We start from the raw sequence: 72,089 nt of genomic DNA on the forward strand, positions 1-72,089 counted from the left end.
GTGAACCTTTTCAGCTTCTCAGCAAAGATGACCAATTCCCAAGCTGACGACGCCTCGAGGGAAGAGATGTGCATTGATGATGGTATCTCTATAGATGAGACATGCATGGATGAAACTTCCGTTGGGGGAGACGAAGATGAAATCCCTGGGATTAAGAATGTCCCGAACATAGATGATGCATTCTTTGAAAAAGATATTCCAGGAGCTGAGCAACATTTGAAATCCCCAGTGTATCGTCTTTTGATAAATCCCAGAACTGTTACTCAGAAGAAATTGGTAACTCCTAAGGCAGTGATTCGATTTTGTATTGAACGAGGGATCTTCACCTCATCAATCATAGAGTTTAAGCTTTCTCGACGACCTTTGGAGAAATTTTCCGGCTGGGCGAGGCATATGTTGGGTTTTCCTCATGTGAGGACTATGCTCGACCAGGCGCAGGTGACGAGAGCTATTCAAGCTTCTGGAGAGTTGTTCATTTATCATGACGCAAGTGGTATTGTGGCTCTGTTTGCTCGCTGGTGCATTCCCACTCACACTTTCATATGTAGATGGGGAGAGTTTACCATAACCTTGGAAGACGTGGCGGCTCTGATGCATCTCCCAATCAGGGGCAATCTTCATGGGGATCTTTCAGATGACGAGACCATCGTTTCTCATGTCTTGACAGCTGCAATGGAGAAAGCGAATAAGGCTGGTAGTAAAGGATGCTATGCTTCATGGTTGACACACTGGTGGTCCAAAGACGAGGTTTCTGATAAACCCATCGACGGTATGTTACCCATTGCTGCTTTCTTATGTTTATGGTTGTCCAGGGACGTTTTTGAAGACAGTGGAAACTTGTTGAAGCCTTTTGTGATTCCCTTTGTTATTAAGATGGCTCAAGGTGAGCAACTTCCGATAGGTAGTTTATTCTTAGGCTCCTTGTATTACAACCTGGACTCCTTGATTATAGACTCCAGTGTGTAGAACGGCTCTATGAAGATTGAGTGTTATGCCAACACGATGTTTCTTCAAGATTTAATGTGGGAGCACTTTAAGAATTATGCACCTATTCCACCTAATGTTCTGCAAGGACCGAATATTGATGCGCGCCATACTTTCCCTGAGAAAGATAATGCTAGGATCATGCGTTGGTCCACAAAGCAGCCTCGTCTAAAATACGCTTCATTGATGTGTTAGATGAAGAATCTGAGTTCAATTTTCGCCCGTGGGTGTCAGTCCCTGATTATGTTTCTCAGCCTATGACTTTCAATACTGGAGAAAGCACGAGTTTGACGTCTGGTGCGCATCTGAGTGATGGCGAAAGATCTTTCATGTTTAGTTGCACCCCTGGTCATTTGTTATCATCCACGTTTGGAGAGCTTTCAGCGGAGGAGTATAATATTGATATAGCATCTCGACAAATGGGTATGGATCAGTGTGTTCCAACCATACGGAGAAGGAAGCCATCAGTTGAGCAACTCAGGACTCATTTGGATCATATTCACGTGGAAGGGAGTAGCTACTGGTTTCCTGGTTCTGATAGATTCGCCTATGTAACCCCAGGTTATGTAGAATTCTTGGATCATCAACTTGGGCGTTTGCATAGCTTTATAAGATTTCCCAGACCTCCATTCAAGGATCTTCCTTCGGCTGAGATGATTTCCAGTCGACCAAGATTGAAGTATCTTTCTGGTGATAAACGAAAGTCGTCTCCAGGATGCTCTCAGGTATGTTTCTTCATATAATCTTCACGAAATTATAAGAACTGTATTCTGATTATATTACTGGATTTCACCACAGGACGGTCGTAATATACGACCCCGAATCGGTGTAGATTTCTCAGAGACTGAGGCGGTTATTCATGGCGGAGAAGGCAGGCATAAAGGTTATAAGTTGTTACCCAATACCTTAAAGTCCCCAGTTGGTGCTTTGGTGAGTTTCCAGTATTTTCTTTGTTGTGACTCTTTCTCGCCCATATTATTAGGATCCCGAAACCAATATTGTTATTCCGTTGCAGAGTTTTGCTCCATCAAGTGTTTATGGTCTTCGGTCCTCCGCCTTTGAGCAAGCAATTCCTGACTTGAGCGATGAAGAAGAAGCTGTAAGTATCTCTTCACATGTTCGATTATGATGCTTTATTGATGAAACGCTAATTGTTTTAGAATATGTCCAGGAGGATGTCGTTATGGAAATGGAGAGTGCTGCTACTCGACCGTCTCTTGAGAATAGAGACACAGGCGGTGCCAAGGATATGGAGCCGAATGAAGTAATGATCCTCCCATCGTTGACACGGACAATCCCAACTCCTTGAACGCTTTGGATACCTCTCAAGTAAGCATATACCCTATACCTTCTTCATAGAAGTATAAAAGTTATGATTTTTGAATGAATGAATGTGAATCCATGTGCGTATATGAAAACTTATTCAAATTTCGTCGTCAGAAATTTCGGAACCCAGCTTTTTAGTAAAAATGCCATAGAATCTTCGTCCGGCATCGGATTTTGATGATATGCATGTGCAAATTCAAGCCCGGAAAATTTACAAGCTTTAGGAAAGAAGATTTTTAAGTTTTGAGCACGTTCAGAGCCTGAAAAAGGCGAAATAGTAAACTTCCAGGACTTTTTCAGATTGCGCGTCAGTTGATATTTTGGCCACATCTACTTGCTCGTTCATCAGATTGTCATGAAATTTTGAAATGTCGTAGAGAACATCCATATGAAGAGAATGGTATATGTCCCATACTCAAATTACTTGTATATTGCTCCCAGTTCGTCTCTTAGTACAGAGCACAGTTCAGTTTCTTCAGACGGACTCATCGTAAAATGTGTTTTCATGACTTTTATGTTATTTGCTCGTGCCTTGAATGTATTATGATGAACCTTGATGATGTTTCCTTGCTGGTATACTGTGTTTCATAATATCCTTTGGATTCATGACTCTAACCTCATGTAATCTTCGTATTAGGTGCTAAATACCGAAGTTGAGGATACTGGAGCCAATGATGATAACTCTAACCATTCTGGAGTTATTGATGAAGAGACAACCATACCTGCACTTAAAGGACATGAGAAGGTCTCTACTGATGTTATGGAAACCCAGATGGTTGTTTCCTCAGTGATAGAAGAAACCGAGATAGCAACGGAGAATACCGAAGGAATTATTGCTTTGGTTGTGGAAGCCGCTCCAGTGACTGAGAACCGTATAATAGTGTATGAATATCCAACTGCAGGAGTTTCTTTCGATCCTCCATTTGACACTTCACTCCCATATCATGAACTGATAGGTAGATTCAACGTTCCCATTGGATATGCACGCTTGTACGAGACAATATGGAAGAAGTTTGGCCACATGATCGTTGACAGGAATCCTGGGCGTGCTTATGCTTTAACCATGCAAGTAGGCGTTATCTTGCGTGTCGTGAGTGATATGCGTGCCAGACCTAGGAATACTGTGACTCCAGATATACTCTTTGATTGGGAGTTTAACTTGGAGAATTCAGAGAGACTTGGCCTCAACGTGAAATGGCTTCGCAAGCAAATAAACGTTATCAAGGATTCATGTGAGAAGAACATACCCTTTCCCAATGATGGTGAAGGAGAAGGAGGACAAGATTTCCAAGCTGACCGAGGAGTTGAACAAGGAGAGGGCGGCTTTGCAAATCTTGAAGGATGCTGATGAGCGAAAGCCTTTTCTTGCTGATTTCCTTTGATTATCTCTTGAACTTCTGAACTTCTGAGAGATGTGAGGTTTATACTTGGGTTTTGATATTTAGATGGTTTTGGATTGACTGATGGTTAAGGATTTTCTTGTAGATTTGATAGAGATTTTCTTTTACGAAATATGAACTGAATTTTGATAAATTGCTGAATTCAAATACTAATTGCAAGTATTGCAAACGTTTTGGAGGAATTGAAATACAAATGAAAGAAAATCCTAAATGTTAAATCCAAACGCCATGAATGCTTCGAACGCCCAATACCTCAAATGTCCAATAATTTCAGATAAACGCCTTGAGCCAATTTTCGTGAATTACTGGCAGGGTTCTGTCATCTGTGTTGATCAATTTGTAGTATCCTCCGGCCACGGACTTAGCGACCATGAATGGTCCTTCCCAATTGGAGTTCCTTGTAGAATGAAGACCGCGCTGAACTGCTTTGAGAACCAGGTCCCTTCATGAAACTTGTTAGGCTTGGTCGATCGTGCCTTGAATATCTTCCGCTGATTCGGAATTCCCTGTTTGACGGAATTCCACGATTGTGGCACATATGGACACTCGCGCGGAAGAGAGTATCCAGCATAGTGTTGATCATGCTTAGCCAGGTCTTCAACAATAAACCTCTCGATGGAGTGACCGATTTGAAGAAGTTCTGAACCCAACCATTGGGTGTAATATTGCTGAGGTGAAGTTACCCACTCGTAGCTTTTGATGACTGCTAAATTGTTCATGGGGAGAAGTCCCTGGACCATAGTAGCATATCTGAACATTGGTAATATTGGAGCATGAGGAGGAATAAGACTTGCCTGAGCTCGAAACCTTCTGACAAAGGTGTGCGGATTTTCTCCAAGTTCCTGCGTAAGTCCCATCAGAGTTTTTACTTCTTCCAGATGCTCAAACGGTGGTGCGTCCTCTGCTTCGTCTTCTGACTCGGAATCCTTGTCGATGACAGGATGTGTTGAAGGCATCGTTATCCTTCCAGCATGAATCCAAGTTCTTCCAAGGACCATGTCGTATCCAGGGTCTTCCCGGATTATGAAAAACTTGGCCTCAGTGCAGATCAATCTTTCCGTAACTTTGAGAGTGATGAAGCCGTATGCGTCTCTGGAGATTCCTTCGTGGTCCCTGATTGCTATGGGAGCGTGGGTGGCTTCCTGTCGAGTAATACCAGCAGCTCTGAGAGTTTTCAAAGGGATGATGTTGACAGCGGTACCAACATCGACGAACGCCCTCTTGAACTCATTTCCTTTAATGTGCACTGTGGTGAGCAGTCCCCAGTCATACATTTCTTTGTCGGTGGCTGAAGGTTCGGTGGTGGTCTCTTGGATCAGCAGGCGTTTTCCGGACACGATGTGGTTCAGTGCAGCAAACATGTCTTTCCTTTGAGCTTTCGAAAGATACAACAACTCGCAGACATGTTCGATCAGAGATTGGACCGCTTCCTTGACAGGAGGTTCAGAGATGGTAAAAGTTCGGACTGGGAGGGGTTTTTTGTGTACTCCCTCAGTCCCCAGGTTGAGCTCTCCTGATTCGACCTTTTCTTTGAATATGCGCTTCAAAATTTTGCAATCACTTGTGGGATGGCTGACGTATCTATGGAAGCGGCAATACCGAGGATTTTCCATGGCTTCTTCAGTTGGTTCCTTCTTGACATAAGGCAATTTGATTGCACCATCTTGGATCCAGGCATCGAGTAGTTCATTAACTTCTTCCATTGAACAGGGAAAATCAGGTGCTTCTGGATCTTCCGTATGCTGAGGAGGGACTTTCGAATTCTCCTTCTTGTGTGCCTTTGAAGGGGTGGAGGAAGTCTGCTTGTGTTGTGGTTCTGCTTTTCGCTTACTCCCTTTGCGAACATTTGTTGAAGGTTGCAGGTTGTACTGCTTGTTGATCAAACGCCTGCTTCCTCGAGTGTCTTTTGAATCCTCAGTCTTTGTAGACTTTGCTCTTTCCAAAAGAGCGGGTGCAGTGGTTGCCGACCTTTCGCAGCTTCGTGAAGCTCTGAGAAAGTCTGGAATCGAAGGTTCTCCAGCAAGGCCCTGTAGACCGGGAGCATGCCATTGATGCACAAGTCCACCAGTTGTTGCTCCGTGACGTTTGGGTCATGACAATCCAGGGCTTGGACTCTGAACCTTTTCACATAATCATTGGGATTTTCACTGACCCTCTGAAACATTCTTCCAAGGTCGGAGAGGGTGACTTGTTCTGACACGAAGAAGTATTTCCTGTAGAATGCGTTAACCATTTCTCCCCAATTGTTGATAGTCCCTGGTGCGATGTGTTTTATACCAGGTGTATGCTCTGCCTTTCAGAGATTTGAGAATTCCTTGAGACGAACGACATGATTATGTTCATGTTCTCCCAGGGCTTCGAGAAAACGAGAGACATGTTCCCGAGCATTGCCAGTTCCATCATATAAGGTGAAGTTGGAGAAACGTAACCTTTGGGGAGTGGAATCCTCTGCGTAGCGGCAGGATAAGGAGGTTGATGACGATGGACATGCGTTTTGTCTTTTCCACGGTTCTCCAAGAGGTGCTCCAGATCCTCGCGAGTGATGAATTCGATGATCCCTTCGCTGATGAGTTGTCTGCAGCAGTTTTGCGGACTTCGTCGTCTTCTACTGTATGGATTGGAATTACTTCAGGATCGTCGTCTGAGGATTTCTCCTTCTCCTTTCCCTTCTCTTGAGTTTTCTCTGACATCTTGTCAGTAAGAGTTTTGAGATAATTACACAGCTCCTTTGTGTGCAGCCATGTCAGTCTGATTCTTTGCAAGAGTCTCCTGCGCTTTGATAAGATCAGCAATGGTAGGTGGTGGATCTCCTCTGACTTCTTCAGGGTGTCGTCCGGACAGTGGATGACCTTCGACGTGAGGAGGAGTAATGTCACCACCATCAGTGTTGGAGGTCGGAATTGTCTCCGGGATATTCTGATTGTTGTTGTTGCTAGTGCTAGCACGGTTTGTGTTAGGATTCGTAACTGAACCTGACCTGAGATCAACCATCTTGTGAAATTGTGAGATTGCAACCGAGAGAATGATCTCCCACTGTGGTCGCCAATCTGTAGATGGGGAAAAACGATTTGCTGGTTTTTAAGGAATTGAGGAGACGACCGTACGGAGAGCGAAATGTTAAACCTCACACAGATGCACCGCTGCAAAGGGGGTGCTTTAGATTCGAGAGATCAATCTGTAGTACTCCGGCCTAAATCAAGACAATGACCGTTCCAGAGTAAATTCGGTCACAAGAGAGGATGGGTTGATCTGTAGGAGGGAAGCTGGGAAATGTGTGGAATCAATGGTAATCAAAGATTGTGGGTGTGTGAATTCTGAATATGATAAGCTCTGAATGATTGAAATTGCTCAATTGAGAGTTGTTGAGTTGATGATCTCGTGTTGTCGATGAGACGTGAGATTGATGATACTGTTGATGCGATGATTCAATCATGATTCAGAGACTTATTTATATTGCTGGAATTTTAGACACCATGATTCCGTGAAGTGTGACAGTTGATGGATGAAAGTGGGGGGAAATGGAATCGTGTTTGAACCAGTTGCTCATCGTGTGAGACTTGGTCGATTTTCCACCACTACCTGTGAACTCCTTCAACTGATTGCACGACTTGCTCACATTCCACGTGTGTTGAACACACGTGCCGTAGACCGCCAGACCAAAACCCTAAGTGATATCCCCCAAGTGACACGATTGATGTCTCGTGTGATCGTTAGTCTGTAGGGAACGTGATTAGTTAGTCAGTTGTTGACTATGGGACGATGAGTCCATGTATTTGATGAGTTGAACATGAAATGTTCTGAGATTCATGACCTAAAGTGTCTGTTGAGACAGAGGTATATTCTCATGATGAGGTGAGCAAGTATTGCTCGTTCGATGAATTGTGATATTGGTTGATGTTGAACCAATATTCCTGTTTGAGCAAATATTGATCATCGAGCAAGTGTTGCTCATCTGATGATGACCAAAAATATTAATTAAAGTATTGGTGTAGAACCGAGCATAATTTAATAATATTAATGACCATGAGGTCGTCATAGAATTATTAAGGTTGGAGTCTGGAAGCATGGTCCTTGGACTCAGAAACCCTAATTTGGTCGATTGATGATCAATTCATGATTTGTTAGAAATTTAACCATGAAACGAAGGAAGGAGAGGCTACATGGGACCGTGGATCAACCATGTAGTGTCCATATACTCACGTGAGCAAATAAAAATAACTCCTGAAGAGTTGACGATTTGTTGGTGAAAGAATGATTAAATGCTGGTTTAATCATTTATTCGAAAATGCTCGTCTGAGCCTTAGGTGAGAAAACCTAATTAATTACGAAGGAGTGAGGGACCGACCATGGGGTCATGAAACCGTCCCTGGGTAGTCACGTGACCGCCTAATGATCACTTCATGAAGATCCAAAGTGTTTGCAAGAGTCTTGGACCTAATAGTGCAATTATGCAAATTAGGTCAAAATTGTGAAACTTGATGGGATCGGCTTCTGTAAGCCAAAGAGCCAATCTTGGTCGGTCAAGATAGCGCGCTCGTGTCCCCAAGGCGTCCGCGTCTCAGTCCTAAGAATTTTGATATTTTCTGGCGTGCAATTGGGCATCCATTCGAGAAAATATGCCAAAATTAGGGTTTCGACGAAACTGAAGAAAACACCATGAGACGATGGAAAATAATTATAAAATAAGGAATAAGAAGGTGTGGGACCGCCGAGGCCAAGGAATGGTCGGCCAGTCATGGCCACGGTCCCGTGGTGCCTTTTCCTTAATTTTATAATATTTTGATGATTTTATGAAAAATTCATGAAATTTGATGAATTTAGGGAGTTTCCATGAATTGAAGGAGTTTTCATGAGTTCAGGGAAGCAAAAAATATTAAAATAATAAAAATAGGGGCATGTGGAACCGTGGAGGCGTGGCATGCCGACTAGGGCCCAGTCCCACGAGTTTTCATAATTTTTAATATTTTTTAGGTATTTTTTCATGATTTGAGGGAATTTTTCCTAATTTGAGAGAAATACCATGAAATCAAGGAATTTGATGAATTCAAGGAAAATAAAAATAATAATAAAACAAAGGGGCGTGTGGGACCGGCTAGGGCATGGCCGGCCGGCCAGGACCCGGTCCCACAAGTTTTCATAATTTATTTTATTTTATTATTATTTGGTGATTTGTGCAAAATACCATGAAATCAAGGAGTTTTTTGATGAAATTAGAGAAATAATAATAATAATAAAATAATGAGGAACCGTGAGGTGTGGGGCCGGCTGGGACCAAGGCGCGGCCGGTTGGCCCATGGTCACGCCCCACACTCCTTTCTTTAATTTTATATTATTTTTTATGGATTTATGACAATACCATGAAACCGAGGAGTTTCCTCGAGACGAAGGAGATTTGATCAAATGAGAGAATTTTCATCAAATCATGGAAAATAATGTATTAAAAATATAAAACTGGCGTAGGACTGACCACGACACGGTCGGTTGGTCGTGTGTCCGTGTTCCCAGCACCTTGGTTAATATTTTTAATTATTTATCATTTTCTTCCCTATTTTGCATAGGTTCATCGTTTCGTTGTATTTTGAAATACTCGTTCGTGCGGTGACTGTTAGTGCATCGTCGTTGAACACACTTTCACCATTTGGATCGGGGCTTACTTAGAGGTAGCTCAGACGCCCGGTTGTTGATTATTTATTACTAATTGTGGAATTCAGTGGAGAATAATTCACAAAACTGAGTAATAAGATGTTTATTATTAATTCATAGGATCAGCTGAGGATTCAACTACGAATTCAGAATAATAAAGTGAGCATTACCATTCATGGGATCGTAGATTCGACCATAGAATCAGAGTAATTAAGATTTAACTATTACCATTTATGAGACCAGTTGTGGATTCTATAATGAAATCGGAGTAATGAGATAATATAGTTATTGTTATTCTATGAGATCAAGCCGTGGATTCGATCATAGAATCATAACAATTGTTTATTGCCATTCCATGGAACCAGTCGTGGATTCGACCATGGAATAAGAGAAATTGTTATTGCCATTCCATGGGACCAGTCGTGGATTCGACCATGGAATAGGAGCAATAATAGATTATTCTGGGAATTCAGTAGTGAATGTCACGGCAGAATTAATCTTAATTAGGAATAATTAACTTTGTGGCTCTATACTAGTAGAGCAAGCTGTCTAGGAGCATTAATTATCCCGATATGAGCTTGTCGGTAAGTCATATCCTTTATATAGTCAGGGTAAACTCGTTGTTTGTTCCTGAAGACGTTATCGCTCTATACTAGCAGAGCAAGCTGTCTAGGAGCCGTCCATCTCGTGATACTATATAGAAATAATCACTGAAAATGTTCAATATTCATGAGATATGCCGTTGTCCAGTCGTGAGACTACATATCTACATGTGATCTGAGAGAAAGTACTCTCCGTTGAGAATTCGATGAGAAACCCGTGTCTCAATACTCACGTCTGATTGCTGGATCAGAGCTTCGTATAATTATGAGTTTACGATTTTATCCCTTGTCGAAAATCCACCATCTACAATTAGGATATCATCCAAGTAAACAATCACAAAATCTTCTATAAAAGGTCGTAACAAATCATTCATCAAACGCACAAACGTCGATGGAGCATTACACAAACCAAAAGGCATCACCAACCATTTGAACAAGACTTGTTTGGTTTTGAAAGCAGTCTTCCATGTATCATCTTCTCAAACTCTCATCTGGTGGTATCCAAATTTGAAATCCAATTTTGTAAAGTCTAGAGCTTTCTCCAACTGATCCATCATGTCGTCTATCTTAGGTAGAGGGTAACGATTATTGATTGTGATCATGTTTAATGCTCTATAATCAATACACATACACCAGCCTCCATCTTTCTTTGGTACCAACAACACCGCTGATCCACAAGGTGAAGCACTTGGCACTATCATTCCTAATTCTAGAAGTTCCTGGACTTGTTTCTTGATATCATTGGATTCCTCTACGGTCGGGCGATAAATACCTACATTAGGTAGAGAACCCTCCCTGGTCAATATGATCTCATGCTCCGCACTCCTCTTTGGAGGTAATCCTGTGACATCCGAAAATAAATCCTTGTACTTCAACTTCAACCTTTCTAGGTCATCTTCTTGTTGTGCAGACAAGGCTTCCAAACAAATTCTACTCGGCTTCTCCTCAAGAGAACGAATCACAAGGAGAATGAACTTTGTGCTAGCATTCACCAACCGATTAGCCTGAGTGGCTGTGATTAATCTTGCTCCCTCAAGAGGAGAATCTATAGCCCGAATCACAAAACTTTCCCCATCTTTGGTAAAGGTATACTTTTGTTCCCTCCTGTGTAGAGTTGCATCTCTATCCCATAGGTAAGGACTACCTAGTACTACCTGGCAGACATCCAAAGGAACTACGTCGCATGTAACTTCGTCAATATATGACTCATCTAGAGCAAGTTTGAACGTGCACTGCTGTGAAACTTTTAAGCCTCCTTCCTTTTGAAGCCATCCTAAATGGTATGGTCTTGGATGTTTGATAGTCTTCAATCCTAACTTATGTACCAAAGAATTTCAAAATAAGTTCTTCTGACTTCATGGGTCAATAACAACATCAACTAGTGATGTTTTGACTTGCATCTTCACTGTGAAGAGTCTCTCCCTAGGATCATCTTTTGAAAGTCTTTTTTTTGCACCTGTCATAAGAGAAAGCTTTGAATTGGGTTCCCTTAGTCCGAGGACTTCTTTTGGAGTTTGAGCGACTAGTGTTGCCTTCTTGGCTTCTTTCCTATGCAACCCTTTAGGCTTTAGATGAGGGTTCTTAACCCAACACTTATCGACTACGTGACCTGTTTGCTTGCAATGAGTGCAAGTCAAACTTTCCTTGTCACTAGACTTCCCTTCTTCTTTGCTCCTTTCACCTCCTTTCACAGTAGTACCTCCAGATTTCACCTTAGTATTTCCCTTTGAATCAGATTTCTTAAGCCTGCCTTCAATGACATTAGCTTTTATACTTGCTTCGGAGATAGTATCCACCTAAAACATCTTCAACTCATTCTGTATATACTCATGGAACCCAGAAATATACTTCATATAGATAGCATGATCTTCCAAGTCTAAATCCAAAACCATAGCTTGATTCTGAAATTTCGAAGTATATTCTTGCACGGTTTGGTTGTAAGTCTGCTTCAATTTGTACCACTTGAACCATCTCTCCTCAAGGTAGCCAACCAGATAAAACTGTTTCCTTACAACTGCCTTGAATATTTTCCACGACAATGCTCCCTTACCTAGGTTTTGTCTTTGATAAGCTTTCCACCAGGTTAGATCATGCTTTTGTAGCTTCAATGCCGCTAAAGCAATCTTTTCCTTTGAACCATATTCAAAGAAAGAAAAATACGTCTCTAGACGTTCAATCCAGTCATCCAATTTTTCTACATCGACACTTCCATCGTAAAGTGGAATATCGACACGAAAATCAATTTTCAGACTCTTACCATGAGGTTTAGTTGATGTAGGACTTTTAAGAAAATCACTTTTCTTCTTCTCATCCTCTTCTTCTTCTTCTTCTTCTTCTTCCTCATCCTCTTCTTCCGAAGCTACATGTGAAGGTATAATCTTTTTCTCCTCCTTCGGCTTGGGTGTATGAGAACGAATACATTCAGTCAATTCTGCAAGGGTGGTTTGAATCGACTTCATGTCTGTTTGCAGCGTAACCACCTTTTCTTCCATAGTTTGTGGTTCACTTTGCTTAGGATCATCATCTGACTTTGTCATCCTTGATCCCCTTGTTTTCTTAACGTCTTCTATCTACTCGAGTACCTCACCAAGCTTTATGTAGAGAGATCTAGTGAAACTATAAACCACAGGGATTTACCCTAGAAACTAACCTCGCTCGTGATGCCAACTTGATACGTATGATCTCTGTACCTTGGTAGCTATTACTATAAAGATGGAATTCAGAATAATAATAGACGAGAAAACTTAGAAGAACACAGAACACAAAATAGTAATTCGAAGAAATATATCGTCGTCTCTAGATTATGAACAAGAAAACGATTACAATTCTCTCTTTGTTACGCTCACAATCTTCTCTAACAGTGGATTAACCTTAAACTGTTTGCTAAGCTTGCACAAGAATTGCCTCAAGCTTTCTCTAGGTTTTCTGTACCTAATATCTGTGTGTCCTTAGCTGTTAGCCAAAACCCTCTATTTATAACCTTCATCGTACTCAGCCGACCAAGGATTTCTATTAGGAATCTATTTCCTAAACTAAGAGTATTGCCTAAAACAAACCTCTTCCCTAACTAGGAATTCTGCCTAAACAAGGATTCCTGCCTAGAGTAGGATTCTTCCCTCAACTTAGCTTGAGGTTAACTAAGTTCCCTAAAGGAATACGGATACACCTGTATCAGGTATAATATAACATTAAATACCAAACAACTTATAAAATTCCATCTGTAGTAAATCATACTTACAAATTATATCAACTCAAATAAATAGTAAATCAGTTAGATAATATGCTTACAAAAAAAAGGTAAGCTAATCTGTTATAAAAGAAAAGTGCTAATGGAAAAACATGAGCATCGTATTTTTCCAACAATAAACCAAATATGAAAGAAAAAAAATGATGAATAGATTTTGGTGAGTAACACTAAGTTAATACAAGAAGAAGTACCGTTGTATTTTTCAAGAAGGGGAATTAATGTTCACTTTAACATGCTTAAGAACAAGCTTGTTGTAATGCTTAAACTGAACATATTAAGGTGATTGAAGAAGAAATATGGTTGAGTTAAAAAATTTATAAAACATAAGAAGCAAAAAGTTACCCAAATAGTCCCTTTTACAACCAACAAAACGGACCGGAAGACAATAAGCATTGCACATCTCGATTTCAGATTGTAGAAGAATATCACACTATAGAATATTATAGCAACAAACCTTGAAATGGTGTTAGTTGAAAATCGAGAATGTTTGGGACACAGGAAACAAAATCTTCAGAAGACTTCTTTGTAAACTGTAATGGTGTTAGTTAGACTATTTTCTAGCGTATATATAGATGAGAGGGAGAGACTTGGAGAGAAATTGTCACGTGACTCACGAAATCGATCTTAGAGAAAAAAAACAGTTGTGATACGAAACCCGAATTTCCTAAGCAAATCGAATTATGCGTTTTTTTTCCGAGTTGCTGGGAAAGCGTTTCACAAATTTATCTAGTTAAGTCAACATGTATCAAGGTAGGTTGTAGGTTTTGAAAATGTTTTCTTTTTCCTTCTGAAATGTCAGACGTAACTTTCTTGGTAATAACAAGTATTTGTGGACTAATAAATATGCCCATACATAGGGCTGTCAACGGAAAAAATTCCGGTGGATTTTGACCAATCTGATTCCGATATCTGATATTATTCAACGTTATTAACTTATCGGATACCCGATAAATTCAGCTAGCGGATAAGAATATGAAAACCTGGAAAAAAAGTGTTTTATTCGGTTCTAAAAATATCTTCAAACACATTCAAACAAGTTCTAAAATCCACACTACTTTACTCTCAATCTCACATATGAAAAGAAAGTACAAAGCCACCACCCACAAAAAAAATGTAAAACTGCAAAAAAAAATACAATGTCAAATACAGACTGCTCCTGCTTGGCTGCTTGCATGATTCTTACATCAACTTCAACATGTAATTCCATATTTGCGTAGTACAAAAACATTCAAATCAGAGTCAGAATCAGAAGAATAACAATTAAAACTATGAAGAATTGAAGATAAGTATTGAAGTACGACACCGCAGGCAGGAAAAGTTTGTATGACCATACAAGTTTAACAAAATCTCGACACAAAAAACAACCTAACTAATGTGGAAACTAACGCGATGATTCATCAAGAATATCCAATCTGCTGCAGTGGGTTGATAGTAGACAATGAAGGTGAAGACGACTTTGAAGCGCGTCTCGTGCAAGCCGAGGGCAATCCTTCAGGGAGGGACGTAAAGCCAGAGAAAAATAATGAGCTTATGTCGTGGAATTGCTAAAAGGTACTATAAGGGTGAGGAAAGAAAATGTTCAACTTAAGTTATGTTTGAGTGTGTTATTCAAAAGTTAGGTTACGTCAGTTGTATGATTAATATTTATGTTAGCTAAGTTATTGCATTTGTTGTATGGTTATTATTAACGAGGATTAGAGAGATACGGGGTTGATGTTTTAAATTGAAACTTTCAAAAGTTAATATTGTAGTTGGATTCTCTTTAATTTGTTATATGTCATAAATAATTAGTTATGGACTGGGAAAAACATAACTTTAGGAAGCGATCCATGGTTCCTAGTTCCCACTCTGCACAACAAGACCCCCACTGTGATTCCCAACATCATAAGATATTCATTTAAAGTGAAAGACTTTATTAATACTCCAGATTCCTACCAGATGGGATACTAATAAACTTCAGTATCCATTTTCTCCTTATGAGGTCACCAAAATCCTGGATATTCATATTACGTAATAATAATCTTGAGGTAGTTTCTAAAGATAAATTGTTATGGACTCATCATTCGAATGCGGTTTCTTCAGCAAAGTCTTTCGTCAAAACTCTTCAAAGCAGACTCCCTTCATCTACCACTATAAGAATTAATGAAGATTTTCCTTAAAAAAAATATGGTTGGTGAGAGCTTTGCCTCCTAAGGTTCGTATGGTCCTCTAGAGATTAATCAGCAATGGTTAGATGTGAGTAATAGGCTCGTGAAATTCTGGAAAGATGTTAACGCTGACTGTAGTCTTTGTAATGGTGCTATTGAAACTATGGACCATGTATTCCTCTAGTACTCAGTCTCACAAGCTTCCCTAATAAATCTTTGAACTGATGAAACTTGAACATCTCAATTCACCTATATCAAGAGCTGGTTATTGGAAGAAAGTGATTACTTTAAATCGAAATTAGGGGCTTGTCTTCTATGGATACTATGTAAAACAAGAAATAATATTACTTCCAATAATGGTAAAATCAATATCCAGACGATGGTACAAATGCTCTTTATTGGTATAATCTTAACTCCATCCCACAGGATAACATTGTGCTGCATACTGAACAAGACTTCATGGATTCTCAGTTGAATTAATGGTCTCCCCCTCATTCATATATGATCAAAATCAACTTTGATGAGGCAGATGGTCTTAAAGGTTATGCTTGTGCAACAGTAGTTAGGGATTGTAACACTAGATTCAATGGTTGTCAGAGAAATGTGTTATGGTGGGTGGGTATAGAATCACCTATCAGCATAAACCTCAAACATATCAGAATCACCTATCAGACAAATGTGTTAGGAAAATGTGTTATGTTGAAGTTAAAGCCTTTGGTGCTATGGTGGGTATAGAATCACCTATCAGCATAAACCTCAAACATATCATTCTTGGAGGAGATTTGTTGATTGTGACTAATGCTCTGAAGTTTAGCAACTCTCATTTTCCTTGACACATCAATAACATTATTTCCAAAATCAAGGACAAGATCAATTTATTTATGTATGTAGATTTCAGCTTTATTAAAAAGAATGCCAATGTTGTGGCTCATTCCTTAACAACTTACGTTGTAGAACACCATTTATCTAACCAGTGATTAACCTTCACTACCCCGTATATCAATCACTTGGTAATTGAGTCTCTCTTCCTTTGTAGTTTTTTTTTGTTGGTTTACTTTTCCACCATAAAAAATTAAAAAATAAAATGAATAAAATGTAGGAAAGAAACTCTAATGTCATGGCCTCGGTAATAATTTAGACTAATTCGTAATACAGAAAAAAAACTAAATTTTCACATGATTTTAAAAATAGGACCGTATAATACCTGGATTTAGGGGGTAGCACTAGAAAGTCCAAATTCCACAAGTACGGGCTAAACGTTAATTTCACTGGCCAAATTTGGTATACCTAATAAAACAAAGTAGTGTCACTAAGAAGTAAAACCTAAAGGCTCTTAGTCATATATTTATAGTAATAACTATATTGTACTTGTTTAATTAGCATTAATTTACTTATTTAGTTTAATTAATGTAGTTAAATTAATTAGTTGAATATAAATTATGAAATCTTGTTTTAGTTGGATTTGATTTATGGTTTATATTGGAAAATTTTGAGAAAAAAAATTATTTTGGGATTTTTGTAACGGAAATGAAACTATACTATCCAAACACGTCTAGAAAAGGAATTATACAACTGTTTAATAGTTTCATTCTCAAAACTACATAGAGCATCAATACTTTCAGAAATCACAGGAAGAAAAGTCAGCATGATCCAGTGAAATGGAAGATAATGATCACTAACGCATTAATAATAAACCATGATGATGACTAACTGAAATTTTCCATACAAAGAAAAGTGTTACAAATGAATAATTAGTCGGCAAGATATTAATTTTATAACCTGCCAACTAAGCTACATTAATCGTTAAGGTCGGGAATACCAAATACTAACGACTAAAAATCTTATACACAAGTCGTCGCAATTACAGATAAAACAACATGACCAACAAATGAAATATGAGACACGGAGAAAAGTTGATTTTAGCTGTTATTAGTTGTCATGGTCGAAATTGCACAAAGTGGCGACCAATAAAAAGTCGTCAAACTAGTTTCCGCAACTATGCCGACTAATAGTAATATACACAAAGAAACTGTTTTATGACAGTTATTGGTCGACAAGGTTCAAGTTTTCAAAACATGACGTCCTTAATTATTACAACACTAGTCGTCAAAGTATAAAGATAAATACCGTGACGAACTTGTAAATGTTATTTTTAGAGTTGAAAAGTCATCACAATATTCAACCTAGGAAGATAACGACTAATACTAGTTGTCAAGGTAGACGAAGAAATACCTTGATAACCACATATCTGCAATTTACCAATTTTAAATTTTTCGACCAATATGCCATTCAAACAACGAACTAAGATGAAATATACAGAAGGAGAAAGGAATTGATCATTAAATTGACGAAGAAAGAGAACGAAAAAAAGTAAATGGAATTAACATTACCAATGGGTTAGATTTAATTAGAATTTGCAACAACAATTTCATAATTTCACCCTTCGTCATCATCCCTTAACCTTGCTTTTAGGTCCATTTAAATTCTTGTACACGGTACCCCAATCTAGCGAGTCTAATGTACACTAAAATTTTCTCATTTTTTACCTTAAAAAAAGGGGGCAAGTCTGTGTTTATTCATATATATATTTCCACCCAGACCAAACCAAGACCCCAGTGATAACGCCACCGCCCCTTTAACAAATTAACAACATCCTATCTTAAAGCTAAGTCCTATGATGAGCTAATTTAACAACTAGATTAGCAGTTCATGTCAGTTAGGACAACCTCCTAAGTTCTATGGCAGTGCTAATCTAGCATGCTAGTCGCAAAATCAAACAGCGGCCAGCGTTGAATGATTCAGCACAACCAATCTCAACCGTCAGATTAAAAAATAAATCTAGATGCGCTGAACCGTTCCGCGAAAAGATAATTTTTGTGGGGCTGAACCATTCAGCGCAACTATCTCGTTGCTAATTCACATGCGAGCAAATGCTAGGAAAGAGAACTAGTAGTGTTAACAAATAAACAACAATGTTTTTTTTGGAATTGCAATACTTATTGGCTAATCTAGCAGTCAAATCTAGCCCATAGGACTTAGCCTGAGCAAACATGTGAATACCCCGTTCGACTACGGCCCACCTTCGCGGGAATCCCTCGTACTTGGTTCCCTTCGTTTATTTCTCCCCCAATTTTCATCCACAATACTTCTTTCCCTGTTCTTCATCAATTTTTTAGATCGGCATAAGACACTACGTATAGAGAGAGAGAGAGAGGGAGAGAGGTTGTGGCTTGATTGGAGAAGGATATTATATCTTACAATCCTCTGTTCAAGTCCAATAGAAGTAAAAAGAAACGAAGTCAGGTATGATCATTCTCAGTTTCGAATTTTGGGATTTTATTGAAAATTCAATTGATTAAGTTTTCTGTAATGTAAGAAGATCACTTTATATTATTATTACTTTTTGTGGAAGAGAACAAATTTGACTGTTAGATCACAAACATTCTAATTTTGCCATACTTGAAAGATCTGAACATGAAAATATTTGACACTAGAAGTCTAGAACTGGAGGCAGTCTCATGTTAGCAATTTCTTTGAACTTATTTATTTATTTATTTAGTGCAAGGATCAATGGAGTGTCTTCCTTCGGATGTTATGGTAGATCTTCTTTCGCGAGTTCCAACCGAGTCTGTTTTAGAGTGTAAATTGGTATGTAAAAGGTGGCAAACTCTCATCTGTACCGGAACTCACTTTTATAAAATGCACCTCAGCCGCCAGCTTAACCATCTCGACGGTGGTGTATCTGGAGTTGGCAATAATGATGATATGGTTGTTAAGTTGGAACCAAGTCTCTTTTTTGCTTGTGGCCTTAATGATGTTAATGGCACAGTTTTGCTTTTTGACGGTGGACATTTAGGTGATAGAATTTGCATTAGCATGGATGAAAACTATTCTTATAAGCAAAATTTGAAGAGGATTTATCATCCACCTACGGACCCTGATTATATAATCGATCACCTAGTTGGCTCCTGCAATGGTTTGATTTGTATATTGATATGGCACGATTTAATTGCAGATCCCATATATATTTGTAATCCCATCACAAGAGAATATGTTTATCTTCCTCGATTAAATGAAGGAGATAATGTCGATATGTCTGAGCCTGATGGCATAATACAAAGAGAGGGTCGCATGTATCCTCTCATATCATGTGGATTTGGATATGTTAGGTCAACCAATGAGTTCAAGGTTGTTAGAATTTACTATCCCAGCATTAACCACGAAGGAAATGTTGAAGTATACACGCTTGGTAGTGGTTGTGGGTGGAGATCAAAAGGTAAAATTTCTTTCATGTTGAATACAATTGGAGGAGGGTCCTATTCAAATGGAGATATTTACTGGCATACCTTCAATAAAATTGTGGCCTTCAACTTGGCGAACGAAGAATTTCGATTGCTCCCGGTACCTCTTTGTATGCTTGGCCGTAAGTATGGTGATAGATGTGGACTTATAGAATTGGAAGGGAATTTGTGTCTTTACACGGATAAATTGCGCATGGAAATATGGTCTTTCAAGAAAAGTAGTCATTTGAAGGAGTCTTGGTGTATGGATTTTGATATTGATTATGAAGGGGTAGTGGGTTCTCGTCAATGGAGATTTGAGCCTATTTTACTAACGAAGAACGAAGAAATCATATTCAAGTATGATAACTTTGTGCTTTACTCTTATGACACGAAGATGGCAATTTTGAAAAGGATTTCCGATGATGATAAAGCTTCGACTGATTATTTTTCTGCTGCCAAGCTAATTGCTCACATAAACATCTTTATTTCGTTGAGAGACATAGGAGAAAAATCAAAGAGACACATGGTTGGTAGTTCGTGCGAAGATGATGTTATTGATCAGTAAGGTGGAGTTAGTCTTGGCGATGAGTATGATGATGATAACTTCTGTGCTTGATCATGAAAAAATATCCTCTCATCTGCTAGTTATGAGGCATATTTAAATTGAATATAATTTTTTTTATCATTGATTGTTTTGTTTGGTATCTTTAATTAGAACTTGGTTGTGAACTTCACTTTAATGGAAACGGATCAACTAATGGATTCATTTTCGTAAAATCTACCTGTCCTGACTTTCCTGGAAAGACTAAATTACTGTGTTTACATATATTTTCAAAAAACCAATAAATGAATAAATTTGATTTCTTGTTGTGAATCTTTAAATCAGTCTGCAAATACTATCGCTTGCTCTGCAGCAATATGTGCCTGAATGTGACCCTTTTTTATTAGGTCAGATATTATCATGAGTTATTAATAGGGTTCTTATGCTGTAACAGGTTTCAAGTTAGAACAAAGAAGAAGAAAGAGAAGGTATTCCCAATAATGGCAACCAAATATGGTAAGATTTTCTTCTTTTAGGATTGAAATCAATTTTTCATTTTTGGGTTTCAAGTGCTCAATCTACTCGTATAAGTTAGTAATTAGTGTTCTGATGGGTTTCCCTTATGTTGTATGTTGAATTTTTGCTAATGAATCTCGTTATTGATGTTTTTTAACCAGTTGATAAATTACAGATCCGTTTACCTAAGGAATATACACCTTGGTATCTGGATCAGTTGATTCAAAATAAGTATAATGGGATTGAAACGGAAGTTGATCCTAACATGCCTCCACCTTGGTATTATGTCAATGCTATGAGAAACAGACAAGTAAGGTTTCTGTCTTCTGATTCGGTATTATGTACATATATCTTTGCATATTTTCTGTTGACACTAACGAACCACCACTACTTTTATTTCCTCTTTCTCTAGTTATAGAGTATACCAAAATATGAAATACAAAAGTTATCAAAAGAGCCAATTGGACAAAGAGTTATTATGGTACCTGCTGGTGATGAAGAGATGGGGAACTGGTCAAACGAGCAGAAGAAGGATCTGAATGATGAGGCTGAGGTAAGAAACTCATTGTGATCCTATCTACGATTTTGCTCTTATATTACTATCTACGGTGCATTGAACTTGTGAGGCTGGTTGTTCATTGAACTTTGTGGTTCTCAGTACTAGTTTTATATGTTAGGCAATGGAACTTAAAACTAGGACAGAGGTCCACTATGAAAACCATGCATGCCTTTATTAAGATTGTAGGTTTTGTCAAGTGATAATGAAAGGTTTAGAGCTTTAGATTAGCTGCAAAACATATTGGGTAGTAGGAATGTCAAGCTGGATTGATTAATTTATAAATTAGGAGAGCATATTACTTCAGAATAATTAGGACTTAAAAGGGCACAAATATCAAGTAAGCTACCTTTTAGTCTGAACTGGAAGGCATATGGATGCTACATTGCTGCTTGTTAGGTTGAAAAATTGACCCAATATAATACTTTTGAAAAGAATGGACCTGTCATTATAAGAACAGATAAACGGTAACCTGCTTGCCCCATGTATTATCAATTGCGTTTTTTCTTTTTTGCTATTTTGATCTGTTTGCTGTTTGTTTCATTTTTTTTAATCTTAAGTTTTCAACTCAGCTAGATGATTCTCTGAGTACAGGCTATATACCACCTTGAATAAGTTCTAACATAAACTTCTTTTAGTTGTTCGTTTGTTTAGAAGATAGAAATAAATCTTGCTTTGAACAAGTAATAAATAGGTATAAGAAGCCTAGCCTGCTAAGCTGCTTAAAGATATCAGTTTGATTTTATTTAGACTTTTAACAAATGCTCTTTGGTTCTGTCACAAATACTTCTATGCAGGGGGATCCTGTTGTTCAGTTAGAGTGCACAAGTCTGTTTTATATTTCAATACTTTTATCTGATGTTAATATGTCCATCAGGATTGGATTAGTTTTAACAGTAACAAATGCTGCAGGTAACATCACATACACCAGAGCTAATTCTTGAGCAGCGGCAGGAGTAGCTGATGCAAGAACAGCCAAAGAAGCTCCCTTTATGTGTTTGTGTAGATTTCTGAAGTGTTCATTTTTTTTTTTGATAAGAAAGAAGAATGTACAAGGGATAGAATAGATACTTATTGCAAGAGGTGAGAAGAGGGAGAAAAAAATTAAAAAATATTACAAGATTACATATTATAGAAAGATAAGGTTTTCCAACTAAACATGATTCTACTGAAGACTCCACTTATGCTGGGTTTGGATAAGTGCAGTCAGTCCAAGAGAAAATGAGAGTCCTAGCATTCTGACACAATAGTTCTTAATTCCTAGGTTTGTTTGTCTGACTTATAACATTAGATTGAGCTAGCAAGAGAACTTTTCGCTGCACATGGTGTTCATTGTTGGATTATGCTGGGTTTTTTTTGTCCGACTTAATCCGTTGTATAAAAGTTGGACTTGTATAATTAACGCCACATCGTTTATCCATTCAAATCGTGCTTTTGGTAGCATAATTTCTCAAGATGTTTACCCCTCCCAAATCCAAGGCCTTTGGCTGAGCTGTTAGGTCCACTTCCAAAAGGTACTTGGTTTCTATGGATAGTTCCCGAAAGATTTCTTGAATTCTTCTCTATTCAGTGAGGACATGAAAATCAGGTTCATAAATTTCTCTGTGGCTGGTTCATCTTTGACAAGGCTCAGGTGAGGCCAGACGATCGAATTGAAGTGCTATATCTCTGATTCGGAAACTTCTCACTTTAATCACGACAATGTTCGAGTCGTTGTGCAGGAAGAAACATGGAAACCTCAGATTCAAGGAGCAATAAAAGTTAATTTATCAATCAATCTTTTCTTCCATTTTTCTGTTTCAGTTTCGTAATTTATTGTTCCAATTAGGAGATCTGTAATCCTCGAAAGAAAAATTTGTTGAGAATTTTTTATACTTGTTCAATTGTGGCCGATCTCAAATTTTTTTATAAGTCTATCAACTCCAGATCTAAAAATTGAAGATCATTCTGTTGTTCATTTAGATTTTCCAGGTATGCTTTAATTAGATTCATTTTTCTTTCCCAATTCCTAAACCAGTTTTATGCTTCCTGTTCATTTGATGTGTTCTTTGCTGCTTTTTTCATAATCTTGACATATAGAGAAATCTCATTTGTATGGAAAAAATACTTGCAAAACAAGGGAAATTGATGAAGCGCAAGCGAAATAATGGAAAAAAAGACAAGTGCAAGGAGTTCTTTTCCCAAAAGCTGCTTACAAGAATTTAGATACTCTCAACACGAGAGATGGGATTTAAGCTGCAAAAGGTACATTGCTTATATCAGTCTGCTCTATGTGTTTCCAGCAACTAGATATTACTGAAGTGAACTTTTTGCTTGATACATATCATGGTTAGTTAATTATTAGTTTACATTCTTGAAACGAATTTATACATGTTGGATGAAAGGAAGCAAAAGAATTTGTCTCTCTCAGCAGTAGAACAGATGATCATTCTCTCTTAAAACGCTCAACTCTTCCACTTCTGATCCATCAGTCATTATAATCTTGCTCCCCGTTTTACCGAATTTTGTCTCTGCATCCATGAAACAAGGTTAATACCCTATCCGACTGACATACCACAATTCCATGCATGTGATATGTTAAGGACATTCATAGGTGCATCTTTCATTTGCAAGTACCTAAATGATCATTTTTACTTCGAATGTAATATATGTAACTTGCATTTCGTCCTAGTGTTTAATTTTGTGGTGCTTATGTGTGTAATTCATCTATAGACTATCAGCCTAAACTCTTGATTTTATTCAGTTGGAAACAATACTGCAAGATTCTGAATCTCTTATAGGATATAGGTGGTACTTGCTGTAATGTTAGTTGAACCTAGATAACAAATTGAGTTTATCTGCAAAATCGGATGTTGAGAAACTTTTGAAAAAAATATTCAATCCGCAATACCTGCCAACTGCAAAAGCTCTTCCATTGATCCTGGCAAATGGATGAGTTTTCCAGGCTTGTTGCTTTCTGTTGTATTTATTTCATCTGGATGATGCCCGTGAATTATCAACCTCATGAGGGCACGTGTAGGACTTGCTGGAACTCCTGCACATTTTTACCATAATTCGTAAATGTTTCGAAATATATATGAGGTATACTGTGCTTAGCTTTCTCTCTGTACATGAGAAGTTGTCATTTATTGAAACCGGGCATCAGATGGCGTAAAATAAAAATGAAAACTTCATTAATAAACATTGTATGGAAAACTTTAGCTTCATTAATAAACATTGTATGGAAAACTCCTTTAACAATTGATAGTAGTTGAAGAGACTGAGCTATCTAGGTATTTTTGGCCTGTGGTTCCATCCATTGTATATATGATGCTACCTAATGTCCCAATACTTGGTTTTCCCTTGGATAGGCTAGACCATTTTTTTTTTTTCGAATTGCAAGATTTTTCAATTTTAGATATAGATGATTTGACATAATAATAAATGATAAGTATAGGTCTGAGTAATAAACCTTTACCTTTAGCATTTCTTGACGATGCTTCACGGTCTTTTACCTCCCCTCTCGAGATGTTTCGCTGCAATCACATATAATTAGCATTTTACACTTTACCAGCTAGATGAGTTATGTTTTCTAGTTATGGTAAGAATGAACTATAAATATGACATATAAAAGGATAACATGCTACATGGATACTGCTGAACATTGTAACATCGTTATTTCCTGCGCACTATGTTGTTCTTACCTTGGGTATATTGTGGAGGTCACCAAGAAATTCTGTCACAAAGGGAATTTGTTCGAGTATCTCTGTTTGTATGGTCTTTAAGTGCTGCAGATGGAAGAATCACATGAGATGTTAAAATAAAACTGCACAAAATTTCACCGTTTTTAGTGGCATTTTATTTGTTATGTTTTTGTATGAAATCCAAAGTCCAAACCTCAGTGAAATTTGAGATGACTCGCGATCCATCATCAGCATGTTGCTGCACAATTTGCTTAAAATGCTGATGACTTATTCGAATAACCTGGGAAAGCCTCTTGCTTCTCACTGTAAATGGCTGTGGGATATTGAAAAGCACCCCTATTTCTCCTGCCATTTCCGAAGGGCCTAATTTTGATAAAACCTGTAAAAAAGCACCAGAGTTCAGAGTTGACACAGCAAAATGGATCTCATAACATGCTGAATTTCAGAGGAATATGTTCTTATTTGAAGTCAAGATAACTAGCATTCATATGTTTGTATCATACCACGTTTCACTGCTCTAGTTCATCACATTATATGGTTAATATGCTATACAGTGTTATCATTCTCATTGAGACTAATCCTGAATAAAATCACCGAGTTTAACATACTTTTTTCATTAGCTGTTGCCGAACTCTCATTGCAAACAATTAAACAGACTTATGGCACTTCGACAAGCTTTCATCTTTATTGCACCTCATCATTCATGAGAGCAAAAATGACAATCTGTCACTTGCCTGTCATCAGACTTATCGCCTAACTAGTTTTGTATGTAGTTGGGCTATTTTCCTTGAGGATGACTCGTGGAAAATAAAATCTCATGAAATTTCTAGTGTCCTCTTTTGATGATGCTATGGTAAAATAGCGAAACAGTCTCAAGTGTTTTTATGTGTCTTCTCTCTCACATCTGTCATTTTCTATGTAGAATTGTTATAACATTCCGTGTTTTATGATTTATTTAATGAAGTTCTCCTATACTCATGTACTGAAAATTTGTCGCGGAAGTTGGTTGATATACACCTGTTTAACTTACATTCATATTCTTTACTTCATATTACTCTAATATTTATTCCATGCATTTAACAACTAAGTAAACTGTCAATTGGCAAAATAAATTATGAAAGAATACCTGTTCTGTTCCATCTTTGTATGTCAGCAAGTCCTGCAGGTTACGGCAGACTAATTAACCTCGGCATTTCAAGAAAGGAGATACGTTTCCAGTGGAATAAATGTCTTACCATTTGCCCAGAAACTATAATATAGAAGTCTGTCGGTATTTCGTTTTGTATGATAATATCAACTTTTGGTGGAAAATATTCTGCTTTCATTTCAGTAATCTGCAGAAGTTTGCATTCTGTTATTGCCATTGGTGACGTTGGAATTAAACTCATGGTGTAATCTAAAAGAAAAGCTTACCAGCTGAACAATAAGATCTTCAGAAACTTCATTGAACAGGTAACCACCCTTAACGGTTGTTGTGAAAAGATGTTGACCTACGCTAGATCTTATTGCTTTAGGTAGATCTTGAAACACTTGGTCTTGCTGCATCTCTTGTGTCCTAAATTGTAGGTGCATGTGTGCCATCATTTGCTCTTTTAAGTTCTCTGGGAGTCTATTTGAGCTAGAGAATCTCAATATTTTATTGATTGCATCTCTCTGCAATGCAGTTTCTCAAGTTAACACAGTTAAGTAAGAAAAATAACATTTCGCTTGAACGAAAACTTAGTGTAAGTTAGATCTTTTAAACAGAGATAACTATGAACTTTGTGTTTGTCATGTATGGACTATGCATTCAACCCAATGATGCCTAACAGTCTTAGAAACATGTTCAAGTAGTTGGAATGAACTACGGAAAGAAGGAAAAAGTTTAGACCTTACCATAGCAAAAGTTCGGTGGGCACTATGCACAATAAGATTGGTCATATTACCAATGAGATAAGCAGTGAGACCAATGTTAAAAAACATGAAAAAGATGTTGAAAATCTTCTCTCTAGTGTTCTGGGCATGTAGATCTCCATAGCCAACAGTCGTTAGAGTGGTGATAGTCCAGTACAAAGAATATGTGTAGCCTATCCAAATACTCTTTTCTTCAAAATTTCCTAATGCAGCACCAATCCATGTTTTCTCTTGATCGAAGTAATTGGTAGCCATCCAGTATTGGAAACAGCCTACAAAGTGCACTATGAATAGTGTCACCTGTGAATGACAAAAACTAAATTTATGAGTAATCCAAGTTAGTTAGCTAATACATTTTGTAAACACCCTATAAACTAGTGAAGTCCGACAAATATGGTAGTCCCCAGAAATGCTTACAGAAATGAGTTTAATGTATCTTGTCCAGAAATAGCTGAACCGTGTGTCTTTTTCCAACCTGATTTAAGTACGAGAAAAAGATAGATAAAGATATTTAGAACATAGAAATTCATGATAGGTTCTAGCTTCTAAGGTAGTAAGGCGGCTAAAGCCGTGATATTTAGTCATGGAATGTGGATATATGATTGACCTTGCAAAAAGCTTGCCAACACGACGTAGTCGCCAGAATCGAAGGAGATTGAGAAAACCAAAAACAGCACCTGTTTTTGTTTTCCCAGTTACAACTCTATATATGAGCTGAAATGGCAAGGTTGAGGCTACATCCAGTGGAAGCCAAAACTTGGTCAAATACCTGTTTTGAGAAAAATGTGAAAAGTGAGAAGATGTGTAAGGAATATTAAAGCCCAAGGTAAGACCATACTAATGTTGTTCACACATGCTCAAGATTTATATCAACAGAATTGTTGGTACGGTTTATAAATGTACAAGGTGGTGAATTTCTATTCAGTCAGATACAGTCCTGTGCTGGCACTCATCTTCACTTGTATAAGTATTTCAGAGAATTTTGTGTGCAAAATGCTTCCAAACACCAGAAAATACAGAAACAGGATGGAGAAGAAAATTACCTCACTGCAATCTTTTTGCGGTCGTCTACAAGGAGGTAAGTGGATCTATCCAAGTAGGCAACAAAGAAAGTAAGAACAATATCGATGGCAAAGAAGCCATCGACCACTAAATCAACAGGCATTAGAGACCCTGTTGCCACCTTATCGAATGCTAACTCGAACGGGGATGCCCATGCTGAGTATATGACTAGAACCACAAGAAACAGTTGCCACCACCTGCAATTCCATTAAATTATAAAATCTTTGAATAATAACAACAAACAAGAACCAATACCAGTTTCCAACAGTAAACTAGTATTCAAGTAGTCGGTCAATTTCTCATTCATACAAACTGTGTATCTATCTATGTTCTGCGAATGAAGGGGTTATCTCCACCCAGTTTTTGAAACTGAAAAAGTACACTAGGCTATTGGAGATGAGTTGTATTGTGCACCCGCCTCAAAAATGGGTGCACAGGATAGTGATATTATTGTTTCAACATACGTAATCGTTAAGAAACTACTTTATTGACTTATCAGAAAAGTCTCTCTTTTTAATGCCTACTGCCTTGCATAGCTTTGAATTTACTCATTCACCGCCCTATTATAATGTCAGCTTCTACTAGCCCCATTCACCGCCCTATTCACCGTATATTTTAACTTACGACACTGGTGATTTTTTTTTCAAGAGTTAGATTTGAAGTTTGAACGATGAAAAATAGCCCACAGATTCAAAATAAAGCGGTGATGAAGAATGAGAATTCCATTTTTTTATCATGGTAGTACAAGAACAATTTAAGTAATTTTCCGGGGATGATTTTTTTTTTTTTTATGATCAGAATTCCGGGGATGAATTGGGTAGAACAGAAATGAAACTAAACCATAGTAGTAGCCTAGTAGGTATTAAATGATAGAATATTTTTAAGCTCTAGAACTGACCCTTTGAAGATCTTACTGAATACCAAACAGTGTTTGCATGTACAAATTTTGAATCAAATATGCAAGAAAAGAAACTAGCAATAGAAACACAAAAAGATGAGAAAGCTTAAACTTGCCTGTAGCGACGATCATAGGGTGCGATGATGAATCTTTGAAGGTCAAGGTAATTACCATCAATAACAGTTCCAAAAGCTGGCAAAATACTACTAGAAAGTGTTGCTAAGTTATTTATTTCACCACTCCTACGTCGAACTAACATGGACGGCGCAGCTGGAACTGCTGACCTGCTATTTAAAAACGGCGCCGGTGACATCATTGTACTGTCTGTCGACGTCGCCGGTGATCTCCCTGCCAGCAACGGTGCCGGTGACTGCGTTATACTCTCTCTGTACGGCATCGTTCCGTTTATTGGATGTTCGTTCGCAAGAGCTGATGCCCAGATGAATATCAAATCACGAAGTACCAAAACAGAATGAAATGAGGAGGAAGAAGAAGAAGAAGAAGGAGATGCTTAAATTTGTCTCCCTCCCTCTTTTTCTGTATAAATATATACATTTTGTCTGATGTCTGACTTCATGGAACGAAGGTGGTAATATTATTAAAATCATATAATGGTCAACGTTATGAATGATGCCACACGGGAAAGGGCATCCGTGTTCAACAGCCCGAGCAATTTGGCAATTCTGCTTGGCCTTTTGTGAACTACTTGCTGACCCGACCCTACTCAAAATATTTTCGCAGTATATTTTGCTTGGTTACTTGCTAGGAATTTCAGTGGAGAAATACTAGTAGTAGTTCTTCACGAAATGGTTGCAGAGTTCTGATTTTTCAGGGAAGTAATCTTGAAAAAAGTATCACTCAAAAAGTTTGGAAATTTATTATGGGGCAAGTTCTATGAAGGTTTGGTGTATAAATTTGTTTAGGAGAAATTTTGTTAATACTTACTTTATGGTGTGGTCCAAGAGGTCTCTAACTTGAAACCATTGTAGGTGTAAGATAGGTCCAAGAGGTTAATGTTGTGGTCTCAAAATTTTATAAATGATGTTAATCCAATTGAAATATCTTATGTTGTGTTTGATAGTGTAAGGAAAGATAGCAATGCCCATAAGTAAGGAAAGACTTTTCATAGAAATTCAAAAAAGATTAAACGGAAGGAATTTAATTCCAATGTGTTCATAATCCATGGATTTAGGTGTAAGATTTAAAAAAAAAAGATTCAAAAAAGGTTCTCGAGATCTTTTTCAGAGTTTTTCATGATAAGTGTAGACAACTATATTTAATTGTTGATTGATATCTTTATCTTTGTCCATAACAATTGTGACATCTAGAAATAGATTTCAGAACTACAATTTGTGTTACGTCTGGTGACCCAACGATTCTAACTCCTACAAATACATATAATAAAATCTTTAAAAAATGATGAGTTCCACATGAAAACGATGTATAAGTACTGATCGGAACATATATTAGACTCGATTAAAAGCTAAAATTAAATTAAAGTTTTCCAATCTTAAGTTTTTACTGTCAGGTGCACTGGATGCTAGAAGCCTTAAAGTTAATTTATGCAAAGGGTTGGAGGTTGAAAGATAAGGGCAATTCATTTGTGATGGGTAAATCTTATATTTATCCATTTTGCTCCCAATATGGAATGGACAAACATAAAAAACGGATGAATAAACCAATAAATTTGTGGGTTTTGCTTAGTACGACCAGACCACGTCTCTTGTTATGTCGCGGCTCTAGATTCGATGTGCAGTCTATTTTCAATCGCAGGTGTTTGAAGGCCAGCCGCGTGACAAGTTCTGCCGCTAATGGCAACATCCAACGACTCTAATTTATTTCTCATATATATTAGACTCTCCTCAACTTGAAATTCACACCTTCTACATTTCCTAACTCCAACTCTTCTCGACTCACCTAAAAATGCCTCCCAGAGTTTGTGGTGTTAAGTTTACTCAAAATGAAAATTTAGTTATTTGTAGAGCAAATGCAGAGCACATATTTTTCAAACAAGAGAAAATATCTATTGTAGTCAAGACGTATCATTTCAGGTTTTCTGGCATGAGGTTTTTGAATGTTTTCCTCAGAAACTGAGAACCCGTTTATGCATGAGAATCAAGAATTGTCGCATCGTTTTAAGCTAATTGATCATGAAATCACGCAATTTGTAGCTCAGGTGCATACTAATTAATTGCAGTAGATTGAACGGTGAAGGTCTAATAAAGTGGTACAAGAACACTAGAGAGTTGGCAATTATCTAGCGGGTCACTTTTCGTTTACGAAGCTTATTCCAACATCCTTAGAGAGCTTCACAGGTTCAACCCCTTTTGCTTCCTGGATGCTCCACCAGCCGGTCGCTGAACGACAACGTTACTTAACAAGGTTTATAGATTAATGGCTATGTAGTATACTTTAATCCAGTGTAGTTGCTTTAATCTTATGTAATTTCTTTAATCTAAAGTAGTTTTGGGTTCAAATTAGTATGATAGTACATTGAATGTACAAATACAAAGACGTTTTCATTGATTAAAGACAAGACAACATAACACCAAACTAAAATATAAAACGATTGTGAATCAGTTCATACACTTAATCAGTCCGCTCCAGTTTAAAACATATAGGACATTTCTAGAAGTATTTTCCATATGTGTCTTCTTCTGTAGAAGTGTGCAAGTGCATGAAAAAGTTGCAACCAGGGCTTGAACATCCACCAATTAAGATTGTGGGAAACTCTTCTTCTCCACAGTGGTCACGCTGTGACTTCTTCATCTTGGCTTTAAGTTGCAAGTTTTAGGGTGATTTTTTTCTTCACGGTGGTCCCGCTGTAATTTCTTCAATTTGATTTAAGTTTCAAGATGTTGCACAGTGCTTGTACATTTTCATCTTCTTTCTTCTCCATAGCATCATCTAGCATGTGTGGTTCTTCAAGACATTTATGATCATGATATTGCAAACATCCGATATTTTCCGGTTGCGATTCAAGACCAATCCTGATTCTTGAACAACCTACTTATGGACACTTAGAATACATACAAGGGTATCACATCAGACTATGGTCATCCATGAAACATAATGGACCTGTTATTATATAGTGGTATTTTGTAAAAATAAAATCGTCTTCAATCCCGTACGATGTTGGTTGAGATTGACTTCGATAGGTCGTGTTAATTTTTTTTTTAAATGTGGTATTTTGTAAGAAAAATAGACCCGTTATTATATAATCGTTAGTAATTTCAAAAAAATAGTTGTCATAAATATAACCGTTATAAATATTGTCATTATCCAACAAGCCGCTTTGAATATACTCTATAAGGTTCATTTACATGAATCTAATCCAATTTAGTTTGATGTTGTTTTTTCGTTATTAAATATAATCAAGTTAACTAAATGTAAGTCTAAATGTAATAAGTACCAATTAATTAAAAATGGAAATCAAATTTTTAAGTTCTAAAATTTCCTAATTAATATTATTGCTTCATTTTCCACAAGATATATACTTTTTGACAAAAAGAACTTCAACATATATACTTTTAGACAAAAAAAACTTAAATAAAAAAACTCGGGCGATCGTTGGCCTCCTGGTTATCTTCATTTGACGTCAACGCGTTCTTGAACGGTGTTTCCTCGTTTTTTTTTTTTAACTTGGTTGTTAACTTTCGAAACTCGAGCTCTTCTTCTTTTTGTAGAACATTTTCCTGGATTAACTTTTAAAGCTTGCACTGCTCTTTTCCTTTTACTATTTTCAATTTTTTGAAATTAGCACATATCTTATCAAGAGCAACTTCAAGTTTGGCTTCACAAAAAAATGTAATAGCTTTCTAAGACATTTCGATTGAGGAATTTAAAATGCTAGAATACATATTAGAAGAAAAAAATTAGTAGAGAAGGGTGAATTTTGGTGTGACTTGAGTGTTTGTATATTATACTCTAGTGACGTTACATGATTATAATAGTATGATCATAGTATTAAGGAATTAGACTACGAAGTATACCGCTTGTCTTTTGAACTTTGTAGATATGACATCGACATAATCTTGTATATATTGTCATGATTATGTGTATGGGTTATGACGAAAATTTCATCCTACGAAACAATGTTTTACATTTGTTTCATTTTTTTTACTGTAGTAAACTAGTTGTCGGCGGCTTAGCTTTGCCCGCTAGCGGCTTAAATTCGAATGCCCACGACTTAAATTTAACCGTTAGCACCACGCGTTTCTTCATTTGCCGCCAGTGGAAAATCCACTTAGCCGATCCCCTTAGCTGTCCGAATATCATATTTGCAAAACCCCATAGGAATTTCCGACGATCCGGCTTTCCATATAAGATTTAAACAACTACCAAAAAAATTGAATTTGATCCCTTTGGAACTGTCCCCTTAAACGACTGTTATCGATTGCAAATTGTGGGTTTCCTTTGAATAACGTTCATATAGTATGTTCATAATTTTCCCTTTCTTCATATAGTACGTTCATTATACACCAACAAATTGAATCCATATCTATATATTAATTGAAAATGATGGAAAATTCAAAACAAGTTGTGGATTTTTTAATAATACTCGATCAATTATATGAATTATGCATCAAAAGAAAGAAAAAAATGAATTATTGATCTTTCTTTTCTTGCAGATTTTCAACTCTTGAATTAAATTTGTATTTGGCGCCATTATCACATACGAGTAATAGTTAAACTTATCAATCAAAAATATGCTTTTAAACCTAAAGTCTCCCTTTTATTTTGTTTTTCAAATGATATATCTACATTGGATAAAAAATTGATTAATTGATTTGTTTTCTTCAATTATTTGAAAGAGATAATATTTTGTATGTTTGCATGATTAATGAATCATCTATCGTTAATCTGAAGAACAAGCAAAATGTACAGGAGTCAGGACTAATGCAAGGGTAGTTTCTTCCTCCCTTAGAAGGAGATAGAATAGAAATTGTAATTTATTTAATTTTACATTTGCTTGTGATCCTCCTGCTCCCAGCCTCCCACCATGCAGCACTATTTTCATTCTAGTGATGTCGATCATTAAAAAATTCTACATTTTTTCTTTTTCTTTTTGGTAGGAAACTGAAATGTGTCTTCTTTGAGCATGTGTGCATATCCTAAATCTGAACCGAATCTGAATGGTTTGATACAGTTCAGTATTAGGAGAGACAAAATATGTCTTCAAAGTGAAACAAAATCTAGAGGAATATTAGGCCCGTGATGTTGAAAAAGGAGTTAATGAAACTGTGGCTTACCACCACTTTGTGTCCCAATCATGATTGCCCTTGTCTATTGTTAAATGTGCCAAACTGTGTTGACTTTATTTAGATACCACTTTGGGACCCAATAATGACATTTAATACTATAAATATGGTGAATCATTTACATCTATTGAATAAATTTTCCAGGCGAGATGGGATATATCCAATTTTAAAGGGATTTTTTTTTAAGGATTTTAAGGGAAGTCCTAATGGGTAAGTTACAAAACTATCCTTACCCTTTAAAAATCTATTATCCTAAATCAGTTTTAATCTTTTCATTTCATCTTCTTCTTCTCTTCTTCTTCTCCTCCACAACCACACCGGCTCCATCACCCTACCACCATCAAAACTCGTCGATTAATTCATTAAAATTGTCGATTCGAAAACTCCGATTAATCTTCATCAATGGATCCACCACGGCGGAAGGGAACTCGTATGAAAGGCACTAATCGAAAACCCAATGAGTATAACCCTGGAATTGCAAGTTTGGTTCAAAAGAAAGTGAAGAAAAGAACTGTCGAAGAAGGAGAATTCGCAGCCCCTGAAACACGAGAAATGGTGCGCTTAAGAAAATAAGGGCTTACTTAAACTCACTCTAGTACTTCTATTTGATATTTGCATGTCAAATTAGGTCAGAAAAATCGAAATTATGAATTGGCAGTTGCGACGCCGGCAAGGTATTATGTTATCGACCTTGCCGGCTTTTCATAGTTAGGGTTTGACCGACAAGCTCTTAGGTTAAATATCTTGTCGGCTGTTTAATATCTGTAACTGCTTCCACAGGGTCGGCAGGTTATGCAACCTGCAACCTTGCCGGCGGAAGTTTTTGTTTAATGAAGCCGGCATGTTATTATTTTTTACCCTGCCGGCATGTTATAACTTGTTTTGGAACCATTGGTTCCTGATGCCTTGAATTTTTTAAAACCGGAATGGTGTTTGGATACAACCATGCCGGCTGTTTGTTGGCCGGCAATGTATGGGTAATGTACCTTGCCGACCTGTAATGTGGAAAATCTTTGTATCTCCTGTGTAGTATATTTGTTATAAGCCGGCAGGCTATATGAATGCTACCCTGCCGGCTGCTCTTTAGCCGACATGTAAGTTAGATATAGACCCTTCCGTCCATTGTTCCGCCGGATAAGTTATATATGTCGACCTTGCCGACCTGTAATTTTTTTTCCTTAATTGTTCTTGTTCAGGTTGGAAAAGGAAAAGAAGAAAGCTATGAAAGCTCTTAGTCCTCCTTCAAAGACCTCCTCGTGTTGGTGATAAACTCTTGACTTCAACACATCAAGGGGCATATGTTGTGCCGGGAACGCTCAAGATCCGTGTACCGAATGATTCTCAACCACCATCGGAACCCAGTGATTCAGACGATACTCCGGACGAAGACCAATCAATTCCATATGGTAGAAGAGGTGATGATGATGATGTTGATGAAAGCACTCCGGCTGCTGGAGGAGGTAACAATGATGATGATGAGGGTGATGAAGAAATGCCTAATGTTGGAGGAGGTAATGATGAAGATGATGATGATGATGGTAATGGAGATAAAGATAAGGATATGGAGGATGAAATTGTTGAAGAGGCATAGGAAGAAGAAGAAGAAGAAGGTGATGGAACCGGAGAACAAACTCTAACTATTGTTCAACAAACCGAAGCTTCAACTTCAAGTAAAACCAGAAAGAAGAAGAGGGTGATCACTAAACCAGCTAATTCCCAAATGCCTCCCCCTCACTTGATGATTACACTGAAAAAAGGTGAGCGTCCAAGGGGGACCCCAAGAGATGGTGGAGAAGTTCTTTTTGGATACAAAGACTCTTGGGCATGTTCGATCCATAATACTATCGTAAGTAATCTCAATCCGTCTTTGTTCTTTATTCAAGTGTGTAACTATCTTAAATTTGCGTCAAGTGTTTGTATTTCTTTTCATTTTGTTTTTTTGGTATTTAGGATCACAGGCATGCCGTCCGTCTCATGAGGCGCCAAGCTTCATGTTCAGTGACTAGTATTTGGGATCTTTACAAGGAATGTGAGGAGGTGAAAGTGATTGTCAAGAACTCCAGGTTGTGGCCTGCGGTGGAGAGTTCGAATATTGAGCATGATAAAGTTACCATATCTACATTCTGTGAGAGGTTCTACGGAGAGACTGATACAATGGCGATAACTCCCGATGATGCTCAACAAATTCTAGGCCTCGAGGTTGATGGAAAAGCAGTCACTGACGGATTCAATAATAAGTTTCCTTTCAAGGATATTTACGCATTGAGCCAGAAATTGTTCGGTTGGAATCAGATTGAGACAGAGTCTGTTCTTGAGATGAAGGATGGTCGTCTAAGCAAGAAGTTTAATCTGAAGAAGTTGAGGGACAAATTATGGGAGACAAAGAAAATCTTTGATAAGGAAGGAAGGGTGAACCCGGTGCGAATCAATGCTACCGCGTCAGCTTATTTGCTATACGTCCTAGGCAAATGTATCTTCCCCGACAGTTCCGGAAGCTTGGTCGAGGCAAGTTACTTGCAACTATTGGATCCCTTAGATAAGATGCGTGAGTATTCTTGGGGTACTGCGGTGGTCGCCTTCTTGAACAATGAGTTGACAAAATGTTCTAGGGCACTCAGTAAGCAAGTTAACGGAAACACATGTCTCTTCCAGGTAATTTTATTGTCTAAATCATTTATATTTGCAAAATTCTCGTAAGATAAGATTCTTACTAAACTTTGTTTTGCATAGGTTTGGATATATGAGCACTTCCCTTCTTTGTTCAAAACCAACTCCTACGTCAAAGTGGATGCGAATGTTGTGGTTGATAAGCCAAGAGCGGCAAAAGTACAGTTTTAAGGGTACTCAGGATAAGGACATGCCGCAAAATCTTATCAAACTCCGAATCACCATCGAAAAATTGACTGCGTATGATGTGTTATTTGATCCGTATCGAGATGCTAGAAATTAAAGTTTAATCCAAAGGACAGATGAAGTTGCATTATACTATGGACCCTTCATGACTATGTATGATGGATATTCAATGTACGATCCACATCGGGTAATCCGACAATTGGGTTACGTCCAAGAAGAACCTCATTTCGATGAAGAAAAGTCGTTCTTTACTGTGAACATGGCTTCATGCACCACGTCCCAAAAAACTATTAACGTCTCTTACGATCCAGAACCAACTCAAGAACATTGGGACAGACGTGGACGTAAAATCGATGTGAGTCTTTTGGACGAGGTGACCACCGGTTGTGAAGCCAGTGAGAAATACATGGCGTGGTACTTGGGTTGGGCTCGTCCTACTGTGATTAGGGAAATGACTGTTGAAGAATTGGCTCGTAAGAGGAGGATGACATCGAAAGACCCGGCAATAAGTCTTAAGTTCTTTGTAAGTATTTTAGAGTTGCTCTTACTATTTTAAGATTACATTATCGAATCATTCTATTAATTGTTTGTTGTTTAATTGAAAATAGAAGGACCAATTGAAGACCTTTGTGAAGGTATTGTGCTGAGCGAAAGACAGAGGAGAGCCTTTGTCGATTGAAGAGCAAAGCAAGCACATTGACTATGCTTGCAATGTTGACAATGAGGATGCCCATGAATTATTCAAGAAACTTGAGGCTCAAGTAAAGATGGAAGAAAAATCTAGGAGGGAAGCACAAGCCAAGCTGAATGCTGACAAAAAGAGGGCTCGTAGCGGTTGTGGTGGTGAAGGTAGCAGCAATGGTAGTGTTCCTAAACGGGGTTGTGGTCGTGGTCGTGGTGAATGAATGCTTTCCTATTTTATTTCTTTATGTTGTGGTGGACGAATGTTTAAGTTAATGGTGTGGACAAATGTTTTTTTAAGGTTTATGGGACATGTTTTTGTATTTTGGACAAAAAGTGTTGGATTTCTAGTTATTGAATGAATGGTTTGTTTAGCTATGTAAAGTTTCAATACTTATGTCGGCATGCTTTGTTTAAGTTACATTACCGACTGTTCCAGGGCCGGCAAAGTTGTGAATTGTCAGAATGCCGGCTGTGACAACGGAAATTGTGTAGTTACCAGGGTCGGCAAGGTAATACGATTCCTACCTAGCCGGATGTTTACTCGCCGGAAAGGTAATATGTTATCGACAATGCCGGCATGCTAATGACCAAATACAGTTCCGGCGGATACACAGAAGAAACTGGTCTCCTGATGCCTAAAATCATCATAGGGTCGGCATGGTAACAAATTTCAGACCCTGCCGGCCTGACTTAGTCGGCATATTGGGGAAATAAAACAGTGCCGGCGGATTTATATTTCAAATTTTTTGCAAGTACAATTGCATTGATTGACTTGTACTTATACACTATAACGACCAAATTTAGGAACCATCCTATAAATACACTACTTATCTCCACAAAACAACACACAACTATTTGCATATACTCTCCAAAGCTCATATCATCATACACTCCATCTAACTAACCCAATAGCTCTCTACATACATATAACAATGGCTTCATTTGATTCTAATGAAGATTTGGCAATCATCAAATCTTGGTATGCGGAAAAACGACTTAGACGTCAATCCTCCGAAAGGGTGGATTCCACAACCTTTTGCGCTAGGGTACACAACAAATTTATCCAAGAGTGTGGGAATACTAATGCAAGAAGTGTTCAACAAGTGCACGATAGGCACCTTGTCATCGAAAACGCGATATTTGCTTTTTAGCTCTCCAACCTCGGATTTTTAACACTCGTCCATTCACCTTGTCCATTGCGCAATTTGTGAGTAATTTTGTGGATTTTCTTACGTAACCCATGTTGTTTTATCTTCAAATGAAACACCACTAACAAATGTAAGTTTGTTTTTGTAGCACGAAGTAGTGAAAGCGCGCTACTTGGAGGAAAAGGGGGAAGCATTCGCGTTTGATGCAAGCTATCACTTTTTGTCCGAAAGAATCCCGGAGGATAACCCGGACTACTTGGATGTTGTATCGTCTTCGTCGGACGAAGATTGATGGATTCAGAAGTTTTAGTGTAGGTTTTGTGGATATACCTCTATGTAAGCCCTCACGAGACTATAACTCGTCCACTAGGGTCGCTTAGGTGTTCAAAGGCTTGATGCACATGCTAAGTGCATTCGTTTTTCCGTCGACGAGGATTAGGTTTTATGTTTCAATAAATGTAGTAACCAAAATTGAATGAATAAAGTGAATTGCGCCTATTAGAATTCAGTCTTTTTTGGGGGATAACCAAAGTCGGCAAGGTTATAATATTACAACCATGCCGGCTAAACGCTGGTCGGCAAGGTAAGAAAGTTAAGAAATGCCGACAACAAGGAAACCGACAAGGTAATAAATCAATACCATGCCGACTACCTGCGCATTTATAACAGTCTCCTGTGTGTCAAAAATATTACAGTCGGCATCTTCTTTATTCGTATACCCTGCCGGCCGTAGAAAACCGCTTCAACCGTATACCTTGCCGGCGTAGAGTGGTCGGCATGATCTTCATTAGTCGACCCTGCCGACCTTTAATACTTTCAGAACTAAAAGTGTGAATTTCTTCTTTGATTTTGAGTATGATTTCATACCACAGATTTGCAATCACCTTTTAAAAGTGTTTCGGTTGTGTGCTTCATTTTCGTTGCAAGAGATATTCTCAAAAAAAAAAAAATCTTTCAAAAATCATCCCACAAAAGTTCAATCAAAAACAAAATTTCATAACTTCAATTCCTAAGTTTTAATCTATTCAATCAATCAAACTCAATTAATTAACCTAATCATAATTTTTAGTGTTAATTAAACAAGGGCATATTAGCCATTTAGAAAATACAAGGTTAAGGGGTGGCTTGGTTTTACTTCAAAATAACCAGATTTTGTCTTATTGGGTATACCCCAATTAGTTTGGGTATACCCCAATCAAGCTAGGTAAATTTTTGGAGTCACATTTTGTAGAGAGGATGGATTACGGATAATTTTATATGTACATTGTCCATATAAGATTGAACTAATTTTTCTTGGAAGTCGAAATAATAATGAATTTGAACTCAAGTTTGATGATATATTATATTGTTAAATGTTAGACTCCTATCAAAAAAAAAAAAAATGAGCGCAATTCGATATATGAAATCTCATCATCTACCGATTGAAATTTCGACTGTTAATTTTTAACGGTTGATTTTCTAAGTGGTAGATGATGGTGTTATACGTTTCGGGTTGTGCTCATTTTTTATAGGAATCTAGAGTTTAATAAAAAGAACATATCATCACAATGTTGGGTTCAAATTCACTGTCGTTTGGACTCTAAAGAAAAAATTTCAATCTTGTATGGATAGTGTACATATAAGATTGTTTGTGGATCCTTCCTCTTTCGTGGAAGAAACAAAAATGAAGGTTCTTCTATCTATGGCTCTCTATCCTCTGGGTGAGGCGCGTTTCATTATAGTCTCACTTCAACGTGAAGATCAAAGATCATGACTGTAGCTTCTAAGAGTCTAAGAGGGAGCGAAATAGCCTCGTCACAAGGACAAAATTTTGTTGAATAAAGTCCCCCATGAACAAACGCCCCTGTCATTATAAATCCTGCGATGTATTGCTAATGAGTATATAACGCAGCTTGAATAGTAAATCCAGTTTGACAAAAAAAACTCAGTCATATGTAATTAGAAAGGGTGGTCTGAGTAGGTTACGACTTCACTGCAAGAAGAACAAAAACTAGCTCAGTTATGTTGTTAACTTAGCTCATACTAACCAAAAATAAGAAAAACTAGATGATTAGGTTGAGAAACAAATATGAGATAACTTAGCTTGCTATATTGCGCGAGGCTATTATTCAATATCGAACGGCTAAATTTTTTATTTCTTATGTGCACTGTGCAGTTGATAAGTTAAACCGTGAATGCAAAGGTTGGGTTAGTATATTCATACTGCAGGTGATGACTTATTATCATGTGAAGTAATGGGCTGAAATATACGACCCGAACATAGCATGATCATACACACAAATGTACTGATTATCTGAAAATTCTAAGTTTGCTTCTGATTAATGCATATACCGTCTTACCAGACCCGAATTTACTGTAGTAACTTGTTTCAAAGTAGAGAAAGAGTAAATGGGTAATTGAGGAGCTATATCCTTAAAGAGATAGATACAGCTGTCAAGGTCATGATCATATGGGACTACCATTTTGAAGTGTTTAACTTACTTATCTTGCATATCAGTAGGATCATATGGACTGTCATTTTGAAGTTTTTCACTTACTTATCTTGCATATCAGTAGGATCATATGGGCTGTTATGTTGAAGCTTTTCAATTTCTTTCTTGTATATCAAGGAAAATTTCCTGCAAGCTTCACTTATGACTTCAACGCGTTCATATATCTCAATTACTCGTTTATGTGTTACTTGTTTCTACAGTTATCAAAATCAATATTTTCACCAAGAAGTGCAACACTTGATTTCTCGTCTTCATTTGAATCATAGTTGTCAGACATTTCATCAAGAGTTGCAGCAAGACCTTTTTTCCCGGTGTATTTTCTACGATTTGGGCACTCGTTTGCAAAATGACCAAATCCCTTACACTTAAAGCACTGAGACATATCCTCATCATCAGTTTCATTTGTTTCCCTGTTTTTAGTACGAATACGATTATGAGGTTTAACTGATGCTTTCGTCTTATCTCTGGAGAACTGTTTACTTATCTGCAACAGAAGATCCCTAAACTGTCTTGTGATCATCGAGACTGACTTGTCAATAAGACCTTTGAAGAATTCTTTATCATCCCCGAACTCCTTGTGGTCAACAGCCATTGGGATATAAGGTTCATTAAGGTAGGAGTTTATATCAATAAACCTTCTCGGCTGATGTTGTCGAACCAGGGCCTTCTGAATCTCATGAGTCTTAAACACAAAAGCCTTTATTTGTTGAATCTCCTTTCACATCTCCTTCAACTCTTCAAGAACACCAGAAAACTTCTGAGAGTTTGAAGGAACGACTCTCGGCTTCCTCATGTTCCTTCTTTTTCTTTTCAAGGTAGGAGATAACAGAGATTTTTCTTTTTTCTTCATGATTGATGGCTTAACAGTCATATTAACATATTTTCCATCGGAAGACATCATGCTTGGAGTATCCATAATGTATGGGTTTGTGAGAGGAAATCACAAATTGAACTCAACAAGTAGTCTTGAGATAAAAAGAGGTTTTGAGGAAGGAAAAAAGGAATATAGGGTTTCGAAATCTTTAAACAGGTTGGCACACGTCCAAATCACAACCCTATAAAGAGTGAAATTGTCGATAATAACCCTCCTTTGTTGATAGACAGGAAGAACAAAAATTAAGAAAAGAATAAAGAAAACTTTTCCTAAAGCCTAACAGGTACAAAATCATTGTCTCTTTTGATCAGGCACATGAGACAAGATTTCCAAATCAACACAATCAAGTTGCGTTGTGGTGAACAACAATTTTTCCACCATTTTCCTCTTGAGAGGAATCCACAGACCTTTGTCTATCAAAACGATTCGACCATAATCTCTTCTCTAATGGTCTTGGTTTATCCTTGGAAACTAACTTCTTAGACGAAGATAACATCCTACATACCTCAGCGGTCTTCTGAGCAAGTTTAGGCTTCCTTGCTAAATGATTTGCTCTTCGTTCAAGTTTGTTGACGTGCCTCAATTGGTGTTTGTACTTGTAACACCTTGAAAGTTCATGACCCTTCACAGAATAATACGAGCACGTCAAACTAGGATAAAAGTCAGGCTTCTGAGATGTGCACGCAGCTAGACACATGGTGGAACCTGAAACATTACAAACAGAGTTTCCAAGAAATGGGTCAATTTTTTCTTCTAGATTAGTTGGATTATCTTCTGAAAGAATATTGAGATTGATGTATGTATTGCTACAGTTATCAAAATCAATATTTTCACCAAGAAGTGCAGCACTTGATTTCTCGTATTCATTTGAATCATAGTTGTCAAACATTTCATCAAGAGTTGCAGCAAGACCTTTGTTCCCGGTGTATTTTCTACGATTTGGGCACTCGTTTACAAAATAACCAAATCACTTACACTTAAAGCACTGAGGCATATCCTCATCATCAGTTTCATTTGTTTCCCTGTTTTTAATATGGATAAGATTATGAGGTTTAACTGATGCTTTAGGCTTATCTCTGGAGAACCGTTTACTTCTTTTCAACAGAAGATCCCTAAACTGTCTTGTGATCATCGAGACTGACTTGTCAAGATCTTCATCTGATGAATCTGTCTCAGATTGATCATCTTCATAGATATACACTTTTTTTACTCTTATCAAGTAATTTAGTGTCCTTGTGTGCTTTGAACGCAACATCCTTAGTTTTGGATGAATGTTCGTGATCAAAGATCTTAAGCTTCCCAACCAGCGTATTTCTGGAGAGATTATCAAGGTTATTTCCCTCAACGATGGCATGCTTCTTAGAATCGTATCTGGATGGCAGTGATCTGAGAATTTTCATCACAATGTCCTTTTCAGGAATAGTCTTACCCAATGCAAAGGATGCATTAACAATTTCAGACACTTTGTGATTAAACTCATTGATGTAGTTTTGAAAGTGGTAGTAAAGTTCGTTCAACTCGGATTGTGTAAAGGTTTGATTTAAGAACTAAGAATAAAAATACTAAAAATATATTCACAAGGTTGTCACGAATATCGAGAGGTACTGAGACTTAGGATTTCACCACTAATCACAGTCAATTGGTTCATATGATGACTCATAACAATTCTAGCTCTTTTGTTGACTCTTTTCTTTGCCAAAAGTAGATTTTATGAAGCATTAGATGTAAATCACAAGCATGACGCATCAAAAGTTCCTAAAACCCAGCATGCGACATCAAACAAAATCACAACTAATCAAGAAAAATCATAAATCGATTAAAACAAGTGAAAAAGTCATAAAGAATCAATTATAGTTACCAAGTGATTGTGAAATAGGGCTTCCTCCATCATCCCAGTGTTGGGGTTTAGCTCCTCATGTCAAAAACACGCTCAAAATATTTAATCATGGCTCAAATAGGTGTTTTTATTGAAGAAGTGAATCTATAAAAGATATAATTGTTACAGAATCCACTGTTACGGAAGCTGCCCTTACAAATAAATTCTAACAGGAATAGTTGTTGCAAAGATGTTACAAAGGTATTGGATTTGAAAGATTAGGTAACGGTTTCTTGCTAAGTTTCGAAGTGTTCTACGACGTTGTTCTTCAGCAGCAGAAACGTCTTCTCTGCAACTCTTTATTTTCACCTCTGCAGCTTCACCAAGCCCTCAGCTCGGTCCCCCAAAGTCTCGACTCCCTTCTATGAACTCCCAACAACTTATATATAGCCAACATAGCGATTTAATCTCCCCAAAACTTCTCGAAATCTCTTCTTTTCTTTTCTTTTCTTGGCAGTTACGGCAATAATCTCTTCCCAAAATTGTTTCACGCGTTTCTGAGCTTTCCAACTTATCTCAAACTCTTCCTTAGATAGATATGTATCTTTGGAAAGATTTTTAGGTCTTTAGTCTCTCTAGAACTTCTAAAAATAATCTCAATAGGGTCCGTGTAAAAACACTTTCCCTGTTTAGCTCCAACTCGGTTTCTAGCCCAATTCGATCCAAACAAACGACTACAGGGCTTGTTTAGTTGAATCACGTCCAGCCCAATCAATTCGGGCGATCGAATCTCACTAAAACACCTTCGAAATCAATCCCCAACTCTGCCAGTTGCATGAACAAAATTTCCCGCCAATTTCAGTTTTTAAAACGATGAAGATGACCTCCCCCTATCCTGTGCTGGTCTCCCTTTAGCAGTTGCCTGGAAATGGATGCCCCTTAGTAATTAGTCACCCCTTATCCATTTGAGGGGTCCGAATAACAAGTGTCCTCCGAGGGTGCCCCACTCAACTTTTCGAGCCGATTTTTCCAAAAATGTTTATTGGCCAAAAATACCTACACACACATAAAACACCATAATAAGTACAAAAATGAGCACTATCAATATATAGAATCGAGACAAATTAGACACAAAAATGTGTCTATCAAATACCCCCAAACTTATTATTTGCTCGTCCTCGAGTAAATTAAATAAAATAAAAATCCTAACTCACTGACGCAGGCATCGTCCATTGCATTTAGCGTATGCAATAAGCCTTTAAACCCCTAGGTGGCCCTAGTGGCCGAGTTATAGTCTCGGGAGGGCTTACAAGAGATATACCCACAAAACCTGTACTCCAGACCTTAGCTATCTACACAGAACCTTGGAAGGCACTAAAGAATCTCCTTGGTTGGCATACTTATTGACTACAGGAGGAAGTACCCTGATGCGAAATTCCAATTGATGTACACGAGTTTGCACTCAAGCATACTAAAATTTATATAAAGTGACAGAGCTCTACTCAGATAGTCGCACTATGGACATCAATATCCGAAGTCAAAACTAATCACATGGATAGATCAAGAAGATGGATATAGAGAAAAACATAGATGGTTTTGATGTTTACTAAGTGAACGGCGTTTCCCATATCTGTCTGAAGGCCTCCGCCAAAATGAACCTATCCTAATGGACTGAGATACTGGTCTGGACTAATATCAACACACTGGCATATACAAGGGAACCAGTGATCGATAATCCTAATTCTAGTTCGACACATCTGGCATATACAAGGGAACCAGTGGTCGACTTTATTCACTGAAATTTTTTCAGCTTTCTTTCTTTCTTTTTTTCAACTTTTTCATTTCTTTTTTCATTTTTCATTTCTTCTTACTAACTCAATCACTCTAATTCACCCTAGCATTGGTAACAAATTGAATCGTGGTCCCCACCTATCACTTAGAGAAACATAGTTTAAAAACAAAATAAAATAAAAATAGAAGTGAAAAAGACTCAACGAGATATGGTGAAACTATCATGTTATTTCTAACACCTGAGCTCTGTGCTTTTATGTATAGACTCTTCTAGATGTTTCCATCTAATCAGATTGGTTCCTCAACTCCTACGATCAAAATGCTTCCATCCACTTAGATTAGTTAGTGCAATCCTAAATAGGAATAAATTTCTAAGCTCTGGAGTTTATTTATTCATACTGCAACTAAAAAGTTTCTCCCATACCCCCAAACTTAAATCTAACATTGTCCTCAATGTTCTAAAGATGAAATTAAAAGCATGAACAAGGAGAAACTGTTACCATTTGAAGCAAAAGAGATAAGAAAAGATATTACCGTGTCGCATGAATGTTGGGTTACCTCCCAAGAAGTGCTAAGTTTAAAGTCTTCAGCCAGACTAAGAAAGGATTAGACACCTCATAGAATCATAAAGTAATAGCCGAAATTTCTGTGGGTCATCAAAACCAAATAGAGCTATCACAAATAAAAGGAATCTGCAACCTGTCAAGAAAATAAACAAATAAAGCACACCCTTGTCTAGTTTCCTGTTTAAGACAACTACATCTAGCTGTGGTTCAGTTTCTATAACTGGGTCCAAATAAAATATTTTCATGGGTTGGAATTCCTCAAAGCTAAGATCCGGTTCAGGTATTAGAGTCTGAAGAAACTAAAGTAAAAATTTAAAAGCACATAATAATAACCTGAATAATTGAGGATCCTTAAAGTCAATCAGTTTTGACTCACACAATCGACCACGATGAAACTGGTGGTCAATCTTAAGCAAATGTATCGACCCTAATCTCTTAAAGTAATTAGGATTAGTCTCAAAACTAAATAATTGACACATCTGAAATTTATACGTTCCCACAATTGGTTGAAAAATATTTGGTGGGAAAACAAAGTCGATCTTGGTATCATAGACTGGTCTAACCTCATCAACCAGAGGATGGGTTTCTAACAACTGAACTTCCTTATGGACATCACTAGGTTCAGGAAAACGTGTATGAAGATAATCTTGCAAAATGGTTGAGGCACATATGTCAAGTCCTAAGTGAGGGACCTTTCTAAGAGTTAAGGCACATGGAGAATGATAATCACCCCCAAACTTAGAGTTTTGGGTATCTCTAGATAGACTAGCTACAATTTCCTTAATTTCTAGATCGTTGGAATCCTGAAAATAGTGAATTGCTTCTTCTAGGTTATACTCAAGTGACACATCCTCACTCATATTTAATAGCTGTACGAGTTCATTTTCTTCGTCTAAGACCATTGTTTCTAAATCTCTAGACTCTAAAACGGTATTCTCAGAATAAACTCGTTCCTCTAAACCATTATCGACTTCGTAATCAAAAGGAAATACTACATCATCTAAAGAAGTGGTATCTCTAATCAAATCCTCATCCTTTTGAATAGGTGAATAATAATTAAAATTATCGGGATCTGAACCAGAAATAACACTATCATCATAAATTTCATTTGGAGTAACAAATTCCTGATCACTATGCCTACATATTTCAAATTCTTCATCAACACTATCTACATCATAATCATCATAATAACATGAAAATGGTTGAACCTCATCTAAACAAGTAGTGTTACCAATTTTATCCTCGTCATCTTGATTATGCAAATAACTATCCTCATTTTCAAGGGTACTATTGGAATCACTGTATTGGAAATTAAGATTATTTCGAGCAATTCTTTCGTTCGTCTCAGCTATCAACTTGAAGGATTCCTCTATAGAAAGTTCTCTTTCGTCATAAACTAAGTTATTCATCTCATCTAACTTACGTGTCGACTCATCTAATTTCCTGAGGGACTCTTCTAAAGGAGAAATATAAGAATTTTGCTCTTATGACCGGTGCGTGTGTGGATAGTAATTGGGCTCATCAAGGTATGAGCCATAACCTTGAAATGGCTGATGTTCCCAACCACTATTCACATTATGGTCAAAGTAGTAACGTCCATTTTGAAACTCAATCGGATATTCGTTGTATTGGCTCTTGTAATACCAGTTCGACATTCTATTGCAGGGGTGTGAGTTGTCACACAAAATAAAACCCACTGACAGGGGATTCGTGGGTGGATAGAGTCTTACCTCCCGTACCAGACGGGCGATGAACCGTTGAAGTCGACTCAGGCCACCGACTCCGATGTCACTGTACGAAACCGAGGGGCCGAGACAGTATAGTAACTGTCGTCCTTCCCTGCAAACAGTTTATATTTAATCTTAACCCTTCCGTAGGGTTTTAAAAAATAATGTCCAGTCCAAAAATAAAGTCCAAAAAGTGTCCAAAAATGAAAAGAAAAATTACAAAAACTAAAACCCTATTTACAGTTTCTAAAAATAAAAAAAAATAACTATATACAAAATATTCTTCTTCACTCCTTTCGGATTCCTCTCTTCTTTCCTTCTTTGGCGATGCTTAGCTTTTATAGTACTTTTTTCTTTCCTTGTAGCTTCGCTCCAATCTGAAAAGAATCAAAAAATACCAAAGGCGTAAAAAAGAACAAAAATAAAAATAAATCTAAAACCTAATACAAATCCGCGTCGGCGACGCCAAAAATTGATGTAGTTTTGAAAGTGGTAGTAAAGTTCGTTCAACTCGGATTGTGTAAAGGCTTGATTTAAGAACTAAGAATAAAAATACTAAAAATATATTCACAAGGTTGTCACGAATATCGAGAGGTACTGAGACTTAGGATTTCACCACTAATCACATTCAATTGGTTTATATGATTACTCATAACAATTCTAGCTCTTTTGTTGACTCTTTTCCTTGCCAAAAGTAGATTTTATAAAGCATTAAATGTAAATCACAAGCATGACGCATCAAAAGTTCCTAAAACCCAGCATGCGACATCAAACAAAATCACAACTAATCAAGAAAAATCATAAATCGATTAAAACAAGTGCAAAAGTCATAAAGAATCAATTATAATTACCAAGTGATTGTGAAATAGGGCTTCCTCCATCATCCCAATGATTTATTGAAGAAGTGAAATAGGGTTTAGCTCCTCATGTCAAAAACACACTCAAAATATTTAATCATGGCTCAAATAGGTGTTTTTATTGAAGAAGTGAATCTGTAACAGATATAATTGTTACAGAATCCACTGTTACGGAAGCTGCCCTTACAAATAAATTCTAACAGGAATATTTGTTGCAAAGCTGTTAAAAAGGTATTGGATTTGAAAGATTAGGTAACGGTTTCTTTCTAAGTTGCGAAGTGTTCTACGACGTTGTTCTTCAGCAGCAGAAACGTCTTCTCTGCAACTCTTGATTTTCACCTCTGCAGCTTCACCAAGCCCTCAGCTCGGTCCCCCAAAGTCTCGACTCCCTTCTATGAACTCCCAACAACTTATATATAGCCAACAGAGCGATTTAATCTCCCCAAAACTTCTCGAAATCTCTTCTTTTCTTTTCTTGGCAGTTACGGCAATAATCCCTTCCCAAAATTGTTTCACGCGTTTTTGAGCTTTCCAACTTATCTCAAACTCTTCCTTAGATAGATATGTATCTTTGGAAAGATTTTTAGGTCTTTAGTCTCTCTAGAACTTCTAAAAATAATCTCAATAGGGTCCGTGTAAAAATACTTTCCCTGTTTAGCTCCAACTCGGTTTCTAGCCCAAACAAACGACTATACCAGGCTTGTTTAGTTGAATCACGTCCAGCCCAATCAATTCTGGCGATTGAATCTCACTAAAACACCTTCGAAATCAATCCCCAACTCTGCCAGTTGCATGCACAAAATTTCCCGCCAATTTCAGTTTTTAAAACGATGAAGATGACCTCCCCCTATCCTGTGCTGGTCTCCCTTTAGCAGTTGCCTGGAAATGGATGCCCCTTAGTAATTAGTCACCCCTTATCCATTTGAGGGGTCTGAATAGAAAGTTTCCTCCGGGGGTTCCCCACTTAACTTTTCGAGCCGATTTTTCCAAAAATGTTTATTGGCCAAAAATACCTACACACACATAAAACACCATAATAAGTACAAAAATGAGCACTATCAATATATAGAATCGAGACAAATTAGACACAAAATTGTGTCTATCACTCATCAAATGTTTCTTCATCTTCCATACAAAGGTTTTCTCAATCGGAATTAAGGTTTTGAAGCCTAGCTTCCTTTTCACTGGTATTACCTTCAAAACGGTTTCTAAGATATCCCAAGCTTTTTGCGACTTAGTGCAGTTTGACACATGGTGCTGAAGATTTGGGGTAATGGCATTCAAACCGTCGGAATTTTACTTTGCATCATTTATCTCGGCAGGGGTGTATTCACCAATAAGCTTGGGAAAGTTTACATCTCCAACTGCCACGACAGGAGCATTATAGCCATCAACAACATATATCCATGATTGAAAATCACATGCTTGAAGAAAAGCTCGCATAGAAATTTTCCACCATAAGCAATATAATTATAGCCATCGAAGACTGGTGGTACGTTAATTGAGATAGCACCTCTGTCCATACAGTCAGATTGCAACAAACAGAGACTTGTGAGGTCTTAAACGTGTTTTCCTGCTCTGATACCAATTGAAAAAGTGGGGGTATAACAACCACACCCAATATTTCGCTTAGCAATCTATATGGACAAACTTTAATATACTTTCTAAAGAATCAACTAGACAGTCATATTCAATCTAGATAAAAAGTACATCAAAGAGTCTATATCTCAATCTTTCAATTTGATATATACTCAAGCAAATAGAAATCTGCGAGTCTTTATCAAATACTAGAGAGATACCTTGGATGGTACCAAAGACCAATATCCAAGTGTCAATCAATTTAAATCAACAACCAAAAGGTCGGATATTCTAATTGATTGAACAACGCACAACCTGTGATATTTCAATTATATAACAAAATATAATGTGGAAAAGAAATAACACAGACACCATAATTTTGTTAACGAGGAAACCGCAAATGCAGAAAAACCCCGGGACCTAGTCCAGATTGAACATACATTGAATTAAGCCGCTACAGACACTAGCCTACTCCAAACTAACTTCGGTCTGGACTTCAGTTGAACCCCAATCAATCTCACACTGATCCAAGGTACAGTTATGCTCCTACGTCTCTGATCCCAACAGGATGCTACGTACTTGACTTCCTTAGCTGATCTCACCCACAACTAAGAGTTGCTACGACCCAAAGTCGAAGACTTTAATAAACAAATCTGTATCACACAGAAAAGTCTACGATAATAGATAAATCCGTCTCCCACGAATATACCTACGAGTTTTTTTCCGTCTTTTGATAAATCAAGGTGAACATGAACCAATTGATAAACCAGACTTATATTCCCTAAGAACATCCTAGTATTATCAATCACCTCGCAATAATCCTAATCGACGCATCGAAAAAAGATATTGTGGAATCACAAACGATGAGACGAAGTGTTTGTGATTACTTTTCTATCTTGCCTATCGGAGATATAAATCTCGAGCCAATTATTACAATTGTACTCGTAACGATAGAAGATGCAAGATCAGATTACACAACTACAAGAAAAGTAGTATCGGTCTGGCTTCACAATCCCAATGAAGTCTTTAAGTCGTTAACCTGGTTTTAGAAGAAGAAACCAAAGGTTAAAGGAGAATCGACTCTAGATATGCAACTAGTATCACACGTAAGGTATGGGGATTAGGTTTCCCAGTTGGTAGAGTTCTCCTTTATATAGTCTTTGAAATCAGGGTTTGCAATCAATGTTAGCTTGGTAACAAGCTTGTTACACACAAATGAAATGTCCAATTTTGGGTTTATGTAGCCGTTCCCAAACATTAACATTTGTTGGTTCAACAATAGTTAACCAAATGGTTATCCATATGATTACTTTCATATCCACCATATTCTTCTTCACCATAACTAGTTCAAATGACTCAAATATGGATCAGGGAAGACCAATTACTGCGGAATACACAAGGATTCATTCTATTTTCCCTCACTATTCTCATAACGACATTCAGTAGACATAATCCTTGAAAACAAAAGATTTTAACCTATCTTCCATCAATAATTGACATAATAGGCTTAACTTTTGTATTTGTCAAAAGTCTATTCATTCTTTTATCAATACATCATATCGACATACGAAAGACTTTACTTTTCACAAGGTATGGGATAGTCATAGTTCACGGACGCAAGCACACATATCCCATAATAATATTGCAATATATAAAACCATAAAGATTAATACTGCAAAAATCATCTTCCAAACAAATTTAGAATTTAAACCAATAAATCTAAAAACATGAAGATGAAAACGTTGGACATAGCTATGTGTAATCACAATAATGGCTATTCCAAACTCTAGTTATTCTTCTAATAAAAACAAGAAAATAGAATATTTACTAGGAAATGACACCTTTGAAGAATTCTTTATCATCCCCGAACTCCTTGTGGTCAACATCCATTGGGATATAAGGTTCAATAAGGTAGGAGTTTATATCAATAAACCTTCCCTTCTGAATCTCATGATCTTAAACACAAACGCCTTTATTTGTTGAATCTCATTTCACATCTCCTTCAACTCTTCAAGAACACCAGAAAACTTCTGAGAGTTTGAAGGAACGGCTCTTGGCTTCCTCACGTTCCTTCTTTTTCTTTTCAAGGTAGGAGATAACGGAGATTTTTATTTTTCCTTCATAATTGATGGCTTAACAGTCATATTAACATCTTTTCCATCGGAAGACATCATGTATGGAGTATCCACAACGTATGGGTTTGTGAGAGGAAATCACAAATTGAACTCAACAAGTAGTCTTGAGATAAAAAGAGGTTTTGAGGAAGGAAAAAAAGAATGTAGGGTTTCGAAACCATTAAACAGGTTCGCACACGTCCAACTCACAACCCTATAAAGAGTGGAATTGTCGATAATAAACCCTCCTTTGTTGATAGAAATGAAGAACAAAAATTAAGAAAAGAAGAAAGAAAACTTTTCCTAAAGCCTAAGAGGTACAAAATCATTGTTTCTTTTGATCAGGCACATGAGACAAGATTTCCAAATCAACACAATCAAGTTGCGTTGTGGTGAACAACAATTTTTCCACCATTTTCCTCTTGAGAGGAATCCACAGACATTTGTCTATCAAAACGATTCGACCATACTCTCTTCTCTAATGGTCTTGGTTTATCCTTGGAAACTAACTTCTTAGACGAAGATAACATCCTACATACCTCAGCGGTCTTCTGAGCAAGTTTAAGCTTCCTTGCTAAATGATTTGCTCTTCATTCAAGTTTGTTGACGTGCCTCAATTGGTGTTTGTACTTGTAACACCTTGAAAGTTCATGACCCTTCAGAGAACAATACGAGCACGTCAAACTAGGATAAAAGTCAGGCTTCTGAGATGTGCACGCAGCTAGACACATGGTGGAACCTGAAACATTACAAACAGAGTTTCCAAGAAATGGGTCAATTTTTTCTTCCAGGTTAGTTGGATTATCTTCTGAAAGAATATTGAGATTGATGTATGTATTGCTACAGTTATCGAAATCAATATTTTCACCAAGAAGTGCAGCACTTGATTTCTCGTATTCATTTGAATCATAGTTGTCAGACATTTCATCAAGAGTTGCATCAAGACCTTTGTTCCCGGTGTATTTTCTACGATTTGGGCACTCGTCTGCAAAATGACCAAATCCCTTACACTTAAGCACTGAGGCATATCCTCATCATCAGTTTCATCTGTTTCCCTGTTTTTAGTAGGGATACGATTATGAGGTTTAACTGATGCTTTAGGCTTATCTTTGGAGAACCGTTTACTTCTTTTCAACAGAAGATCCCTAAACTGTCTTCTGATCATCGAGACTGACTTGTCAAGATCTTCATCTGATGAATCTGTCTCAGATTGATCATCTTCATAGATATACACTTTTTTACTCTTATCAAGTAATTTAGTGTCTTTGTGTGCTTTGAACGCAACATCCTTAGTTTTGGATGAATGTTCATGATCAAAGATCTTAAGCTTCCCAACCAGTGTATTTCTGGAGAGATTATCAAGGTTATTTCCCTCAACGATGGAATGCTGCTTAGAATCGGATGGCAGCGATCTGAGAATTTTCATCACAATGTCCTTTTCAAGAATAGTCTTACCCAGTGCAAAGGATGCATTAACAATTTCAGACACTTTGTGATTAAACTCATCAAATGTTTCTTCATCTGCCATACAAAGGTTTTCCCAATCGGAATTAAGGTTTTGAAGCCTAGCTTCCTTTTCATTGGCATTACCTTCAAAAATGGTTTCTAAGATATCCCAAGCTTCTTGCGACTTAGTGCAGTTTGACACATGGTGCTGAAGATTTGGGGTAATGGCATTCAAACCGTCGGAATTTTGCTTTGCATCATTTATCTCGGCAGGGGTGTATTCACCAATAGGCTTGGGAACGTTTACATCTCCAACTACCACGACAGGAGCATTATAGCCATTAACAACATATACCCATGATTGAAAATCACGTGCTTGAAGAAAAGCTCGCATAGAAATTTCCCACCATAAGTAATTAGAGCCATCGAAGACTGGTGGTATGTTAATTGAGATAACACCTCTGTCCATAGAGTCAGATTGCTACAAACACAGACTTGTGAGGTCTTAAACGTGTTTGCCTGCTCTGGTACCAATTGAAAAAGTGGGGGTACAATAACCACACCCAATATTTCGCTTAGCAATCTGTATGGACAAAGTTCAATATACTTTCTAGAGAATCAACTAGACAGTCAGACGCAATCTAGATAAAAAGTACATCAAAGAGTTTATATCTCAATCTCTCGATTTTATATATACTCAAGAAAATAGAAATCTGCGATTCTTTATCAAATACTAGAGAGATAACTTGGATGGTACCAAAGACCAATATCCAAGTGTCAATCAATTTAAATCAACAACCAAAAGGTCGGATATTCTAATTGATTGAACAATACACAACCTATGATATTTCAATTATATAACAAAATATAATGCGGAAAAGAAATAACACAGACACCAGAATTTTGTTAATGAGGAAACCGCAAATGCAGAAAAACCCCGGGACCTAGTCCAGATTGAACACACACTGAATTAAGCCGCTACAGACACTAGCCTAATCCAAACTAACTTCGGTCTGGACTATAATTGAACCCCAATCAATCTCACACTGATCTAAGGTACAGTTATGCTCCTACGTCTCTGATCCCAGCAGGATGCTACATACTTGATTCCCTTAGCTGATCTCACCCACAACTAAGAGTTGCTACGACCCAAAGTCGAAGACTTTAATAAACAAATCTGTATCACACAGAAAAGTCTACGGTAATAGATAAATCCATCTCCCACGAATATACCTACGAGTTTTGTTTCGTCTTTTGATAAATCAAGGTGAACAGGAACCAATTGATAAAACGGACTTATATTCCCGAAGAACAACCTAGTATTATCAATCACCTCACAATAATCCTAATCGACGCAGCGAAAAAAGATATTGTGGAATCACAAACGATGAGACGAAGTGTTTGTGATTACTTTTCTATCTTGCCTATCGGAGATATAAATCTCGAGCCAATTATTACAATTGTACTCGTAACGATAGAAGATGCAAGATCAGATTACACAACTACAAGAAAAGTAGTATCGGTCTGGCTTCACAATCCCAATGAAGTCTTTAAGTCGTTAACCTGGTTTTAGAAGAAGAAACCAAAGGTTAAAGGAGTATCGACTCTAGCTATGCAACTAGTATCACACGTAAGGTGTGGGGATTAGGTTTCCCAGTTGCTAGAGTTATCTTTTATATAGTCTTTCAAATCAGGGTTTGCAATCAATGTTAGCTTGGTAACAAAGCATTCAATATTCACCGTTAGATGAAAACCTGATTAGATTCAAGTTAATATTTCTCAACTGTTGGATCGAAACTTAGCTTGTTACACACAAATGAAATGCCCAATTTTGGGTTTATATAGTCGTTCCCAAACATTAACATTTTTTTGGTTCAACAATAGTTAACCAAATGGTTAGCCATATGATTACTTTCATATCCACCATATTCTTCTTCAGCATAACTAGTTCAAATGACTCAAATGAACTAGTTAGAGAGTTGTTCAATTGCATAGATCTTATGTAACTACACAAGACATAATCGAAGCAAAAACGCTTTGATTCACTCGAATCGGTTCATGAACTTTATAGCCACGGTTTGCAAAAGCATTCCTTAGTTTATATAAATATTAGTTCAAGAACAACCGTTTTTAGATATAACCTTCTCAAGTTCATGGGACCCATCGCAGGAAGTAGCATATGGGGCTAAGTTCAATAACTAAGTTATTTAAGAAATTGGTATTCATGAAATATCGCGTATTCTCGATGCATGTAATGCATTTACGTATGAAGCATCGATGTTTTAAAGCTTAACCGAATAAGTCGCGGATCAAGCGTCTTAAAATAGCATCACGTCCAACCATCTTCGAGTGATCATTCGGAGGCTGCATGGGCGAGCCATCCCCTGGTCGATCACTCCCTGTGGAAGAGTGGCGGACGGTGATCATCGAGATGCTTCATTGGACGCCTAGCCTTCAACCTAGGTTGTCCGACCAAGCTAGCAAACCTGGACGAACGAGATGTTTTACGACACTTATTTGCGACCGTTGATGGAATTTTAGGGTTTTAGGAGGTGCGCAAGCATCCCTCTTTGGCTTGACCGAATTCAATCTTGGGCGCCGGTTTTGGTGGGACCGATCGGTCATGCATGAAGGCGGTCTGTTGTTGTGCACGTCTATACCTCTATGCCCCATGAAGGCTTGATCTAGGCCACTCAAGTCGACTGGCAAAGATGAGTGGCCATGATCGATTTGCGATAGAAACCATTTGTCGTAAAGGATTTGGGAACCGCGTGACATGCCTTCTTTGGGCGTGCGTTTCGAGGCGCTCAACCATGGTTGGCCTAGGCCGATCAGTAACACGTATAGGTGGGCCTACGGCGATCACGCTGATACTCTTTGTACCTCTTAAGTCTATATCTACACCCTCCGTTTATCCTGGCGAAGATGGATGGACGCGATCGAATTGCGACAATTATGCAGCGCCGCAAACTTAATTAGGGTTTTCAAACAGTCACTCACGCGTGACTTTGGCCAATCGGTTTGGCAAGCTATGCTTATCCTTTGGAGAGGTCGATCGTGTGGGGCCCATGTTGGGCTGATGGTTAACATATGTGCACCTCCCTGATGACCCTAGGCGCGATCTAAGCCATCAAAATATGCTGGCTAAGTTGGATGGTTGAGATCAATTTAAGAGGCTAGTGGGATTTCCGTGACCCTTGAAGAGCCTCACGCCCATCGTGTTTTGGGAAAACGTTCATGGCTCTATGGCCATGTCGTGAGCAAGTCGATTAGGTAGGGACACAGTGGGACCACCAATGTGTGTATTAGCGCTACACTGATCATTCGCGGGACGATCTAAGCCGTCCAACCAAGCTGGTGAAGTTGGACGGTCGTGATGACTTTAAGACTGCCTTGAACAGTCTAAGCTCGATTGAATATCTACAGAGCAGCACGGACACCCTACTTAGGGTTGCCGTTTGACGTTGCTAGGAGATGTTCGTCTGATGTCCGACCGACTAGGGCATAAGTGGGCCCGCCGGTGGTCATCACAACAATCGCTTATTCTAGATAGGGTTTGGCTAGGCTTGTTAAATTGCGCAACCAATTTGCGTGGCCGCGATCGTTTCTGAGACTGATTTGGACAGTCTAGATTTCCCTTAAGGAGATTAAGCATGCTTGATCGGGCTAACCAAAGCGCGTCGATGCAAGACTCAATATTGGTGTAGCCTGTGTGGGTATTTCATGCATGTCTCAATATTGGCGTGGAGATTCATGCTACTCTGCTGAGAGTGAACACTCAGTCGTCGTGTCATGCTAGTAATGAGAGTTCGGCAAGGAACAACATAGGAAATACTAGGCAAATCCTGCATTAATTAATAATGCTATAAATTCACAGAATATTTGGGATTGCTTCTACATGCACCATTCTAGGTGAATTTTGTGTGTTTATCGAATTGCTTCAAATAAATAAAGCGAGAGGTTTTCTGCGCTCATCGCTTATCAAATGTCTATGTCCTTTGCAGGATGTCAGCACATAAAGTACTGGGAAGAGGCATGTGCAATCTTCAATCTTTGTGCTGGCGCGCTTCTGTCTTGGCCATGAAGTACTAGTGCCATGTAGTGTTGGTGCAGCGAGCCTTGCATACAAAGACGATTGTTGAGGTGGTGGAGCCCTCAGCACTATAATGGATTGAGGCAACATGCATGACAACACAATAGTGAGTGTTGAAGAATCTCAACACTAAGAGGGGAGATGTGTTGAGGAAGTTTTCCTGGAAACACGGTGGTGAGTGGTGAGGAATCTCAACACTAAGAGGAGAGATGTGTTAAGGCAGTTTGCCTGGCAACATAATGGTGAGTGTTAAGGAATTTTCACGTCTCAACACTGAGAGGAAAAAAAAATGTGTTGAGGCAATTTTCCTGGCAACACAGTGATGAGTGTTGAGGAATTTTCTCGTCTCAACACTAAGAGGATCAATGTGTTGAGGCAGTTTTTTTGGCAACACAGTGATGAGTGTTGAGGTATTTTCACGTATCAACACTAAGAGGATCAATGTGTTGAGGCAGTTTTCCTGGGAACACAGTGATGAGTGTTGAGGTATTTTCACGTCTCAACACTAAGAGGATAAATGTGTTGAGGCAGTTTTCCTGGAAACACAGTGATGAGTGTTGAGGTATTTTCACGTCTCAACACTAAGATGATCAATGTGTTGAGGCGGTTTGCCTGGCAACACAGTGATGAGTGTTGAGGTATTGTCACGTCTCAACACTAAGAGGATCAATGTGTTGAGGCAGTTTGCCTGGAAACACATTGATGAGTGTTGAGGTATTTTCATGTCTCAACACTAAGAGGATCAATGTGTTGAGGCACTTTGCCTGGAAACACAGTGACGAGTGTTGAGGTATTTTCACGTCTCAACACTAAGAGGATCAATGTGTTGAGGATGTTTGCTTGGCAACACAGTGATGAGTGAGGTATTTTCACGTCTCAACACTAAGAGGATCAATGTGTTGAGGCAGTTTTCCTGGAAACATAGTGATGAGTGTTGAGGTATTTTCACGTCTCAACACTAAGAGGATCAATGTGTTGAGGCAGTTTTCCTGGCAACATAGTGATGAGTGTTGAGGTATTTTCACGTCTCAACACTAAGAGGATCAATGTGTTGAGGCAGTTTGCCTGGCAACACAGTGATAAGTGTTGAGGTATTTTCACGTCTCAACACTAAGAGGATGAATGTGTTAAGGAAGTTTTCCTGGCAACACAGTGATGAATGTTGAGGTATTTTCACGTCTCAACACTAAGAGGATCATGTGTTGAGGAAGTTTTCCTGGCAACACAGTGATGAATGTTGAGGTATTTTCACGTCTCAACACTAAGAGGATCAAAGTGTTGAGGCAGTTTTCCTGGCAACACAGTAATGAGTATTGAGGTATTTTCACGTCTCAGCACTAAGAGGATCAATGTGTTGAGGCAGTTTTCCTGGAAACACAGTAATGAGCGTTGAGGTATTTTCACGTCTCAACACTAAGAGGATCAATGTGTTGAGGCAGTTTGTCTGGCAACACAGTGATGAGTGTTGAGGTATTTTCACGTCTCAACACTAAGAGATTTAAAATTTATTTGATATGCCTAATAGATAAAAAAAAACATTTAGTTTAAGGATTGTTACTTAGATCTGTCTCGCTAGGCATGTCCTTCGCACATGATTGGGCTTTGATTGTATCAGGCTCTCCCGTGAGTAAGCAGCGTGATAAAAGTCCCTATGTGTAATTATCCTGATCTTATTTTCTCATGGAAGATGTGCTTCCATTGCATTCGCTGGTAAGGCGGAGTCTGCGTTTAAACTTTTAAACCTGAAGTAATTTTCAGTCCCCAAGTGTAGCTTACTTTGATTGTACCACCTTGAATCCACGCCTCTGTGATTTGATACAAGCTTATTGTACTCTCCTGAATGTGATGTTGGGATGCTTGGAATATCACATGGAGGAAATATTATTTGTAGTGGTTGTTGCTATGGTGAATCTCTGGATGGTATCAAAAAAACGAGCAGCATCGGTTCTTGGCAGCAACTTAGCTGGCTGCGATCACGATCCTCGACAGGAAGGAGTGTGGTGGCAGCGGCTCTGGCTCTGGTGATCGAAGGTGTAATGCCTGAGGGAACGCTTCCTACGTTGCTGGTGTTGACCATGCTGAGAGGCGGTACAATGATGTTACTGGAAAGAAAGTTGACATCAAGGGCGTTTTCAGTGCCGGCGGCATCAGAGTTTGTTGCTGACCCGGACCTGAGCTCTACCACCCGTACGTGTTGGTTTGGTTTACTGAAAATTCTGTCATCTTGGTAGGCTGTCGCACGATCTTGCTTGGGCGAACCTTGGCCGTCCTGAGTGTCTTGAGAGTAATCACATTCGTAGACGCTCCTGTGTTGATGAGGGCCCTCTTGAACTCTGAATCCTTGATGCATGCAGTAACGTGTAGGGCCCGATTGTGACATTCTTATGCCATCATGTCTTCTTCTATAAATATAACATTATTCACAGACATCTCTGATGTTTTTGAGGTTTCTGGACGCAAAGGAATTAAATGCACGTCCAGGGCTATCTGGTTGATTGCAGCAAACGTCTTCGCCTGCTGATCCTTCGAGAGGTGTAAAAGTTCGCATAAACTTTCCACTAGAGACGCCGCTTCCTGATCCACCGGCCTCTGGTTCATAGAGAAACTATTGACTTGAGGAGGATCATTGCGAGGATCAGTCCCCAATGTAGAAATCTCCGTGACAGGAGAACCGCTCATATCTGATGTCATCTTGATGAGGAGATCGAGTATGTCGTTTATTGTTTCTTTGATCAGGTCCATGTTCTTCGTGTGAATCTCCTGCACCCGTGATAACTCGATCAATTGGGATTCTCCTGGTTACACCATCAGATACACCGTTGGGAAGAAGGGTATCTTCATTGAAGGAACTTCGACCGGGATTTGAAATTGTTGAGGGAGTCCTAAGACTAACCATTTTGAAATAAACCAAATGGGATTGGGTATTGAAGAAATTGTCTTCACAATGGAGAGATTAATCTCCCACTTTGGTCGCCAATTGTTTATGGGTGAAAACTGTTTCTACTGGTTTTGGTAAATTTGGGTGTGCGTGGATGAGAAACGAATCTAAACTCTAAACAAATGCACTGCACGGGAGTGCTTTTGATTCGAGAGATAAATCTATACAATTCTAGCCTAAAACAAGAAATGGCCATTCCAGACTTGCTTCGGTCACAAAGTGAAGGAGATGGGGTTGATCTTAAGGAGGGAAGCGAAGAAGGTGTTGAGATTGTGAAGGTGTTGGCTGTTTACGACTTGTATCAGAATGATGAACTGGCTTGCATAATGTAAGATATCAGTTCTGGGTGTTTTCTGAATATTATGACAACACTTGATTTTTCTCCGTCTGTGTTGTTTGAAAATAGGTGAAGGACCTATTTATACAAGTCATTAAGCGCAAATCCTCATCTCGTAGGAAGTGGAGGAAATTGAGTGATCGAGTAGTGGGGTCGTGTAGGTGGTTACACGATCACGTCTTGGCCCACTTCCCTCATCACTTTAACCGTCCATGCCTCCTTACACGTTCTTGTAAATGGGCGTGTTGCACGCGCACGCTGTAAACCGCCATACCAATACCCTAGTAAACATCCCCCAGTTTGTGACATGAATGATGTCTCGAATGAGTGGATAGTGGGACCCACCGCAGGAAGTAGCATACGGTGCTAAGTTAAATAACTAAGTTATTTAAGAAATTGGTATGTATGAAATGTCGTGTATGCTCGATGCATGTAATGCATTTATGTATGAAGCATCGTTGTTTTAAAGATTGACCGAATAAGTCGCGGATCAAGCGTCTTAAAATAGCATCACGTCCAACCATCTTCGAGTGATCGTTTGGAGGCTGCATGGGCGAGCCATCCCCTGGTCGATCACTCCCTGTGGAAGAGTGGCGGACGGTGATCATCGAGATGCTTCATTGGACGCCTAGCCTTCAACCTAGGCTGTCCGACCAAGCTAGCAAAGTTGGACGAACGAGATGGTTTACGACACTTATTTGCGACCGCTGTTGGTACTTTGTGGTTTTAGGAGGTGCGCAAGCATCCCTATTTAGCTTGACCGAATTCAATCTTGGGCGCCGGTTTTGGTGGAACCGATCGGTCATACATGAAGGCGATCTGTTGTTGTGCACGTCTATACCTCTCTGCCCCATGAAGGCTTGATCTAATCCACTCATGTCGACTGGCAAAGATGAGTGGCCGTGATCGATTTGCGATAGAAACCCTTTGCCGTAAAGGATTTGGGAACCGCGTGACATGCCTTCTTTGGGCGTGCGTTTCGAGGCGCTCGACCATGGTTGGCCTAGGACGATCAGTCACACGCATAGGTGGGCCCACGGAGATCAAGTTGATACTCTTGGTACCTCTTAAGTCTATATATACACCCTCCGTTTAGGCTGGCGAAGATGGATGGACGCGATCGAACTGCGACAATTATGTAGCGCCGCAAACCTAATTAGGGTTTTCAAACGGTCACGCACGAGTGACTTTGGCTAATCGGTTTGGAAAGCTATGCTTCTCCTTTGGAGAGGTCGATCGTGTGGGGACCACGTTGGGCTGATGGTGAACATATGTGCATCTCCCTGACCCTAGGCGCGATCTAAGCCATCCTAATATGCTGGCTAAGTTGGATGGTTGAGATCAATTTAATACGCTAGTGGGATTTCCGTGACCCTTGAAGAGCCTCACTCCCATCGTGTTTTGGGAAAACGTTCATGGATCTATGGCCATGTCGTGAGCAAGCCGATCAGGTAGGGACAGAGTGGGACCGCCAATGTGTGCATTAGCGCTTCACTGATCATTCACGGGACGATCTAAGCCGTCCAACCAGGCTGGTGAAGTTGGACGGTCGTGATGACTTTAAGACTGCCTTGAACAGTCTAAGATCGATGGAATCTCTACAAAGCAGCACGGCCACCCTACTTAGGGTTGGCATTTGACATTGCTAGGAGATGTTCGTGTGATGTCCGACCGGCTAGGGCATAAGTGGGCCCGCCGTTGGTCATCACGACAATCGCCTATTCTTGCTAGGGTTTGGCTAGGCTTGTTAAATTGCGCGACCAACTTGTGTGGCCGCGATCGTTTCTGAGAATGATTTGGACAGTCTAGATTTCTCTTAATGAAATTAAGCATGCTCGATCGGGCTAACCAAAGCGCGTCGATGCAAGAATCTCTCTGTCAGAGAGTGGTATAACCTGTGTGGGTATTTCATGCATGTCTCAATATTGGCACGGAGATTCATGCTACTGTGCTGAGAGTGAACACTCAGTCATCATGTCATGCTAGTGATGAGAGTTCGGCAAGGAACAACATAGGAAATACTAGGAAAATCGTCATTAGTTAATAATGCTATAAATTCACAGAATATTTGGGATTGTTGCTACATGCACCATTCTAGGTGAATTTTGTGTGTTTATCGAATTGCTTCAAATAAATAAAGCGAGAGGTTTTCTGTGCTCATCGCTTATCAAATGGCTTTATCCTTTACAGGATGTCAGCACATAAAATACTGGTTTTACAACTTTAGCCCTAAACTAAAATCCACCATCAACATTAAATACCTTGCTTAGCACGTAACAGTGGCATTGTTGTGGGGTAAGCATGAGATGGTGACAGACAAGGATGAAAAATAGAAAGGGAAAGACATGAGAAGATTACCAGGAAAATTCGATTGACGTTTGGGAAGAGGCATGTGCAATCTGCAATCTTTGTGCTGGCGCGCTTCTGTCTTGGCCACGGAGTACTGGTGCTATGTAGTGTTGATGCAGCGAGTCTTGAATACAAAGACGAGTGTTGAGGTGGTGGAGCCCTCAGCACTATAATGTATTGAGGCAACATGCGTGACAACACAATAACGAGTGTTGAGGAATCTCAGCACTAAGAGGGGAAATGTGTTGAGGCAGTTTGCCTGGCAACACGGTGGTGAGTGTTAAGGAATCTCAACACTAAGAGGAGAGATGTGTTGAGGCAGTTTGATTGGAAACACAACGATGAGTGTTGAGGAATTTTCACGTCTCAACACTAAGAGGAAAAAAAAATGTGTTGAGGCAATGTGCCTGGCAACACAGTGATGAGTGTTGAGGAATTTTCTCGTCTCAACACTAAGAGGATCAATGTGTTGAGGCAGTTTGCGTGGCAACACAGTGATGAGTGTTGAGATATTTTCACGTCTCAACAATAAGAGGATCAATGTGTTGAGGCAGTTTGCCTGGCAACACAGTGCTGGGTGTTGAGGTATTTTCACGTCTCAACACTAAGAGGATCAATGTGTTGAAGCAGTTTGCCTGGAAACACAGTGATGAGTGTTGAGGTATTTTCACGTCTCAACACTAAGAGGATCAATGTGTTGAGGCAGTTTGCCTGGAAACACAGTGACGAGTGTTGAGGTATTTTCACGTCTCAACGCTAAGAGGATCAATGTGTTGAGGCAGTTTGCCTGACAACACAGTGATAAGTGTTGAGGTATTTTCACGTCTCAAAAGTAAGAGGATCAATGTGTTGAGGCAGTTTTCCTGGAAACACAGTGATGAGTGTTGAGGTATTTTCACGTCTCAACACTAAGAGGATCAATGTGTTGAGGTAGTTTTCCTGGCAACACAGTGATAAGTGTTGAAGTAACCACAAAGAGACCTTATTGATTAATTTAATCGAAAATGCTCAACATAAGAAAACTTACGGATCCATACAGTACTTTCACATAGAAGTGGATCAGGGAAAGATCAATACTGCGGAATTTTTCAAAAGTTCATTCTACCTTTTATCAATATTTGCATAAAGACATAATAGACTTAACTTTTGAGCTTTTATGAGATACAAGCACAGTTCAAGAACGTAAAGGCATTCATCTCATAACCAATTGCAATATATAAAATCAAAAATATTATATACTGCAAAAAGCATCTTCTAAATAACTTAGAATTTAAATAAATAAATCTAAAAACATTGCAAGATGATAATCGTTGAAATAGCTATGTGTAATCACAATATTTGCTATTCCAAACCCTAGTTATCCTTCTTAAACATAAGAAAAAATTCTCATAAGAAGTTTCCTAGACATAATAAAATCAAAAGATAAAGAAGTTAATCATCATCTTCATCATCATCGGAATCAATCCAAGAGGGTTGAACTCTATCCATTTTTTCCTTGATTTCGGGAAATTTTGTAACAATCACACATGATTGTTCTTGCACAAATTTTACCTTGGAATTGACCTTACAAACACCCTTGTGAATTTTTTGAAGAAGACCCAAGGTGGTACGATCACAAGAACCGTCAAGAGTATCACATCTTTGTCTTTTGTAGAAATACATAATTCCTTTCAGAAAGTCATTCATAAAATCATCTCAAAAATAAACCAATTCAAAAATTCAATCACCTACTAGTTCAAAAACCAGAAAATCAAACTGTGAAAGGAATTCCTTACATCACTCAAGACACCTAAAAGGGAAATATAAAAGAAAATGCGCAAGTATTTAAGGGGAAGTCTTTCAGCGACAACTCGTTCTTTTTGGAAAGAGCGCCTTTCATTTTGTGGAGAACAGCCTGCTTCAGCTTCAATTCCAAGGATAGCCTCTCGATCTCCTCCTCTTTCCGAACAATGAATTCCACGGAGGGAACTTCGTTTGTTTCATCTTGCAGCTTATGGATTTTAGAAAACCCTTCATAGAACCAGGAAGCATTAAATTCAAACTTCATAAGCACATCTCCGTGGAACTCCCAGTTTGAAACCACCTCCTCAGTGCACCCAGTCACGCTGCTCATGACATGAATGGAGGATAAAGATTCTTCGACATGTCAGACCAACAGGGAATACAACCTTCAACCTTCTGTAAGCGGTTTCACTGAAGCAGCAAGAGGAAAACCACCGAGATACAACATCCCGCGCGTCCAAAATCGCCCACTTCAACTCCAGCACCACATGCACGACTGCCATAATGATAAAACAACTTCCAAGATATTTCATATCTGGCTCGATGGAAACAACATCTATGAGGGACGCTTTCAGAATTTCGTCTCCCGTAGAAGAAGTAATTGCGTCACCAAAGGAGGTTGCGCCTGAAAATTAAAAGGTACACACAGACTGTCCATGTCAAGAGCTTCATCATATTTGCAGAACCTATTAGTTAAGCCATTCGCATGAGGGGACTTCCCTACTCCTCAAAGACACGATCCGAAGATGAAAAAGGAAAAGGAGCATCGCTGGAGACTGCTTAGCACTACCCATCTCAAAGATGCTGAATTTGGAGAGACGCAAGCCCGCTATCATTATGATTTCAAGATGCCCAAAGACGTAGACGTATTCGAGGGAGCAGATGTATTTTTTAAAGACCAGCGATATGCCTGGATGTCTATGAAATGCAACGTAGACGCAAAGACGGCCTCATGATCAACAACTCGTACTATCCTCATCAACATTGGGTTCAGCTCCAACTCTCTCCCAAATTATTTCTTCAGAGACCCAGTGTGACAGCATCTATCAAGTTGAAAGCTCATATATGAAGACTGCCAAGTTCGTGCAAGTAGCTACCACGCCTGTCCCTGCCAGTCTCTTCTGATCATAGCTGCTGCCAAGAATCGTTGTTGTTCTCCAGAGCTTCACCATAGCAACAACCACCACGGACATACGTAATTTGAACTTCTGCATATTTTAATTTCCCATGGAGAAGTAATAGAATCACCAGTACGGAGACGAGATGGTGATATCTTTATTATGGTAAACCCACCGACCATACAAGATAGAGCCATGTACTCACGCTTGGGGACTGAGACTCAGCATGAAATTCCTTCACCGTCAGTCAAGGATTTCTTCAATACAAGAGAGACGGTCAATAAAGAAGCATGTAATTTGCAAGGGAAAATCAAATTGAGAGAGAAGCCGCTTCAACGTACACTCCAGAAGCCGCTTCAACGCACGCTCTCTCTTGAAGCCGCTTCAACGCCTTCTCCATAAGAAAGTGCTTCAACGCTCTCTCCTGAAACCGCTTCAACGCTCTCTCCAGAAGAATCCGCTTCAACGCACGCTCTCTCTTGAATCCGCCTCAATGCACGCTCTCTCCTAAAGCCGCTTCAACGCTCTCTCCAGAAGAAGCCGCTTCAACGCACGCTCCAGAAGTCGCTTCAACGCATGCTCTATCCTGAAGCCGCTTCAACGCTCTCTCCAGAAGAAGCCGCTTCAATGCACACTCTCTCCTGAAGCCGCTTCAACGCTCTCTCCAAAAGAAGCCGCTTCAACTCTCTCTATCGAAGCTGCTTCAACACTCTCCCCCCGAAGCCGCTTCAGCGCTCTCTTCAGAGGCTGAAGACACTCCAACACCTTACCAGCAAATGCAATGGAAGTACGTCTTTCAAGAGAAAATAAGCTCGGGATAATTACACCTGGGGACTGCCAGGATGCCTTCACGTCCCTCAACCGGTTCATTTCTAATATCAGCGTCATCACTTTTGAAGCTTTACGAGCCGCAAAAAATTCTCAACATGAAGACGTACATGTGCATTAAAGACTCCAAAAGTACAAATCGGAGATGGTTTCACGTATCCACCTACACCATCGAATATGAAGTGTAACTGGGGGCTGCTCATCGCATCCCATTCCATACAGCCATCCAAGATTCAGAAGATGGTTCAAAGGATGTCGCTTAGAAAGAAGTCCTTGAAGACTTAATAGCAGCACGTCAGCAACAGAACGCCTCTCAGCTCGTTTACTTCACTCAAAGACTCCGGAAGATTTTGCCGATACAAGCATTCCAAGCATTTCACCATCGCAATCAGAAGGGAAAGAATGATCTTATGAGATAAATGGTCAGAATGAACGCAATTCCATTCCATTCAATGTTCAGGATTAAAGAAGATTTTCGTTGCGACTCAGCAGTCCGGACTCCAAGCAACTTCATTCAAGGCCTCTCGCAATCAAGCGCAATGGAGTTTAGCAAATTTCGAAATCTACTTGGAGGCAATTGACGTATGATAGGAGGAAGATCACTGCAAGCCTTGATACTTCGTTAAGCGTATCTTGCTCAAAGACCTAGCCGGCCTCTACCCCGGTAACATCTGTCTACCTTGCCTCATAAGTTTTATATTTAACCGTCACCATCCATTGCTTACCCCGCAATAATGTCATTGTTACGTGCTAAGCAAAGGACTTAACGTTGATGGTGGATTTTATTTCAGGGATAAAATTGTAAAACCGGCATTTAATGCGATGTTACCCTGCAAAAGGAAAAGTCGTTTAAGAAGTGACGAGTGCAGAAAACCTCTTCGCTTTATTTGAAACAATTCAATATAATTCATGAAATTCACTCAGAATGGTGCGTGCAACAGCAATCCCAAATATTCTGTGAATTATATCAGCATTGTTCACTAATGCATGACCTGCCTAGTGTTTCCTTATGCTATGTTCCCCAGCGAACTCTCAATATTGGCATGACATGACGATTAAATGTTCGCTCGCAACTAGGGCTGAACATTGGGTCGGGTAGGTCGGGTTTGGACTCACCCGCCACCCTACCCGCTGATGGCGGGTATTTGAAGCTATCACCCGTAGTCGACTCAACATTAAAACAGGTAGGTTTTCACCCGACCCACATTTCAGCGGGTTGGGTCGGGCGGGTGACGGATTTACCCGTCGTAAAACAGATGAGAACTGAGAAGTATATTATGTACAATAACTATAGTCTATAACTCTTAAAGAAGATAAAGGCTGATCCCATGTCCAAGTGTTAGGCAGAAATTAAAAGTGTTTAAAGGTGCAGAAAGATAAAGCTAACAATAGTAACAAGAAATGAGTTCAAATCTCAAAAGAGAAAAGACAGTATATTGCATAGAAATGAGTTCAAAGCTCAAAAAAACAGTGCATTGCTGATCCATATTGTTTGCAACATTCTGATAAGATCACCTTTTATGGAACATGTCAACGGTGTTGACCCCATACGTCACTCGGGCATATTTGGCATATATGATCAATTATACGGGTCAAGTCTCTCAAGATTGTGGAAGCCACCCTGGATAGCAAGTGAATGGCGCAGCGAGCACACAAGTCCAATGGAGGCACAAGGCATTGGATAAGCATAAATTATTTATTATTAGATATAATATATTTATTTAGGTATTTTATTATATTTTAAGTATTTAATTATTTTATTTAGAGTTTATATTTGTTTGGAATAGTATTTTAGGAGTAGTATTGTTTTCTTATTTTCCAAGTAATGTAGCCTATAAATAGGGCTTATTAGTTGATTAATGATAACAAGAAAATTATTAAGCAAATTGCTACCCCTTTGATTTATTGGTTCCTAAAATCATGACCTTTTGAGTTTGAGCTGCTGGCCGTTGGTTAAGAAACAAATCGTTTCTTATCAATTGGTATCAGACCAAATTCGCTCCTATTCCATCTCTGCGACTACTACATCGTCACAATCACCATCTCCACTGTCGCTTCAATCCACCTTCATTATTCATTCAACCGTATCCATCATTATTTAAAAAAAAAGAAAATTAATATACAGGACAAGGTTGAAAACTTCTTTAAGTTTCTACACCGAAATCTTTGCTTATCAGTTGCATCATCATCCGGCTAAAGCTTTTCGCACAACTGTTATTGGGGAGTTGATCACCATCAGGTACTCCCATCAACACAATTACACGATTTGTTCTTATTCGGCTTCCGTAGGTATAGTTGTTCGTAAAAGTTGTTTTGTCAGTCCTAAATAATTACCGATCAGTTATCAGTACCACTTAAAATAAGGCCCACTTACCCAATAGGTAGTCATCAAGCCCAACAATGAGGCTCTCTTGGTCGGGTGGGTTTATTTGCGGGATTGTTTGAGTTTTTGTTCCTATTACCTTAACCATCACCCAATAATTAACCACCAAGCCATTGGCAAGCCATCAAGCCCCAACAGTAGGCCAATTCCATCCAATTTTTATAACAATATGAATCAAGAAACCAACAAAAGGCTGATATGTCAGCAGTTCCACGGCGGAGATCCCGAAGGTTGGTTATTTCAAGCACAGTTAATTTTTGAGTTTCGTAAAATTCCATCGGAAGATTTTGTGAAGGTAGCTAGTAATCACCTTATTGGTAGTCCGTCCAAATGGTACAAGTGGATGCAAGATTATATTTCGGGGTCTTGGGAGAATTTTTGCTTTGTTTTATTGAAGCGTTTTGGAAGCGAGGATCCAACTCTTGCATTAGCTAATTTGCAACAAAATCTAGATGAAAGCCGCGAATATTGGAAATCTTCTTTCCAAGAGTTCAAGGAGAATCAAATAGCTAAAGTCTTGAAGCCACAACCTGTTGCAACTACATCTGATTATTTCACTATTGAGATGCCAAAACCCAGTGAGATTAATTTTCCTGATATCGTCAATGTTCCTTTGGAAGTTGTCGACGATGAAAACCAAATTATAGGTGCGTCAAAATCAGACCTTGGGGGTAAGGTCTTATTTAAGGAGGGTGGAACAATAAGATCATATGTGGAGCCGGTATTGGTATGCGTAGAGGACTTTGTGGGCAAAGTCCAATTTAAGGAGGGTGGAATGATAAGATCACGTTTTATGGAACATGTCAACAGTGTTGACCCCATACGTCACTCGGGAATATTTGGCATATATGATCAGTTATGCGGGTCAAGTCTCTCAAGATTGTGGAAGCCACCCTGGATAGCAAGTGAAGGGCGCAGCGAGCACACAAGTCCAATGGAGGTACAAGACATTGGATAAGCATAAATTATTTATTATTAGATATAATATATTTATGTAGGTATTTTATTATATTTTAAGTATTTAATTATTTTATTTAGAGTTTATATTTGTTTGGAATAGTATTTTAGGAGTAGTATTATTTTCTTATTTTCCAAGTAATGTGGCCTATAAATAGGCCTTATTAGTTGATTAATGATAACAAGAAAATTATTAAGCAAATTTCTACCCCTTTGGTTTATTGGTTCCTAGAATCATGACCTTTTGAGCTTGAGCTGCTGGTCGTTGGTTAAGAAACAAATCGTTTCTTATCACATTCTCCCTCAAAAGATTTGGATGTTCTACCCCCCGACAGTGAACTAAGCCATCACCTTGTCTAAGCCAATAGGAATCAATCATCATCTACGATGATGGAAGAAGTAGCAAGGTCACCAAATAGCTCTGCAATTTTGAAAAAAACAAAGTGAACAATTAGTAAAACGAAATCAGCCTTCATGACATGCTGTTTACATGCTACATGTAATATGATCTACAAAAAACCTAACATGTATTGTGCTCTATAAGAAACAGTTGATGTCATTAATCAAAGCATGCTCTATAAGAAACAATTAATGTCATTGATTAAAGCATCCATTGTAAATAGTCAAGTAAGGGGTGAAAGATCCAGTTAAATACTAACATTACGATCCATTGAAAACTAACATGTTAGGCATCAACAATTATGAACTGGAAAAGAAAATCAAAAGGTAATTATCTACCAAAAGACATGTTTGTTGAGTCATTGAAACAATATAAACTTAAAAACAACATAAACTTAAAAGGAACCAAGAAAGTATTAAAAGTAACATACCCAACTCAAGAATATCAATCTCCTCCTCCTACACTCCAAGGATGGAAGAATCCATATCAATCGGAGTACGTAACCAATTTTGTAATAAAATTAAGGCCTCAAGTGCCCAGCTGATGCTCCAGGTCCAGGCACATGACCAGAACGTGGTGGAAGTTGAGGCGGAGGTCCCATTTACGATGCAATTCCATGTACAACTGGAAGATTTGAAGCAGAATCATCTTCTGAGATTTCAACCATGATAAGTGGTAACCTTCACATAAGAAACAAGTGACAACTCAATACAAAATGAAATGACTCTAATGGTGTCACTAAAGACTGAAAACTCAATCCTGATTCCTGAATTACATGAAAAAAATATATAAGGTATGCTGATAACATCAATAACCAGGTTAAATGATGGGGACCAAACCCAATTGAATTTATGCAACATATAATCAAATTCTGAAATCTAAAAAACTTGAATAGCTATTATAGCTTCATACTGAC

General features: G+C 38.5%; 2 protein-coding genes across 3 annotated transcripts; one reads left to right on the forward strand and one right to left on the reverse strand.

Annotated features, from left to right (window-relative positions):
- The first annotated feature begins 18,503 nt into the window (after nt 1–18,503).
- Nucleotides 18,504–23,456, forward strand: LOC113299796 (F-box protein At3g07870-like). Of its 2 annotated transcripts, XM_026548883.1 has the most exons (7): nt 18,504–18,652; nt 18,909–20,193; nt 20,628–20,689; nt 20,851–20,999; nt 21,108–21,242; nt 22,158–23,216; nt 23,325–23,456. In XM_026548883.1, the coding sequence occupies exons 2-6, from the start codon at nt 18,920–18,922 to the stop codon at nt 22,203–22,205; spliced, it is 1,668 nt and encodes a 555-aa protein (XP_026404668.1). In that variant the 5' UTR covers nt 18,504–18,652; nt 18,909–18,919; the 3' UTR covers nt 22,206–23,216; nt 23,325–23,456. The 2 variants fall into 2 exon arrangements, with proteins under 2 accessions (XP_026404668.1, XP_026404669.1); XM_026548884.1 differs by lacking the exons at nt 22,158–23,216; nt 23,325–23,456 and having other exon boundaries at nt 21,102–21,236.
- LOC113299795 (potassium channel KAT3-like) lies at nt 23,393–29,656 on the reverse strand. The gene is made up of 13 exons (XM_026548882.1): nt 28,898–29,656; nt 27,865–28,080; nt 27,429–27,590; nt 27,239–27,296; nt 26,804–27,121; nt 26,342–26,581; nt 26,164–26,262; nt 26,055–26,087; nt 25,122–25,307; nt 24,929–25,012; nt 24,703–24,760; nt 24,136–24,279; nt 23,393–23,755 (listed from the first exon to the last, which is right to left on the reverse strand). Exons 1-13 carry the CDS (start codon nt 29,176–29,178, stop codon nt 23,652–23,654), a joined length of 1,983 nt encoding a protein of 660 aa, XP_026404667.1. The 5' UTR covers nt 29,179–29,656; the 3' UTR covers nt 23,393–23,651.
- Between the last annotated feature and the right edge of the window lie 42,433 nt (nt 29,657–72,089).

This window comes from Papaver somniferum, chromosome 7 (assembly GCF_003573695.1).
Source record: "Papaver somniferum cultivar HN1 chromosome 7, ASM357369v1, whole genome shotgun sequence".
In the NCBI taxonomy this organism is placed as follows: Eukaryota; Viridiplantae; Streptophyta; class Magnoliopsida; order Ranunculales; family Papaveraceae; genus Papaver; species Papaver somniferum.

What these genes read in the sequence shown, in the direction of transcription:
- LOC113299796 (XM_026548883.1), top strand. Translation starts at nt 18,920, where the DNA reads ATGGAGTGTCTTCCTTCGGATGTTATGGTAGATCTTCTTTCGCGAGTT. An exon ending in AATAATGGCAACCAAATATG is followed by an intron (nt 20,690 to 20,850) that starts GTAAGATTTTCT and finishes TTTTTTAACCAG; the next exon opens with TTGATAAATTACAGATCCGT. An exon ending in ATGCTATGAGAAACAGACAA is followed by an intron (nt 21,000 to 21,107) that starts GTAAGGTTTCTG and finishes CTCTAGTTATAG; the next exon opens with AGTATACCAAAATATGAAAT.
- LOC113299795 (XM_026548882.1), bottom strand. Translation starts at nt 29,178, where the DNA reads ATGCCGTACAGAGAGAGTATAACGCAGTCACCGGCACCGTTGCTGGCA. An exon ending in CGCAAAAAGATTGCAGTGAG is followed by an intron (nt 27,591 to 27,864) that starts GTAATTTTCTTC and finishes TTCTCAAAACAG; the next exon opens with GTATTTGACCAAGTTTTGGC. An exon ending in AGAGCTTTTGCAGTTGGCAG is followed by an intron (nt 23,756 to 24,135) that starts GTATTGCGGATT and finishes TCATGGATGCAG; the next exon opens with AGACAAAATTCGGTAAAACG.